The sequence below is a fragment of the Gastrolobium bilobum genome, unplaced genomic scaffold, assembly GCF_033153095.1.
Source record: "Gastrolobium bilobum isolate Gb01-03AN ecotype WA unplaced genomic scaffold, APGP_CSIRO_Gbil_v1 utg1221, whole genome shotgun sequence".
NCBI classification, from domain to species: domain Eukaryota; kingdom Viridiplantae; phylum Streptophyta; class Magnoliopsida; order Fabales; family Fabaceae; genus Gastrolobium; species Gastrolobium bilobum.
The window spans coordinates 2,311,738-2,381,261 of NW_026897257.1; the positions used below are offsets into that span (position 1 = coordinate 2,311,738).

The window sequence follows — 69,524 nt, forward strand, 5'->3', positions numbered from 1 at the left end:
AATATCCGGCCAGCCTGATCCGTTGAGATTAACAAATAATTGGTCATCCAGCCGACACACATGTTACCTTATCTGAATGAATGTTGAAGATGAACCTCCCACTCTTTACAAATTCATGTACGTATATGAGATAGCAGGCGAACCTCACGGATTGCTGCACCACCTTTGGTGAGCCCAGTGATTGCTAGTAACGAATCACTTTCCAAGATGACTTTCTTGTAACCTACGTTTTACGCCACCTCTAGATTAATAGCCCAGCCTGTAAGCAAAGCCTCTAAACTAGTTGCCTTGAGAATTTCGTAACACACCCCCGCAAGCAGCCATGCCAGGGTTAGCACGCGCTACTCCATTAGTATTAATCTTCATATAACCTTCTTTCGGGAACTGCCAAGATATGTTGAGTTGGCTGTAACTATTTCTTGAGTGGAGACTCGCCAAGCCAAAGCAGCAGCCTCTACATCCAGCACCAATCTTCTAATTACTTTGAGTTTGGTCTCAAAAGGAGGGACCTATAAAGCATCATTTTTTAAAATAAAGGGAAAAGTTTATAAATTTCCTTGTGCTTTATTCTTTTATCATATACACCTCTATGCTTTTTTCTTATCAATTACCCCCTATGATTTTTTTTATCCAAGTCCACCTTTAACACCGTTAATAATTTAATTAATTTGCCCATTTTACCCCTATTAATGTGCATTGAGTAAGAACGGAGTTGTAGCTGCACCATTAGGTTAATCTATTTTCAAAGAAATTCAGTAATTGTATATGAATTTAAAGAGTGGCGAGCCTTTCTTGTGAAGAGCATCATCCGGACTAGAGCCAGCAAAACGGGCTCGGCTCGGCGGACCAACCCGCCCCGCCCGTTAAATGAGGCGGGGCAGGCTCATTTTTGGCAGGCATAGGCGGGCCGAGGCAAGTCAGTGTAAAATAGGCTCGAGTTGGCCGACCAACCGGCCAAACGGGGAAGACGGGCCGAGTTTTTCAGCCCAATTTCAAAAGCAGGGTGGGTCGCCCACTTTGCCACCTCTCATTCGGACTCTTAGCTGTTAGTCTTACTTATTTCAAAGGGGACTACAAAACTATTATAAGTCTATAACATTTCTGTTATTTTAATTTATGAGCCTAATATTCAGTTATTCCCAATATTTTCTGATAGGGGAAGGTTATACTTACAACCTGTTTTTCTTTACAACCTCTTACAACCCATATCTTAACCGTTGATTTCCGTCAATCAACGGTTAAGATTTTTAAAAATTAAATTTATTAATTAATTATTAATTCGCAATAAATCTTAATTGTTGATTGGCGAAAATCAACGGTGTTAAGATATGGTTGTAAGAGATTTTTTTAAAAAAGGTTGTAAGTATAACTTTCCTCTTTCTAATAATATATATATTTGATAAAGTTTTGTGTAAAAAGATTTTTTTAAAAAACCTTCAATAAAGTTTGATCTATAAAGATAGGGTTTTGTTTTTGTGATGTTACATGACAAGAGGCTATTTTTTTACATACTCATAATATATGTGGGGTCCACTAAATAGTGAAGTGAGAAAAAAAATCAAAGATGAGACCCAACTTAGATGTGTGTGTAGAAAAATTGGATTCTTATCATGTAACATGATAAACCATTTTTCCTTAAAGATATGTGTTTATTGTAGTCTTTCATGAAAGGAAGCAGATGAATTATTGATTCATGCTATATTGCTATATCCATTTCATACACATTTTGATAAAATATCAATTTTCTACGTAGACGTCAGATGTGAGAAAAGTTGGCTCCATATAATACCCATCCTTCTGAATACCTGCAATATGTTTTTTTGTGTTTGATCAATGTTGGGTTTATTTTTCCTGCAGTCAATGTGGATAAATTATTTATATTGAGATTTAAATAACGTTATTTTGGAGCAGAAATCAAAGTATTTTTATAATTATAATTTATTTATAGTTATAATAGTCTTTTTCATTATAATTTTTTAATTTTTCAACTCAAGACGATATCGTTTTAAGAGTAAATGTAAATAATTTACTGTAGAAACATTAAATCCTGTGTTTAAATCTCATTTGCAATCCACAGTTTCAACACATTTATACCAAACCCTATTTCTCTGTATTCAATTGCATTCTGAGTGATTGATAATCACCCGTTACCTTATCATGGGACATGTTGGCAGCTCATTGGAAGTAGGTAATAGGATTTGTGATCCAACAAAATCTGTTTATGATTTTCATTTCTTAATGGGAATCATTTCAAACATTGATTGAATGCTTGACTTTGTATTCAAGGATATCAAAAGGAAGAAACCATCCTTATGCTACATTGAATCTGTGAGGACTGTGATAAATAAAACTCCAAACATAAAATAAAGGTAAAAGGGACGAATTAATTAAATTACTAACAATATTAAATTAAGGTGGACTAGAATGAAAAAAAATTACAGTGATAATTGATAAAAAAAAAAAAACACAAAGGTGTAAATGATAAAAGAGTAAATCACATAGAGATTTATGAATTTTCCTCTAAAATAAATCCCATTTGCTATATTGAAGATATTCATGTTATTGTGGTTTACTCAATTGTAGAAACAATTAATACGACGTTACTTGTATAGTGGTAGTTGGGCAAGTTAGTAACGGTAGAGATTAGCTTTCCATATATGAGCAGAATGTTTATAACATCTATTTGGCGCATTAAATGATATTTCTAGAGGGATAATATAGTTGTCTTTATATATAGGATGGTCTTAATTGAAGCCTCTCACTTCACAGCACAAGTCAGTATCAATAGTACTACGTAAATAGTATGTTAATATAAATCAAGTTTCATAAATGTTAAAAATTGTTTAACATATATATTGTTATGGAATTTATTATTCTTATGTTACGTAAGAAAAAATACTTTTTTTTTCTTTTCCCTTGAAAGTGAATTCCACTTATACAAATGAGTCAGTAAGAGATAATTATTATCTCCTGCTACACGAAAAAACTATTACCCTATTGTTATTAAAACTGAACTGGGCGGTGGGTTTGAAAACGGTAAATCAGCTTTTGAATTTGGTTGAACGAATGTTTAATCGATACCAGTTTTATAGGTTAAATAAGTTACATGCTTGTTATAATATATTTTCATTATATTTTTTATATAATTCTATATGTCTATCTAATTTAAAAATCAACCTTTTTATTAATCAACACAGATAAATTAATTGTCTGTAAAATATATATTAGTTTAAATTATAATTATAACTTAAATATTTTTATTTAATTTTATTTCAATTTGAGTTTTCGTGTTGTTTAAGAATAACTATATATGAGTAAATGAATAAATTATCAAAAGTTTGATTTAATGTTTTGTTATAGTAAAAAAATTGTATTACAATATATATAAAGAGCTTTATTTCTCTTATGTCACATAGGAAAACCCTTATTTTTTACACATAGAATAAATGGTGGGACCCATTTTACTAAAAAAAACAGAACACAGAAATTGAAATGAGAGTAAGAGAGATTTTTTATCTTAAATTACATCAGAGAAATAAAACCTATATATAAAATTGTGTTTGGGTGTTGGTAATTGATTTGTTCCCTATAATATTGAGGTAGAAATATAGATCTAAGCTCAATATTAAAAAAGTCACCGCATATGAGTTTTGGCAAAGGCTACGAATTAAGGAACATTGACCATTTTGCCACTGTTCCCAATCCTTTTTACTTAAATGTCACGCCAACAGTATTTTTTTCCAAATTGCCACGTAGGCAAGTTCGCTGGAAATTGTAGCGAACTATGCATGCTGATGTGTCAGCTTCTTGGTGGTGCACAAGTTCGCTACTTACACAGGCGAACTTGGGTGCAATAAATGCTGACACGTATGACAAGTTCGCTGCCCCACAGAGTGAACTAGGTGTGCAATGTGTCTGCCATGCACCTAGATCGCTGGCGGTCCAGGCGAACTCTTTGCCATGTTTCAATTGGCACACAGTTCGCTGAATGGGCCAGCGAACTAGGTGCCAAGTGGCAGCCACAGTTCGCTGGACCCTGTAGCGAACTCTGCGCAACATGGCAGCTCCCTAGAAGTTCGCTGCATGGGTAAGTGAACTACCTGCCGACAGTTACAGTTCGCTGGCCTAGGTAGCGAACTCAGTGCTATTTAAACCCACCCCTTTCCCTCCCAGACCCACTTTGTCATTCTCGTACGTTTTCTTTTAAATGATCCATTGTTGTTTGTTATTTTTTGCTATTTCAGTACATAATGAGTGAGAGTAACAGTGATGTAATATGCATTCTATATTACAATGGGAGAAGATATTTTGGACCAAACGGTCAAGTGTTTGAAGGAGATACGAAGATGTTCCGCATGAGTCCGCGTTGAAGAAAATAATATACAAGAAGTTGAGATTACAACGAGTAACAATGATTGCTAGATGCGCTTCTGGTAACCCGGTGCAATGGGTTGCTGTGGAGGTGGTGGAGGATGAAGATGTGTCATTAGTAGTTGATGCATTTCGACAGCATGGAGAGTCCTCGTATATCGAGTTGTGTGCGGAACTAAACACTGGTGGAGAGGCAAGAACTCAAAGTTCCGTCCCTACCAATTACTCCATAGACATTAACAGGGAGCCGCAAGTAAATCCGGATGATATGCATGTCTCACCCCCACCACTATCACCCCCACTAACACAACCTTTAGATGTGATTCCTGCCAATGACATGTACGATCCGTCATGGCGTACTAATAGTTCCGAGGAAGAGGTTGATGAAGGTCTTGTCCCTGACAGTGACTCATTGGATACAGATGTTGATGATGATTTCGAAATAGAGCCGTCTACTGCATTGTTTGAACCGATTCCATCACCGGGCATTGTTTGTACGCATGACCCACCACCTGCTGCAGGTTAAGTTATTTACCGTTATTTTTATTTTATTTTAAATAGTATTAGTAATGACATGCGAACTTGTGTCAAACAGGGGAGGACAGTGTACCATTTTGGTGCAAATACCACTTTACACGAACATTAATTGGGCACACCCCGATCAAGAGTGTGATGTCATGCAAGAGGCACAAGTACCAATTTGGCAAATGGGACAAGAGCTCTATAAGGACCAGCAGTTTAAAAGCAAGCAGGAAGTACAAATGGCCTTCAAACAATACTATATGGCAAATAATCGCACAACTGTCGTGCTAAAAAGTGATACGAAAAGGCTGATAATGATTTGTCAAAATCACAATAACGGTTGTCCATAGAGGATGCAGGCATATCTTAAAAAAGGTGGTCATGAATGGATAATAGGCATACGGAACAACATCCATACATGTGTTAGTCAAACACTTTCACAGGATCACAAATAACTTATTTTTCAAAAATAAATACTAATTACTAATAAATAAATACAAAGATTATTGTCAAAAAATTTCTAACCTATTTTTCAAACCTATAACTAAATAATGTTATTTAATTCAAAATTTATTAAATACAAAATTTAACAACATTAAAATAAATATTTTCTAACCTAGATTTCAACCCTACAAATAATATCAAACAATTAATATTATTAAATAATATATTAGTATAAATTAATACACCTAATAAGATTAACATACATATTCTAAGCCAATGGCAAAATTTTCTAACCTATTTTTCAAACCTAGAACTAAATAATTTTATTTTATTTAATATTATTATTTATTGCATGATTAATAAATTATTAAATACAAAATTTAACAACATTAATATAAAAATTATCTAACCTATATTTTAACCCTATAAATAAATAATTCATATAAAAAAATTTATTAAATAGATTAATTAAATAATATGGCAAAATTAATATTCAATTAATATTTCTAATAATTGCATAATTAAAAAAATTTATTGATAAATTTAACAACTATAATATCAAAAATTTATAACCTAAATTTAAACCCTATAAATAATAGCAAACAATTCATATTATTAAATAAAGCATTACTATAAAATATTAAACTACTAACATTAACATGCAATTACTAAACTACTAATATTAAACTAATTAAAATAATAAAGCAAATAATATGTCTTCTGACTTAATGTTTCATCCTATATATAATAATTAACAATAATTAAATAACCATAAAACACTGTAAAAAATTAATTAAATCATAAATTACTAACCTCAAATGAAGACAAAGAAATGAAATGAGAGAGAAAGAAAAATTAGAAAGTAGGAGAGTGAGAGAAGAAAAATGAGAGAGAGAGGGGATTTGGGTGGTGGAGAAATGGGGGGAGTATATAGGGCTGTGAAAAATAGCTGTTACACCAAGTTCGCTGCCCCCAGCGAACTTGGTGCATGTCAGCCACATGGCATGCTAGTCGATATACAAAGTTCGTTGATGTGGGCAGCGACCTTTGTTGCATGCAAGCCACGTGACCTGATAGGTGAGAAGGTGCAGAGCATTAATTGCTACGGCGTTCGCTGGTGACAGTAGCGAGCTACGTGTCCACCAGAAACGTGACATGTAAGACCCCGTATATATCCGATAATATTATCATATCATCGTATTAAGGTGCGCTTAATTAAAAATGCGGAATATCTTTTTCTTTTCATTTATGACGTCATTATCATTACCAACTTGCTTAATTAATCATTTAAATAAAACCATGCATGTATGTACATTGCAAAAGACAGCTAACTGAATACCTCATTAATTAAAATAACAGATATAAGTCTCTAGCCACGGAACTACAACACGTAGACCAGACAACCAACTAAGTTGTACAACTCAACTCAAAGTACTAACATAAAGTGGCATGGACAAACCCCATGCTCACCCAAAACAAGGCACAAGCCCAACAGAAGTCTCAACATCAACAGCATAATAAAAGCAACTAAAAACATAACATAAGCAGAATATCCAGCATCCAACATGTCAGCATAATAAACAGCAATAATCGTTAACTAAGCTCTGGCCTCCTGCCGCTAGAGGCATCAGCCCCCGTAATACCTGAACCTGAAATAAGCGTCCCCAAACGTGGGGTGAGATCTCTAAAAAAGAAATCTCAGCAAGACAAGGGGTTTTTAAGGATCTTCCACCCCAAGCTCACTTACATGTGCAATATAAGTTTCAAAAGAGTTTAACAATATAATTTCCAAAATAGTGCAATGCAGCAGATAATCAAGTCATGTGTGTCAATACAATAATCTACTAGCCAGAGAAATGTAAGAATATGTCTATTACCCACACAGTACGCGCCCTGCCGTACCTACCCTTAGGATACCATCCCATCGGGTGAACACCACATACATATCATAAGCCATTGCACAATATAAGCTCAAAAGCATTTTAATATATCAAAGCATGTAACACAACATGCATATAACCATACCCCATGGGACATGGTGGAACCACAACATGACTAAACCGAGGACACGAAAGCTTACCTTGCAAGCTAGCTATCCAAGCCAAGAGTCCAACCAATGCTCAAAGTCCAAAAACAGCAGAATCACAATCTGATTTGGACCAGCAAACATATCAATACACATAGCTCATAAGCATAAACATAAAGACAACGCTTCTCTTTTTCATTTTACGTCTTTAGGCTCCTCACAAAGCCTCAAGCCCTTAATCACTTGATTGTAACTTAGTTCAATTATTACAGAAGTCCAAACTAGCCAATCATGGGTCCACAAATCCACAATAGCAATCTGTATGAACAGTGCCTTCACTGTTCTTCGAAACCCAGAATATCCGAATATTTGTCGGGGGAATATTCGGATATCAATATCCGGATATCCAGATCCCCATATCCGGATATGCATATCCGGATATTTCGCGACAGAATGCAGTTCTGCATTTCGCGAGATATCCTTCCAAAGGTTGGGTTTTTAACCCATTCCAACGTCCTAGCATGCATGTTTAACCTCTTTTAAGTTCATATCACAGTTGGTTACTTGTTTAACTCATTACACATGCCAAGACACCTCTTTTAACCATTAAAAATCATGATCTTAGGTTGGTAACACTTACCCAAGCTTGAAACAGCCAACCAATGGTACTGACTTCAACAGAAAACAAAAATGGCACTCAACAAGGTTCTCGCCTTCACAAGAAAGCTACTTGGAGCTTTCACAACTCAAGAACAAAGCTCCAACAACTCAAGACCAAGAACTCAGCCCACTCCTCAACCAAACAGTGGCTGGGAACTTAGAAAAGGCCACCTCTCACCCTCGCAATGTGGTTCTCAAGTGTTTACAAGAAGAAGAAGAGAAAGATCAATGCAAAAGGTGACAACTTGGCTCAAGAAACGGTGGAGAAGGCCAATGGAACAACAACAACTGATCAGCCTCTCCACAAGTCACGTAAGAATGCAAGGTGCCTAGGGTTTTGGGCCCAAAAGTTGTTTTATAGCCCACTTAAGTGAAAACACACAGTATTAACATTAATTGCTACGCTTAGCATTTTAATCCCGAACTCAGGATTCTTAACCTACTCAATTTTACAAGAATTATCCTATTTATATATTATTTTTCGGAGCACCTTTTTGGTACGCGCTTTTCCATAGCCAGTATCAGTTTCTGGCACCAGTTCTCATTATTTTAACCTGAAACTTGTTTTACTAGTCCTATACAATATTCTAGGAATTATCATGCACTTATTATAATTTTTCGGGATACTTTTTCGGTACGCATTTATACCGAGTAGCAGAACCGGTATCTGCACTTTTCGTCCGAAAAATGACTTTCTATATTTATTTAAGCCTCATAATAATTATTAGGGTCAATTGTGAAATTATTTCCTAATTTCACACAATTAATTAATTAATTTCCTTAATTAACGGTACGAGTTCTTACATGACACATCATCACACAGAGTTCGTTACTTCTCTGGGCGAACTTGCCCTCGTGGCAGATTGGTATATTTCACTGTTGGCGTGGCATTTAGGAAAATAAGTTATGGAACAGTAGCACTTTGGTCACTGTTCCACGAATGAAGAGGAAGTGTTGAACATTATGGCTCTTAAGGCCATACTTTAGCAAAGTAACAACAAAGTAGTAGGTATCAATGAAAGGGAAAGTCGTAACCATATTTGTTCGCGTGAGCTATACTAAATATGAGTCAAGTATCCTCACGTGATGCATGTGCATTGGGAATTAGTTTTTTTTATGAGACTGTATAAAGAACCACTTCACTCTAAAATCTTAAGGCTTATTTAATTTTACAAGTGGAGGGCGGTGATGATCGAACTCGTAATCTTATTATCACTAAAGCTCTGATACCATAAAATGATTCTTTACTGATTGTAATACCTTATATGAGCTTTAGAGACTAACCCAATAAGCTGGATCTGTGAACGGGTCTAAAACAATTATAATCCATTAAAAGTGGGAGAAAGGTAAGATATTTACATAATTTATATGAAGGGTTTAAGGAACAGTGACCAAAATGCCACGTTTTGTCAATTTTTTTACCCAAATGCCACGCGAACAATATTTTTTACCAGACTGCAACGTGTCATAATTCGCTACCACTGGTAGCGAATTTCGTGACACGTGGTCATATTGCAGATCAAATTCGCTACCAGTGGTAGCGAATTATGACACGTCATCTTTTTTCCTGCGAATGTGTGCCACGTGTCAAAAAATCATTCGCGAATATAATTTGCTACACAGTGTAGCGAATTACGCCCTGCTTGACATGTGTCATTCTTGCTGACTGTGCATTCTGACGTGGCATAATTCGTTACACTGTGTAGGGAATTATTTGCAAGCATATTTCGCTACACAGTGTAGCAAATTATCCCACGTGGCATTCTGGAAAAATTTACTGTTGGCGTGACAGTCTGGTAATTTTTTTGACCAGGTGTGGCAAAATGGTCACTGTTCCAGGGTTAAATGTCTCTCATGTTATAGGAGATAATTTTTATTTTCTACACATAAAAATATGTGGGGCCCATATTTTCTTTTTTTTTTCTCTTCTTCTCACATTGGCTTATATGGTCCCCACACACTTTGATATATGTATAAAAGATAAATTTATCTCTTATAATATAAAAAACGTTAAACCATTATATGAAATTATAGGTTTAGACTTTATTGTTACTATTGTATAAAAAAAAATGGTATTCATTGAGTCATGTGATATATTAATGTCTAAGCAAACTTCCTCTCAATAGATTCTTGATCCTCCTACGAGTTTGGTCGTGATGATCTCAAACGGTGCCTGTTCTTGGCAAAGTGAATTGCGGATATAGCTGAGTTTTCCTTTCTCGATTTCTAAGGGTGTTTCAATTTGATTTTGCTCCTGGGTGTTTTTAGATTTCGTGGCAGTGACTTTTCAGATGTTAATCCATTATTAATGTTTTTCCCCCAACAAGCATTTATGTACTCAATTGTTTGTCTCTGTTTGTTGAGCACTGCGATTTTGCAAGGACGATCCACTGTCGATTTCCGAAGAACATTAATTAGTATCTTCAAGAACTGCCCAGGTACCTCCTTCGTTATTGCAAATGTTTCTTGTTCTTGGTAAATATCCTAGCCATAGCAAAATACTCCGGGATAGCTTATTTGATAGTAAATAAAATATTGAGGCCTTTTTCTTGAAAGATTTCTTGTCCTAATTGCCCACATTGTGCAACAGAAGAGAGCAGTTTTACCAAAATAATATGGGTTATGCTTAAAAGCTAGAATTCTTTTCTAAAGCTACAATTCGAATCTAAATACATTTTCCATTATAGGCGTACACTAAATTCGGGATCCATACTAACCTGATTTTGTCCAAGAAAAATGAAGAAATGCATGCTCAACTGTCTCAATTTCCTGCAGGCAAATAGGACAAGTAGGGGTTGGTTGATTTTTTTTTCTTTCTTGAACGTATTATCCTTTTTTTTTGTGGTACATTGCCAGGAGGTATCCCCATTCAACCTTCTCCGGGCACCATGTCCTCGGGGAACGGCCCGTTTGGGCTAGCCCCTCATTGTAACAGTGGGTGCATTAAGCTTCGCAACCGGAGAAAGGACGAGACTAATTCCCCAACCGAAGATTTTTGGCTTATCCTCTGGCCCCCAAAGATTTTCCAAGAAACTGCTTGAGGCAGGGTTTGATCCCTGCACCAAGCAATCTCTTGGGAGCTCAGCTGCCAACTGAGCTACCCTTGGGGGTTGAACGTATTATCCTTTACAAGTTGGGCGTTATTGCACGCTGCTTTTGGTACATGATACCTTATATAAATTTATTGAATATGATTCGAATTAAGTGTAAGGCCAAAACAATTGATCTTGGTCATTTGTCCACCAGATGAGAGTTTACAAAACTAGATGTGTAGGTGGATTTTCCTTTAATCTATACGCATTGTAGATTCTATTAATCACATCTAACAAACAACAAACCTTTAGATTAATACTACCACCTACTTCCTGAGGAGAATCACCAGATCATATCCAATTGTCCTTCCTCATTTATGGACTACTCACCATTAGCAACCATCCATCTACCATGTTCTTTAATTAAATCCCCTCCTTGCATAATGATTTAAAAAAGAAAAATATATTTTTTATGTTGCATGAGACAAATTATTTCATACAACACATAATAAAAAAGTGTGTAAGACCTACTAAAGACAAGAAAAAAAAAGGTTCGCTTTTTCTACAGTCAATGTAGATATGTAACTTATCTACATTGAGCACAAAACGACGTTGTTTTGAGGCAGAAATCATGGTATTTTTGTAATTATAATTTATTTCAGGGTTATAATAGTCTTTTTTATTATAATTTTTTAATTTTTCAACCCAAAAAGACGTCGTTTTGAGAGCAAATGTATCTACATTCACTTTAGAAACATTAAAGCAAAAAAAAAAATGAATCTCATTCACATTTTGTGTATTGCATGAAGCAAAATAGTATGATGTGAGAAACATATTTCCCTTCAAAAAATATCTTAATAGTTATTTTTTAATTTAATCATTTTTATCCTTTTGAATTTGTTGAATACGGTGATAAAAAGGAAGAGGTTATACTTATTACCTATTTTTTTTAGTACCTCTTACTACCAAATCTTAACCGTTGATTTCCGCCGATATAACGATTATAATTTATTGGATCATACTTATTAATTAACTATTAATTTTTAATAAATTATAACCGTTAGATAGTCAAAAATTAACGATTAAAATTTTATAATAAGAGATAATAAGAAAAAAAAATAGTTAATATAATATCTTTATGATAAAAATTAATTTTTTTATTTCCTAAATAAGTACAATAGAAGAGAGAAATTCAAGGGAACGGTTATTATTAATTTGAATTTTAAAGTAGGAAGGCCCAGACCTAGAGGAGGCGAGAGAATGGGAATGGGCCCTCCACGAAACAGACTTGTCAAAATCAGCAGCTTACCTCACTTTCCCTAATTGATGACGTGTCCCACTCTTTTGTGAATTTTTGGAGCCCAGTATTCATAGTTCAGATTGGGGAGTCGTTGACATCATGTTAAATAAGTTCAAATGGGAAAATCTCAGTGATTCATATATAAATCAACATCTTAGTCGTTCATAGATAAATAAAAGGCGATTTTTTAATTTTATTATAATATATTCTATCATCATCATAAATTTTGAGATAGCTTTCAGATCATGTAACAGAAATCATTCTCATCAGATTTTATTCTTCATCGAGCCGTGGCCTCTACAGGTTCTGGAGAATGCTATAACGCGCCATGCACACCTCTACATGGTTTTAATTTTATAACGGCGTGCAAGGACTGAGTTGAAAACAAAAAAGTACAGGGACTAAATTGAAAATGAATGAAAACTATCAACATCAACAACCAAAATTTTAATTTAATCTTAAATTCTACATTTTGCCTAAATTCATTAAGCTTGTGTATTAGACAATTCATTAACAGGGTTTGGCTCGCATGTATTTGTCCTTTTCAATAAATTTCATCCTCTAATATATTTTCACTTCTTGTCAGGTGCTCTTCATATTACGCAAAATTAAGTTAGCAAGGACTGGCAACTTTGAATCTTTTTATTGAAAATATACTACAAGTGCGGTGTCAATTATACTGCCCCCTTCGAGCATATGGGTACATGCTGATCTTTCCATGAAGTTTTTTCATCTATATTTGTGGTAATAATCATTTCAACTCAAAAATTTAATAAAAGTGTCATAAATGATTTTTATATTATATCTCTAGGCCCTTATATACAAGAACTCTTTGGGTTGTAGCTTGACATTGCACGGGCATATTTTTTGATTTTATCCTCTACTGACTTACTTCCAATATAAAATGGGAGAATCGAACCTGTAATCTCGTGATCATCTCAACGTATCATAACAGTTTCATTCTATGCAGGGGTGGACCTATTTGGTCAACCATGTCCGCACTTGCGGATATGAATTTTTGATTTTATTTAATTTTATTTTTTAAGTAATACAATACAGAAAAATTCATCAAATATCTTGAATGTTCTTGTTCTTCATTTTTGGTAGGAGCTGATGTTAATCTGAAAAACAACGGGGGTCGCACTGCTTTACACTATGCTGCCAGCAAAGGTTGGTTGAAATACTAATTTCTCATGATGCCAAGATTAATGTAAATGACAAGGTTGTAGCATGGACAAATTTGATACATATGTGGGAAGACATATATTTTATTGAATATTTTATAATGCTATATAACAAATCAACTTGATTAAAAAAAAGGTGTTAAAAATAATTTTTTATGTTAAGTTAAAGTTTTTTTTTTTTTTATATATATATTTTTTTAATGCATTTGAAATTTTTGAATTTTTTTTTTATAAAATTTGTATTCTAGGTCCGCCAATAATCCTATGTGACTTTTGCACTTCGCAGTTCCCTATTATTGGGAGCTCTACATCACCGTTTCCCATCTCCTAATATCCCATTTGTTTTCAGCAATCCCTTTAATTTTGTTTAATTTTTCAACAAAGCCCATTTGTTCATTACCTACGTTATAAGCTTCCAATTGAATTTGGAGGAGAAATTTTAATTCGTGCTGCATATATTTGCTTGCTAGGATATTGCCGTTGATGGTTATTCCAACAAAAGACATTGCCACTGATATTTATTCCCGCGAACAAGGTATCTCCTTAGGGGTTATTTGCTTGGGGGTATCAATTCAAGTTGACACAACAAAAATTTAAAATGAACGAATACATAAACATAAACACAAACACGAATTTTTATTCGTATCAAAACTTTCAACACGAATACTACCTGCAAATTTTGCGAGTTGATATGACATGACACGGAAACGACTCACTTTTTGTACAGGTTGACATGATACGACAAACACGAATTGGTTGAAATGGTAAATATTTTAAAAAATATGGGTAAATACATGTTTATGTGTAGACATGCGACACGATACAGATTTTTACGTATCATATTTTGTCAACATGACACAAATTTAAATGTGGGTCAAGCTGGGTATAAAATTTTGTATTGTGTTCATGTCGTGTCAGTGTGTTGGGTCAAGAATTGACACCACTATATTTGTTAATGTTATTCCAGCAAAGCCTTCTTGTTTGACCTGTAATATTTGAAGCAACTCTTCAGGTTGATGGTTATTCCAGCCATTTTGTTGAGTTAATTTTCCAATAACATTATATCTCCAACATTCTTGAATTGTCTGTTTAGCAATGTTTTGTGGGTATTTTTTTAATAAAATATTGGGCAAGAAATTTCTTCTTCTTTTTTTGGTTAGAATTTCTTTATCTTTCTAGTTTGCAAGTTGGGCATTCATTACCTCCATGATCCAACTTGCTTGAGAGGGAGTATTAGGAATAAAGATAAGATAATATTTGAATTATGTAACAGCTTTTGTTTCAATCCTCATTTATTAGTTGTTTAGTGGTTTATCAATCTTATATTTGTGCATCTATACATACATAGACGTCTCTCCAATAATGAAAATAACTTGTTATCAAAAAAAAAAAAAATAACTTTGATTCCATAAAATTTTCAATAATTTGTCTGTAGTTCTGCATCATACGATTTACTTTTCATGCACTAAACAATTTCTGATGCTTTTATCATTATTATTAGTAAAGTGTTCATTTCTATTGTGCCTTAGGGTGGAATGCCTGCATTGCATTAGTCTGTGGCAACTGTGTTGTATGGTAAGTCTACTACTCTCTCTCTGATTTTGAGTAAACATATGCCAGATCATCATTCATCTATTTGATGGAATTTCAATTCCTCTGAAATTAATTATTGGAAATTTAATGGTATGCTAGATGAAATAAATAAACAGAACAAGAATGGTAGTATCAAACTTTTACAAAACAAAACACAAGTGTTATAATACTATGACTAATTTTTCTCACTAGGATAACTGTATCTCAAACTCTCTATTCTTCTCTCTAACAGTATTTCAGTACTATTTTTCTCACATACTAATCTCAAGTACTCTCTGTTTTTCATATCAAGTGCTGCGGCACTTTCTCACTCTTTTTTATCTCTCTCTTTTTCTTATCACACACCTATTTCACATCACTCTTTTCTTTTCTTTCACTCTCTTTCTATTTTTTATCGTATGCTACTCCTACCCATAATACATATATATATATACTTCACCAAATACCGACTTTTTCTTAATATATTAAATAATATTTAAACTTCTACAACTTTCATCAACTTTCCTTCAACTGACTTTGTTTCGTTTCCAACTTTGTCTTCTCTTTCCTTTTTCTTTCTTTGACCAATTTGTCTTCTTTTTCATTTTTTATTATTTAACCAACTCACTCTACAACCTTCTACCTTCTTCATTGCCATATTCTTTCTCCATTTGTTTCTTTGACCAATTAAACTTCCATTTCTTTCTTTCAAGATTTCTCTAGTATGGCGGTGAAACTTTCTGGTTGCTTCTTTGATCTTCCACGCCTCATAGCTTCAGAAATTTTCTGGTTTAGCAACTCTTGATTCTTCTATGATTTTCTAGATTGGTGGTGGATGTTGCAAAATCAAATTTGATTTCTAACACTATTAACATGTCATGGCTTACACAATCTGTTTGCTATGTTTTCATGTGTGATTGAATTTGCTTGTCAAGACAAAGCCGTATATTTTGTATCTCTTGAATGCAGTATCCTTGAATTCTAATTTATCTTCATAATATTTCAATACTGCTGCATGTTCATTTCTGTGGTGATCTATCTCGCTCTATTCGCACTTACATGGGTCCATATAATACGCATACACTGATACATATGCTTATGCACTGACAAACAAACAAGTTAGCACAATCTAGCACAATCTACTAGTCAAGTGATTCCCTGAAGTGCTTTCATCATATTGTTGGGAGCTCAGTTTCCTCAAATTGGCTCAGGGGCCTGTGTGCGAAAGACAATCAACAAGATCTTCGAACACGAATCTCGACAATACCTCGGCCTGAACTTCACCAGGTCGGGCAGCGCAGCGAAAAATCAAAACGCAAACAGAAGAGAGAGAACACAAGCAGTTTTAACGTGGGAAAACCCTCTCCAATGAAGAAGTAAAAACCTACGGAACCTAGTGCAGATCAAAAATCTACTATGAAAATAATGGTTACAAATAATCAGAATCACCAATGTAGTGGTTAACTCAACCTCTCCAACAATGGTGATAATCAAACCTCCCTAGAGATGTTTCACTCAAACTCTCTCTAGAGATCTGTCAAATACAAAGCATAAAGCTTTGCTCTCAAATCTCAAACAATTTTCTCTCAAATATCAAATCTCTCTCATCTAACCTAGCCTCCACCCTCAACTAATGAATTTTAAGGGTTAAGGTTTAGGGGTTTTGGAAAATCACTCAATGAGCTTGGACTTAGCATTGAAGGAGGAAGCCCAACACATATTACATGGCCAAGACATGTCTATCAGAAAAGCATTAAGCTGATCAAATTATCTTGAACTCTATGCAAATTTACTTGAAACTTGATGTGCTATATTGTGAGCCTCTTCCTCTGGGGTGTTTCGATGAAAATTCAGTTATCCGTTCAATTTAAGACTTCATCTGTTAACTACATGCATTGTAGGAAGGGCGCTCCAACAACTCCATTGGTAACTATTACTGTGACAAAGCTAGTTGCTGAGGTTCCTGAGAGGAGCAAATTATTTGGTGCAGTATTCTCCTCTTTCTGTGGAGGTTCTGAAATAGGTCAGGCAATAGCAATTGACACTAATTCCCAGGTTTCATTTACTGGAAGTTTGATAGGAATATACTCGTGGAGGTGTATGTAAGATGGGTAGTATTGTATTATGTTCTACTCATGAGGTGACATAACTAACTTTTGGAGGGATAATAGAATATTCTAGGAGGTTAGGCTGAGTGTAAGATGAAAACCTGAAGTGTGTGAGGGTATAAGAAATCTGAATTGGACCATGGGACTTGGGAGTGAGTAGAGCCTCTACACTATCATTTTCTTTTATAGTTTCACTTGTAATTTTCACAATAATTTTCTATCTGTATTGCTGATTTACATCCATTGCTTGTACTGCTGAGGCTAATACCAATAATGCAACCTTCTGTTTTCACAAGGTATACGCTTGAGTTCTGTTTTCTGTTGTTATTGCCTGGGTTCTTATCAAAGTTCAACGGTACTTTCTTTGTGTACTTGGTCCTGGTACATAATATGATAACCTGGTTATATAATTAAACTAGTTGAATGGGATATATAAATTTCCACTCTTATGTTTAGAGTTACATATGTTACGTGGATGATGCTCGGCTTAGTTGCCCAAAGTAAAATGAAGGGTCTCAAATTTTTTGCATAGTGGTTCCAGCCTTATTTATTATAGCCCCCTATTATGAGTATATTTGATATACGATGCCCTAAAACTTGACCTCTTCTTGTGCAACTACCTCTGTGTTTTATGTATTATGTAATCATATATGTTGCTCTATTCCCCATCTCCCCTTACAAGACAAGAAAAAGAACGGAAAAACACTATGTAGAGATATATATTTTGTGTAAATGTTTCCTCGGTTTTGTATGATTTGAATATCACATTCTATTCTATTGAGTTGATAATAATGCATTCCCTACTATATATATAGGTGAGATTAAAGGTTCAGAAAACAGTTAATGAAAGATTTGGCAAATGCTTGCTCGAGTTAAATGATAACAATGCAATAATAGTGATGGATGATGCAGATATCTGATTGGCTGCTCGCTCTATTTTGTTTGCAGTTGTAGGTACTGCTGGTCAACGTTGCACATCCTGTCGTAGGCTGGTAATGAACCAATTTAAAAATTGAATCTCATAATTCATATATATGTGAATTTATTGAAGGTATACAATTCATCTAATTAGCTTTCTTATACTGCAGTTTCTTCATGAGAATATTTACGCAAATGTAGTTGACCAACTTATTGTAGTATACAAACAAGTCAAAATTGGTGACCCACTGGAGAAAGGGTCTTTAGTGGGGCCTAACATACCCGCGTTTTAGAGGAAAACTTTCAAAAGGTCATTTCAATTATAAAATCTCAGGCATGTATCTTATCACTATCTTCAGGTTAAATATAAAAGGTGTGTAACCTTGTCTTTTTTACAAAATTAATCCATTTTATTACTTTATTTCTCAAAATACATATGTTCCAACTTTAGTTTCCTAAATGTTCCTAATTTTATAAGGTTGGATTTTTTTTTTTTTTATTAGCTTAATCTCTTTTGGAGTTTAGCTTCTGATTGAACTTTTATGATTTTAACTCAACAATTCAGTACCTCAAAGATTGAGTAGTTCAATTTTTACACGAAGACCTGAAGCTATATTGAAATGGATTGGACGAGTGCTAATAGACATCCCCGTCTCTTTTTTGTGGTCCAACTCCTATGATCCTTAATATCCCTACTAGCGAGTTAAGGTTAGGCATTCAAATACTAACAAAAACCCTCTGAAAATGATGTTTCTTGTTGTATAAATAGTATATTGCATGTGCTCATGAATATGAATATTATGCAGGCCACAGGGTAGTGATTGTGGTATAGTGAACGTTGACATACCAACAACAAATGGAGCTGAAATTGGTGGTCGTAAAGCAGGAAGTGTGATTCCTGGAAGCAATACATGAGACGCTCTACATGGTATCTCTTAGTTGAATTTACAGTGTTGCATTTATCTATGCATGTTGTGAATGTTATGACAGGATGTGAAGATGATTGATGTCCTTGGCAGTTCCATCAATTATGGAAGTGAACTGCCATTGGCTTCTAGGAAACCATCTTTGTAAATGAGTATCCTCAAATGCAATTTTCAACGACAAGAGAAAGTGCCCTGTAGCAAAAGAAAGTCCGGATGACATGTTAGCTCAAAATATAGTATTAACAAGACATGCTGTCACGAAGGCACCTCTAGTTGCAGCTTTGATGTATGAGATACTTGGTGCAAAAACCTTATTTCCCAATCATAAAGTTTGTATTTAAATATGCTTATCAAATAGGTTCTTGTTGAATATGTTGGAAATGTTGCTTCAATTTTTAGCATAGCCATTGTGCTGTTTGAGGGGGCACTAGACAGCTGCTTGCTATTCGATATAATAAACCCGACATACTAATGAGATATAGGTTCGGCAAAAATCTAGAAGAATCCTTTTTCGTATAAGTGCGTAGAGCTTAGTTTCTCTTTGAAAATTTTCCATTCATCTGGACCTAATATGCTGTTCAAAGACAAATTATGATGGCCTACACTGGAAAGGTACCTTATTTTGAAGTTTCTTATCACTGGATACAGAAAGAACTCTTGAAAAAACAAAAAGGTGGGTTGATGGGATTCTCTAGCACTACTAGTGCGCTGAAAATTAAGGTACTGAAGTCAAACTCTTCAACAAGCTCTTTAGATTCTATAGTATCTGAGAATCACCAGTACTGAAGTAGCATACTCTTGCTCCTTACTTATGTCTCGTGTCATGCACCCTGATCATAATATGGAGGATTCATATAATGATTAAAATTGCTCGAAATTGGTGGAGGGAGAAACTCGTGTGATATGCTGATGTTGCATCCTAAACAAGTCACATGCTTAATGCTTTAACCTCCATCATAAGAGAAACCAGCCCCAAAGTAAGCAATCTAGATGAGTTACGAAGTTCTTGGGCTTTGCACCTTGATGTAATGATGACTCTTTTTACGTTTATAGATCCTTGTGGTCAATGTGGGGTCATAGAAATCACGTAAAAGAAAACCCATGATGGTTCGCACGTTTAGTCCCTGTTTAGTAGCCAAGTTACTCGTTGAAAAATGAGGAAAGAAATCGGCAAAGCTCTTAAAAAAAAGGGATCAAATTGGCCATTTTCCATTGAGGTAGACTTGAACAAGGAATATAAAGCAGATTGATTTCATGAGCACTATAAGAGGGGTTAGGTAAACTACCTTTTAAACAAAGTGCATAATGGAAATTATTTCGGTGACCCATGAAATGATGGATTCCATTGAGTAAAAAATAGTTGACTAGTTTAATGATTGAGAAATGGTGCTAATTTGTAAGGTGGCAATAGCAGTGAGGAAATGTTTAACATACCGTTCTTGTTCTTCAAAAATAATCTTCACATGGAAAAATCGCTTTCTTTTTCCGTAGGAGCATTTTTTATCCTGTTTTACTTGAAGGTTACTATTTGCAACTCGGTGCCATTATCTGGCAAAGGCCTATATGGTGCATGCCATGTAGCACCATAGCAAACTGATTTCAGTGCTTCTTTGATTCTAACATTCTCTTTTCTTTTTCTTTTGCTCTGGTCAGCTTACAAAAAGTACTTTCCAGGTTTATGCCGAATTAAAATGATAATCACCATGCTGTTTATGTATTTCCCAAGATCTGCCGAAAATGTATCGAACTTTGCTGACAAATTATATTAAAGACACTACAATACGTGACTTTATGAGTAATTGACACTCTAATTATTAAATGAACTATATGTAGTAAAAGTGTAGATGAATTTGATAATACACTCCAACAAAAACACATAACCACAAATTTCGAAAATCTATGTGGTAAACTTTGCTGTTTGGAATAACGCAAGAGTGAAAGAGCTCTATAATTTTATTTTTCTTTTGTTTTTGGGGTCTACGAATGAATGAGGTCCAAGTCTAACAAAAAACACGCAAACAAAAACAAAAGGACATATAATACTAAGAATAATCCGAATGGATTGGGGGTCTAAACTAGTGTCCCCACTCTCTCTCTTCGTCGGTTTCGATGCATACGGATAATAATCTCATGGTCGGTTACGGCTAATCATTCCAAGCGGATCATGGTAAAAGTTTTAAAGTTCGTATCCTATATGGTCTTGTAATGCAAACATTGCACTCAGGCATGAAAAGCATTGCACCACAAGGCCTTCAGTTAGAACCATCGAAAAGTACAAAAAAAGTGAAAACGAGCTACTTGCTGCTTCACTCCAGCACCACAAAGTTTTAAACTTTTTGGCTGGTACATTAACGAGCCTGGAAACACTAAACTTTTCCAACAAAATCGATGGCTTTTTACTTAAGGGAACTTTCTCTGCACTTTCGTCTTGTGTCAATATCTTACAAAATGCAAATGCCTCGATTATTCAACTTTCTTTTTCTTCTTTCAGAAAAATCTTTAAATAATGTCATTTCTGATACATAACCCATGATAAAAATTAACACAAACAGCTAAGCACACCTGGAATTATTAGTTTCTAAAAGGTTTGAGATTGTGAATTTGTCATATTCCTCATACGCATACAGCTATGGTCGCAAATTAGTTCCTTTTAAGGTGTGCTTGAGCCTTGAGCCAGACATCATAATGGCAAGTTTGTGCTGTCTTTTTGTTCTGATTCAATAATTAGAAAAGTTTTAACTTTATTTCCTTAAAGCAGATTTCCTTAAAATAAACCCCGTACCAAAAAGAGAAAAGTAAAATATTTATTTTAAAAACAGATAGCAAAACTGTGAGCAAGAAAGCAGCAACAGAAATCCGCTGGTGTATTCAAGAACTTTTTATTCTTTGGCATATTCTTTATTTTCCATCTTCTAAATGCTGAAACAGAAAAAATAGAAGAACTAAATTTTAGAATTTTCATAGCAGTAAACAAGATGTGCTCTGTATACATTGAAGATCATGGTTAAAAGAAGAAGAAGAAGATGTAGTAGTGAAGTCATCATCATCAGTACCAGGCTGGGCCTCACAAAATTTTTAACCCTGTGAGATCATCTGGAACAAATCCATCAATCAATGAAAACAAAAATACCAATGTTAGAGACCCTTTGTCATAAACTTTTATAATCTGTTACATTCACAGAAAAAACACACAGAGAGAGAGAGAGAGAGACACAAGAGTTGCTATGTTCCACGCTTTACCTGAAACTGCAAGACTCTAAAATAATTAAATTGACCTTAACCAGAGATAGATGAGAAACAACTCTCTGATCGAGGAAGAGATGGAGGAGCAGAAACCCCATCAACCGGTGGAAGATCCCCACTTGAGTTTGATCGGAGAGGCTTCGGAGAGTCCAAGTTTTTCCGAAGAATCCGACTCATAGCAAAGATGGGGTGTTCTGTTTCCTTCAGAGGAGTTGATGATCTGAAATCTCTGCAGAAACTGCTATGGCGTTCGATTGCTTCTTCAATGGTGATAAGCTTCTCTGATCTCACAACCTCGTCCTTGACAGCCTCAACGCACAACCCACACAGCCACTTACCTTGGTATCTCTGACGCAGCCGTGAAATGTAAGAAAGGGTGCATTCCTCTGTGAAACCACATGAGTCGCATTTCACACACTCAACCTCCACCTGAGAAACGGTTTTGACAGTAATCACTGTGGAAGTCTGAGGCTCTGACCCTGAAGTTGTCATTGTTTCACTTTCATCCAACTCACCCTCACACTCGCTCTCTCTCTCTCTCTCTAATGTGTGTTTAAGTGAAAACAATATAAAGAGGGACCGGAAGTCAACAGACATTTATGTTGTCCTATGCAAATAAACTAACGTTGGAAAAATGTGTCACTGACCACAAGTTAGTAATATAAATAAACAAGAGATTAGCGTCCTTCAAATGTGGTAGACATGAGTCACTGACCACTTTGTTTGTCACATGTCACTAAACTAATATGGTAGCATATTAACATCCACACTATTAACTGATGTCTAATTATTATCTTTAATGTCTCATTTTAACGTCAATGCCTAATGATAAAATTTCAGTCACTTATTAATGACAATTTATCTCTAAAAAATTATACAAGTGAACCCGTAATATATATATATATATATATATATATATATATATATATATATATATAAAGGAGTAAAGCTTATTTTGGATCCTAATAAAAATTATGGTGCTCACTTTAATCCCTTACAAAAAAAATATTAGTCATGTGGTCTCTATAAAATTTAAAGTGGATCCATTTTAGTCTTTTTACGGACTAATGTGAGTTTTTTTTTTAATTTATGATGGACCACGATTTTAACCAAATGGATCCATTTTGAATTTCTTAGGGACTTCAAATATTTCTTTGTAAGGAACTAAAATGAAATGTTAGGGATCCAAAAGGAGATTTTACACTATAAAAAAATTATTTAATTACTAAATATTAATTTATCATTAAACATTCTGAATGACAAAAATCTTTCCATGACGTGTCATGTTATAATGACGTGTGAGAGGATTTCTTCTAACCTAATATGATTTATTCTGTTGAAAGAACCGCGTAAGAGGATTTCTCCCAAATTAATATGATTCTTATATTAAAATAACCGCGTGAGAGGATATTTCCTAAACTAAAGTAATTCATCATATTAAAATATCCGCATAAGGATTTTCCTAAATTAATATAATTTATCATATTAAAATAACCACGTGTGGAACTTTTCCTAATTTAATGTATTTGATCACAGTAAAATGATGTGTGGAAATATCTCTCCTATGCGATTGATCAATAATAATATAACAAAATGGGATATAAGAAAAAAATAATGCAATAAAATGGAATTGTTTTAAAGCCTCAACGGGTGCACAACTAGGAGCAAACTTTCTGTACAACGGTTCTATTTATATCCTGACTAAATAAAAAAAGTTTTTAGGACATGAAAGGTAATATAAAAAAAGACAAGGGTGGAAATAATTTTTTTTTACCTATTTTAATAAATGGTGTATCGACCTGTAATATTAAAAAAATTTCCTACAAGTAGATGCCTATTGGGGTTTGTGCAACTAATCCTATTTTGGTCCACGTGATAGTTGCATATTTCTTAAAATGAGTATAATGTCTTTCGTATTGAGACTCATATTTTTTTTCTCTTCTCTTCACTTCACATGGGTCCTACATACTTTTATGTGTGTATAGAAAGTAAAATTATCTCCTAAAAACATCAAACCCTCTTAAAATATACAATTGATTGCATTATTTTGAAAAATAAATCCCAATATACTAATTAAATAAAAAAATTTAAAACTTGTATTAAATCTGTCATTTTTCCTTTTTTTTTTCTATTTGTATGGAGTGAGTTAGATGTGTACTACCAATCAGTCTGACTCGGAATATTGATCAAAATTCTTTTAACTTTGTCAACAATTACAATGTAGCATTATTTTTAAGAGTCTTGTAGGTACATATTATGTACACCCACAGGAAGAAAGAAGAAAGAAAATAATAAAAAATCTATTTATCAATCCTTGTTAGTATTTATTGTTATTTGCTAACCAGGCGGCATTGATTGTCAATTATTTTGACATGTGAAAAACAGCTTATTGTAGTAATTTGTTTTATGTCTCTTTAAGACTCATGCAGTTGTGCAATCACGTAGACACAAATGTATAAAGTACATATTTACTTAACTAATAGTAGTTTTTCTTTGGAAGCTATAACTATAATTTAGTCTATTTCATTTGGTAATGCAGTTGTCACACGACTACAACACTGGCATCTCCACATGCTTTTTTAGGTGTCACATTGTTCAATTAATTAATTAATTAATTTAAATATAAGCTAGCCATCAACTGATTAGTGTAACACAGTTCAGATTACTTGCCTTCTAGTGTCATTACGTGCATTTTTGCTAAATCAAGTACGTTCCTCGTGTTGAACTCTTGATCGGTTGACTCAGACAAGAAAAAATGAGGGCAGGCTAACGAATGAGGAACACATCTTACATCAACTTTCCTCAAGGCAGAACTCCACTATTTAGCAAATTAAGGACCCTGCTCTATGAGCATAGATTTCAAGTTAATTAATCTGCCAATCTCTGCAAGATAAAATTATGTGACAGCATGCTCAAGCTTGGTTCTGGAAGTTTCATTTGCTCTCACAGTTCCGTCTACCAACATCAACCAATTGTTGGAAATCGACAATCACATAAAAAAGAAAAGAGATTGACACGGTGATGTATCCTGATGATTCATCAATGTGAGCTACGTCCAGTTTGTTTGTACTATGTTCACCTTACCGCCACTAGTTACAAGTCACTTGGTTTACAAGAAAAAAATAAATAGGATTAGAAAACCCTAACAACACCTATTCATGGACCCAAGCCCAAACTACTAGGAAAATTACAATAAATCATATGCCCACAACAGTACCTAGCCTCTACAGGCCTATGAGCGCGGTCCCCCAGAGTCCCGCCTGCTCACCTGGGAGCGGTAGCCCAGTTGCCTTACTGCTCACCCCGACAACAAAGGCCCTCATCGTTATTATCACACGAAGTATGAGCGATGACCAACACCAATTATAGGTGAAGCGTTATATTGTCTCCAACTTCTTAAGGAAGCACTACAGCAAGAGAAGGTGGTCTCACTCTGTGGTTCTGAAAAGATAACATAAAACTCTCACAAAGTCAAAAGTGAATAATCTTTGCTCACACTTGCAACATTCTGGTATAGGATATTGAATTGTAACAAGAGCATGGCCATATCTGTAGGATACTACCAATAACAAAAGCTAAAATGCTCTAAGTTTAAGATGAAATCTGCTACAAGATTAAAGATCACAATTCTGATATATATGCAGGGTTTGCTCAAGGTTACAGAAGATAGTGTCCCCCGTTTTCGTTTCACAATTAAGGTTACAGCCCCTGACTCTTACCAAATAATTTATAAGATGAGTGCTTTCTTGTTTTGACAGTTTTGCTAAGTTCTTCTGTTTCTAGTTTCTTCTGAAGAACAGGGTTACTTAGTGTAGTTAATCTTAAATGTGAAAAGACGTTAAAAATGCCTTTAAGCAAGTGGTAGATGTGGCCTTTGTGTGGTTATCTCATCCATTGTAAGAAAATGACAAGGGGATACAGTGCAATCACGGAAAACTAGTCACGCGCAAGTCTTGCCATTTTTTTTAGAGAAACATAGACACAAGTCATCGGAGGGTGAACCGGAACAGTGGTAAAATTGTTCCTTTGTAATTGAAAAGTCATGAGTTAAAATCCGAGAAACAGCCTCTTTGTAATTATTTGCAAAGATAAAACTGCTTACAAGAATTGCTCACACCCCACACTCTCTAGTCGAGTTTAATTAGGGAGTGATTTTTTTTTAACATAGACACAAGTCACAAGTGGGTATCTTGATATGGAGGTGCGGCAGCTTGTTCACTGAATCAGAAGATTTGGGACTAGCATCCACTAACAAGATCAAGGCTTTAATTGTTGGGGAATCTTTTCCCATTGGGACCAGTGACTACAAATACAAATGATGCATCAAAGGCTGGTGTGGTGTCTTTTGAGATGCATGCATAAAATATTTATTTCAAGACTTTGTTTTCTTATGCACCTGGCTGGAGACAAAATATTGAAGTAGTATGTCTGTCGTGATTCATGAGCAACCTGCATTAGTCTCTCTCAACATGGTATTTTAGGAAGAGTCAAAATCTGGACTCAGTGATTCTCTAGCCAATAGGCAAAACATAATGCGACCTCTGGTCCATGATGTGGTTGGCCCCATGATTACAACACTCTTATCATATCCAAAGCCAAAGGTCCTAGACTCCTAGCAATCAGTTTAACGGAGAAATAAACTGTTTTTTTTTTTTTTTTTTTTTTTTGATAACAATAAACTGTTTTTTTAGTAATGTATACTATATAGATTATTCTTATTGAGGTTTACTTGAATCTTCCGATTTTGTATGCAGCCACTAGCTTTGAATCTTTCAAATGATTGAACTAGATTTACGGATGATGTGATAGAAGCATTCAACGGATGTCTAACTCTTTAAGTGTTTCTAGCACCAAATTTGGTCTTCACTATTGGTATCATGGGCAGGTGCTCAAGTACATCCCATCTCAAATGTGACATCCATTGTCCTAGATAATCCATGCTTTAACAACGGCATTGCACTCTCCAAGGATGAAGATTATCTTGTGGTCTATGAAATTTGGAAGTAAGCACGTTTCTTAATGAGATTATCATGTCCTCTCTTAACCAACCTTAATAAAGTAGGGCTATTTTGTGTGTTATTATATATTGGTATGCAGTCCATCAAACTTTCTGATTTTCTTGCTCCTGATGGGTCCTATCCGGGTCACTTTCCTTTAGGTAATATTAATATCAATTGATAGCATATGAATAGCGAAGGATGATAATCAGAAAATTAAAAGATTCAAACCAGTAAGGCAAGATGACTTCTGATTCTGAAGGACTTGGATTTGTGCATAGATCCATGGTATGTAAGCACCTTGTTGCTTAATTTCCAAGGCTATTTAAGCTGGTCAACGGGGTAAATAAGAAAGCAATGGTGGTGAATGTGGCAACTGACATAAAAATCAGAAGTTCGATGGTCCTATGGGAAGGTGATGATTTCTGTGACTTCAGCTTTGGAGTTTCAGGACCACCGTTACATGGGCTGTCTGAATTACAACATTGAATGAAACTTAACCATTGCAGAGTCCGTAGAACAGCTTTAATTGAATAAGGGTAAGTCTTTACTTGCATCAGGCATCTTATGTTATGATATTTATAAGAGAATATACTGTCCCTTGTGTGTGTATGTAATTATTTTCTGTCTTTTTTTTTTTTTTTTTCCTTAGTGAGTTCCAGAACTAGAGATCTATGTTAGTGACTGAACAATAATAGTAAAAAAGCCGAACTAGTTCAAGACCTACTCCGTGAGTGTCTGAAGAAGGAAAATTTGAGCCAAGCCTCGCCCCTGCTTTGCATGTACATGCTTTGCATGTACAGAGATTCTACAATTTTTTTTTTTTTTTTACTATTATTATAATAGTAAAAAAAAAAAAAGTTTGTAGAATCTCTAGACATACAAACTCATCAATGGGATGGCACCATAACGGGAAACAAGAGTACTTCTCAATATTACAAGAAAAATGAAATAATAACATGTTATGGTTATAGGTTTGTACTTCAATTTAATTTTTTCCACCCGAAATTAACGGGATTAACAATAACATAAAATGGAATAGAGGAGCTAATTAGGGATATAATTAGGTTATGTCAGGTTTTAACCTAAATAATTGAAGTTTACGGAGAATATTTTGAATTTGTGTTCATCTGTTAGCCTAATGCAGGTTATTTACATATCTGACCTATTTTTAAAGAGTAAACAGTATACTGTAATAAGTCTTGAAATTTTTTAATTTGCTTGGCCTATCAAACCTTTCGGACTTCTCATGCTCAAAAGAAAAAAAATTCATTAAAGCACATTAAAAAAAAATAACTTTGGGGGGTTTTTGCCCCTCTTTGCTTACAAAAAAAAAAAAAAACACTTTCTCATTAAACTCAACTAGCAAGTGTAAAGTGAAGGTAATCCTTGTATGCACTACGTAATTTTACCCTTATATAATTACAAAGAGACTATTATCATAAAAAAAAATTTCATTAAAGCACATTATGATTAAAAATATTATTTTTTCTTACCAATAAAAAATAATATATTTTTTATTAATATAGATCAAATAATAATAAATTATTTTATTTGAGATTATATGATATAATTTTAAATAATTATAAACTGGCCCACAAACTTAAAAACCATGTCTTTTAAAAATAGGCACGCGGCTTAATTTTTAAATTGATTTATTTTAAGGCTTAAGGTTATACCTAGCACAAACCAGACTGCAAATCCATATGAATCATATGATAAATTGCTTAGTTTATTTATATCAATATGACAACATATACTCACCCGCCTAAAATAACAAGGGAAGAAAATAAAAATAAAAAATAGATTAAGAGCGATTAAATATTTTTTCCGTAATAAATCATTAGATTAGATTCACAATTAGGTAAATGGCCTCAATTAATGACTTGAGAGTATTTAACCACGCATCACATGCTGAACTTTAATTTATTTTTGGTACATATCACATGCTGAATTTGATTACTATACAAACTTATTAGGATGATCGTATGAGAATCACAAAGTACTAAGTAGTCTACTTGCTCCAATTGTTAATGAAATTACAATTTAAATTCTGACCTTCGTACGGTACCTTTCAACTTGAACTCGTTTTAAAAAGCTCACCAAAGTAGATTACTCATTATAATAACAATGCGTTTGTTGTGATATAATGTCCACAAACATAAAGAATTTCAAATTTAAAAACATCCACACAAATAAACTATTACTACTAACGGATTATAAAAATAAATTGACCTAAAATGAAAGGCATATAAAAATAAATTGAAAGCTAGAAAAAGATTATGTCAAAAAGAAGGCTATCATCACCAAATAAATATTGATTATCACACTATAATAACCATATATAATTGATTAAACAACAAGGCGCCGAAAAGTTACGAAGTTCAACGAGTCCACGAATGGAATGAAATGAGTCACATAATATAATTTCTTAAATAAAATATTTTAATAAATTTTATTATCCAAGAGTTAACATATTTAAAATATATTTTTAAATTTAAATATTAAATAAAAGATATTAATTTTCTTATACAATAACAAAAATTAAACACATAACTTAATACAAATTAAACAAATTTATCACCGCTAAACCAATACTAAAGGCTTTAATTTATATCTTTCTTATGACACAAGTCATAAACATTTTTCCCTTCTTCTAAATAAAAAACATAATTTTGGAATAGCAGGTTAAATACTCTTCCCTTGCTAAATGCTAAATAAATCAGGTTTATGGTTCGTGACGCGAAGAGTTGCCGCCATCCCCGCTTTTCTGTATATTGCGATTGATTTATTCAGAGATTCGTATTTTCCTCTCTTCACTGACAATTCTCCTTCTCCTAACTCTTAAATCTCACCGACATTGTTCCTCATTTGGCATCTGATTTCTTCGAGATTCAGCAAAGTTTCGAATTGAAGTTCTTTTTTACTTTATTTCATCCGAAACAGGTAAAATTCTTGCCTGCATGTCTATGAACCTGTCAGATCCGTTGTGAATTTATGTGTGTTTGTGATATATGGTTAGCTAGCTCGTGAACTTTGATTTTTATTTTTGAGGGTTTCAATGCCTTTATCTTAGTTGCTTACAAATGGTACTTGTCCAGGTTTTGATGTACCAAATTATCGAATTCGACATAATTTTTTTTTCTTGGTTTTTTAAATCTGTGTTTTTGACAAATATGAAGTAACTCCAGGATATAGATCGCGGTGAGGTATCATACTTTCACAATTTAGAGTGTGAATTTTAGAAGAGAAAGAGAGCCATTTTTGCGTTGGAAATGTTAGTTTGGATTGGTTTATTGTGCAATATGTTGGAGCTGAAGCAAATTCGATTGCACAGGGAGGTGGGCAGTGAAAACTATTTATTGGATTAAACTAATAAAAATACAGGATTAAGGTTAAACTTCAACAAAAAAAATGTTTATTACTGCTTTAGAGTGTGTGTGTTATTAACAGTTGTCAGTTTGTAAGGATTTGCTTGTCTTTATAACGTGAATGCGCTTTCATTGTCTAGTCTTTGTGTGTGGATCTGTTGGCTCTTAGTGAGTTTTTACGGTTAGAACATTGTATATACTTATTTTTATTTCTATAGATTCTCGGTTACCATAGTTTTGAGATTAATTTTATGTTTATGCAGGATGAAGGCAGGCTTTAATGGATTAAAGGGAAAAGAAATTTCTCTTATTTCCATTGTTCTCATGTCTGCAACTATCATTTTATGGTCATGGGATAAAACACCCGGTCTTACTACCTTTGTTCCTCCTCAAACATCACTGCAGCTGTCTTCAGGTTTACTTCCATTTGTATAATTGTTTTCTTCGAAAAATATTGAATTACTGATATGATATTCCGTCAATATGACAAATTTTATTTTCTATTTCTTTTATAAAGGTAAAAGTATGTATATTGTTGTTAAATTTTCTTAAAACTAATATTTACAGACTGAAAACCTGTCTAGCGTTGATTTTTTTCTCCTTTATGGTCATATTTGTATTCTGCTTCTCAGCTAAGATTCAGATCAGCACATTTTGTTCCGTGATTGATGAAGCTGGACGTGAATCTTTAGTGTCATGATAAGGATAGTGTCATGATAAGGATAGTCTCATCTGTTTGGAATGAGGAGGTCCTTAGAATAGTTATTATTGCCATCAAGTATTGGCTTATCTATTTGTACCCGAGATTTGAATGTTCATGCTGGACAATAATATGCTTGCATTGTTCTCAGTACTTTTTTGGGAGGGTTGTTTTTCGTCTTTGCTGATCATTTAGTTAGTAGTCCTTCAGTCAACATGCTAGTATCTGATCCACGTGTACATGTAGGTAAAGATGGCTCATCATTGCCAAAGAAAAAGACCACCAATGAGCTAGAAGAACATGTCAATGTAGCATCTCAGATGGTTTCTGCACAAAGCTCTTCTGTAAAAAGCATGGGTGAAAGTAATACCAGAACTACTTCATATACAGAACGTAAGATAATGCTTTCTTTAATCCTCTATGGTTTAGAGGGGTTTACAATGCCTCATGATGTGGTACCATATCCTGTATCGAATGAAAATGTGTTGACCTCTATATATGGTGCCTTATTTATTTACTTACTTATCCTGTTCTTTGCTATAGTGGTCAGAATGCTGCTCCTACCATCGTTGCCAGGTTGATAGGGTTAAGTTAAAAATGTTGTTAGTTGTAGACAATTTCTTCCAAAATACAACATATTAGAGGTCACTATCCTTTTAACAATAAAGCCCTTACCACACAGTCTTACTGTTTCCTCTGTCTCCCTCTTTCTCTGTTAATTTCATGTTATCTTCTTGGCGCTTAATTCTTATCTTTCATTATATTGGTGTAGAAATTCTTTCAAGTGTGTCAGATGAAGAAGCAAAACATGAAAGAATCTTGGAAGCTGGGAAAAACCATGACGTACAAACTTTTTCTCGCCCAACAACATCTGAGGCTAAAAGGAATGAAGCTGAGAGGGAGAAAACTTCAAAACAGGAACAAAGAAAAGATTTTGTCACGAACTCTCCACAAAAACTCTCTTTAATTGGTGGAAAAGACAACATTTGGAATAATACTACAGAAAATAAAGGTACTGGTCTTTTTGCTCGTCATCTATAAAACTCTATTGAAAACTTTATTCTCTTTTGGATGAGTTGGAGGGAAATTGGTATGCTTTTCAACCTGTTTTATAAAAATGAGCTTCCTTTTAAAGAATATCTCTGAATTTTTCTAAAAAACCTATTGTTTTTCAATTTTTTCTAATGAAAGCTTGAACATTATTGGTGAATGAAAATTGACAGATGTTCTTCAACTTATTTTCTGATAATGAGCTTCCTATTGAGGGTAATTCCTAATTTTTCTCAGCAACGATAGAAATCTTGAATCCTTTTATAACTATCTTGAAGTTAGGATGTTTACGGTTTCCTTTCCTCATTTGTGAGAGGTGGCATATTAGCCAGGTAGCACTCAGTCACTATTTTGAGCAGGTGTAGTTCACAAACAGAAAATATATTTCCATCAACTAATCCTGGGAAAATGAAATTTTCATATTAGACAAGCTGGCTAAAACTTTTTACATGATTGAACGTGTTTGCTCCATCTTTCATAAAAAGTCTAATCATATTCTTCTGCAGGAGTGTTATATCATGCACATTTGTTGGACTAATGGACAATATATTTCGTTAAGTACTGCTAACTATTTGTTCTCTTGTTGACTCTTTGTCCAGCCTGCAATTATGCAAAAGGAAAATGGGTCCCAGACAATAATCGGCCTTTGTATTCAGGATTTGGTTGCAAACATTGGCTCTCAGGGATGTGGGCGTGTCGCTTGATGCAACGTACTGATTTTGAATATGAGAAGCTTCGATGGCAACCAAAAGATTGTCAAATGGACGAATTTGAAGGTTCTAAATTCTTGAGAAGGTATTTCATTCTCTTGATTCATATATATATATATATATATATATATATATATATATATATATATAGATATATATATATATATATAGGATGCTCCTAAATTGACTTGAAAGAGGGAAGGTCAACTTTGGTTGAGGCATTTGTTAGCATGCAAGCTGTGTTACTTAATTTAGTCTGTTTTTGTTCTGGTCATATGACTGATGCTTTTTGAGACGCCTGTGCTTTTGTGGATTTCCTCTGATTTAGAGAACAAAATTCCCTGACTTTTCCCATCTTCATTTTCATTATTTTTATTGATGCCGAATGCGCATAGAAAAGTGGCTAAACAGAAAGTTGGGATTTTTACAAAAGAGTAACCCTCCGGTTCTCAATTTCTATTTCTCAAATAACAAAATTCAACTCCTAGAATAAGGGTCATAAGCATCCTTTTATAGACTAATTACAAATTGATTCAAAATTCTAAATCTAAAATTCTATAAGTAATAAAACTTCCTAAAATAAAATAACAGTAATTAAAATATAAAAATAAATAAAAAATTACAAATAAATAATTCAAAATACATCCCAAATCTTTAATCTCAAATCACGCCAAATATGTTGCTTTCCTTTTCTTCCCAAACAAATCACAATCACATCTGCTGCTTTATTGAGACTTGAATTTGATTGTAATTTGTTATATTTTAAATCAATGCCTTTTTCAACAATTGGGCTATATTTATTAGGCCACAACTCTATTTGACTACGAGCTTCTTCAATCAATGGTTGGGCCATGTACAATGGGCCAACTGTAAGTGCATCATTTATTGTCCTAAGTTTTTGGTTCAGCAGAAAAGAAAGCCAATAAATGAATGATCAATTGATAATAATCTCGGTGCATTCCAGGATGCAAAACAAAACACTAGCTTTTGTTGGAGACTCATTGGGAAGGCAGCAGTTCCAGTCTTTAATGTGCATGATTACTGGTGGTGAGGAGAAGCTTGATGTAGAAGATGTGGGGAAGGAGTATGGATTGGTTATGGCCGAGGGCTCTGCCCGCCCTAGTGGGTGGGCTTTTCGTTTCTCAAGCACTAATACTACTATTCTGTACTACTGGTCAGCAAGCCTCTGTGATGTTGAACCTATTGATGTAAACAACCCAGGCACTGACTATGCAATGCACCTTGATCGGCCACCGGCATTCTTGCGCCAATTTCTCCACAAGTTCAATGTCCTGGTTCTCAACACAGGTCACCACTGGAATCGAGGAAAGCTCAATGCTAATCGATGGGTAATGCATGTCGGTGGTGTGCCGAATACTGATAGGAAGAGAGCAGTGATTTGGGTTGCTAAGAATCTTACTATTCACAGCGTTGTTAGTTGGGTGGATTCACAGCTTCCAAAATATCCAGGTTTGAAGGTATTCTTTCGGTCCATCTCTCCTAGGCATTTTGTTGGTGGGGACTGGAACACGGGAGGCAGTTGTGACAACACTAAACCAATGTCAGTAGGAAAGGAAATATTGGAAGAAGAGTCCAGTGATCAAGCTGCTGCAAATGCAGTAAAGGGAACAGGGGTCAAGCTCTTGGACATAACAGCTCTTTCTCAGCTTAGGGATGAGGGTCATATATCACGGTTCAGCATTACATCTAAGCCTGGTGTGCAGGATTGCTTACATTGGTGTTTGCCCGGTGTTCCTGATACGTGGAATGAAATCCTCTTTGCTCAAATCTAGTTTGCACATAATGGTGTACGAAGAGTATTTGGTTGGCCCTGAAAAGGTTACAGCCATTCATTGGCTTGGAAAGGGTAACTCACTTTCGAAACCATAGTTTTGCTGAGGATACACTCATGGGGTTACAATTTCTCCTGAGTTTGAACTGTTGAGCTGATTTGGTGAGATATTTGAAGTCGTATGGTGCGGAGACTTGCTATATCACGTTGCCTTAATTTCTTTGACTTGTCTTTTGTGGTATAATTTATTTGACATGTAAATTAATTACTTCTTCACATGGCCCATAGCAAAAAAAAAAAAGGTTGATAGACAAAGCTGCAGAATAGGAGCATTTGAAGATTGTTGCTGGATGTTAGTTCAGCTATGGTAGTTGAGGTTCAAGTCAATAGGACAGGAAGAGCCGGTGCTCTTTTCTTTTTCTTTTTTTCTTTTTTCTTTAAAAAATTGTGGGGGGTGGAACAGAATTGTTTTCTGTGTCTTAGATTTTATTATACATTAACTAGTTTGAAGCCTTATACAGCATATACCGATACATTTCATATCGAATGTAATATATCTTCTACAGTTTAATCAGGGATAATATTATTAGTGGAGTCCTGTTGGGGCAATAGTTATGTTGACTACTCTTTTATGTGCTCTCATCCATCAACTGACGCGTTCGACAATACGTGGCAATCGAATTAAATAGTGTGATGCTCGTTTGTCTGTCAATAATATATTTCGGCTTTTCTTCGGTCATATCATGATCCTATATGCAAATTCTGAAATGCTCCAAGCAATAGACACTTGGATCTCTCTCCTATGCCGTCAATTTAGAAACATGAAGGAAAAGAAAACAAGTATTCGTTGGTTTGACGTTACATATTTCTTGTATGGTTTGGGATCGAGAAAGAGGATTGAAGTTGAAGCCTTCAATGCTAAAGGCCAAAGTAGCCTTCCTAGTTGCAATTTGAGATGAAGCCAATGAAAAACACACAAAATGGAAATCGGATACTCATAAATTAGTGACTGCCAGAAAGGCATATTTCATTAAGAGCTACTCCAACGGTAACGTCTGGGGATAAGACAGCGTAAATATTATTATTTATTAATGGATTAGTCCAACATGGTGATAGGGACGTCCAATGTCAATGTATCACATATTAAATGCCACAGTCCATCCGCGTCCCTCTAGTCTAGTGGGGATATCGTGATTAAACTGTACAATAATAACAAATCAATTAGTAAATTACAAATGATCAATTAAATATCAATCAACCAATTGAGACTCGGAAAGTGGCTTTTAAATGAAGGGAAAATTGTTTGTCATTTTAAATGACAGAAAGTTATGTTATTTTAAGAGAGATACAGAGACAGAAAATTTGAATTTTAAATTAAAAAAAATCACTTACTTTTTCTCTTCCATGATTTTTGTTTTTCTGTGTCTATCTCTCTCCTAAAATGACATAACTTATGTCATTTAAAATGACAAACACTGTACCCTTAAATCAAACTTTATAATATCGAATATGCATTCCACTTGCCGACATGGTAGAAACACACGTGTCAAGAGATAAATGGTCAGACGCAGCTATAACGGAAAACCCGAATATGGTACTTTAAGAGGACCCCACACTACATACACACTTCATTTCCTTGACCTTCATCTTTGCTGCTTTTTATTATATCCTTTTTCTTCTTCTAAACTCTCTCTTGTGTCTTCTTTTTTCTTCTTCTTTCTTCACATTTCAAAGCTTTTGAGATCTTTCTGTGTGTAATGGCTGAGGATTTTGAGAGAGCGGTTGATGACGGACTGAAGCTGTCGAAGCGCATATACTTAGGGAAGGACAGGGCTGTGGCGCCGCCGAAACCGCCGGCGTCGATGGAGAGGTCGTCGGCGAATGCGCTTCTTCCTACGGCGCCAATGGTTTACGCGGTGATCTATGATCCAAAGATCGTGGATAACCCTGATATCCCGAGCTACCAGCCGCACGTATATGGAAGGTGCGACCCTCCGGCGCTGATTCCGCTTCAGATGAAAGGGATTGAGATGGATGTTGATTGTTATTTGGACACTGCCTTTGTCACCGTCTCTGGCTCTTGGAGACTCCACTGCGTTATGGGTAGTCGCGCCTGTGATTGCCGTATTGCTATTCCTATGGGTCACCAGGTGCTTCTTCTTCTTCTTTTTCTCTCTCTCGTGTGTGTGTGTGTTTGGACTTTTCGATTCTTCCCTGATTTTGTATCATCGTAATTTCGGTATTGATGTCTTGCTCTACTTTACTTGGGAAATGATGGCTCGTGAATAATATTTTTAATATGTTGCAGATTTTGTGTTCTGATATCATTTGGCTAACAGGGTTCAATTCTAGGTGTTGAGGTCAGTGTTCCTGGAAAATCGTATTCTACTCAACTGGTTGTTATGGAAGACAATAATGATAACGAAAATGGCAACCTAGCTCAAAATGGAGGTTTTCTCTTGCCCAATATATTTACTCTAACTATACCACAGGTAAATACGTAGTCTGTGTCTACAATTTATTGATTTTTACATCTGTAACGTTCAGTCATCTTATTGTGTTGTGATGCTGTTTATCTTTTTTTTTAACAGATTGATGGTGGTTCCAATTTATCAATTAAAATTCATTGGTCTCAGAAATTAGTATACCGCACTGGTCAGTTCTCTTTGAATGTGCCGTTTACCTTTCCTGATTTTGTCAACCCTGTTGCGAAGAGAATATCAAAGAGAGAAAAGATACAAATAAATGTGAATGTTGCTCCTGGAAGTGAGCTTCTATGCAAGACAATAAGCCACCCCCTAAAGGTTTATATTTGGTTGGATTGTTTGTGGAACCACCTACAGTTGAAATTTTGCATATCATATAATCAATTAACCATTTTATCCTGACTGACTGTCCAGGAACTGAAGCGTCATGCTGGGAGTATGGGTTTCTTATCTGATTCCGAAGTTCTGTCATGGTCAAAAACTGATTTTGACTTTTCATATGCTGTAAGACTTATGACCATTTTATTTTATTTTTTGTTATTCATCTTTTAAGCGATTAAAAGATTATCTTATTGGCACACTATATGCATTTAGGTTTCCTCAAGTCATATTAATGGTGGTGTTCTTTTGGAATCTGCATCTTTGCATGACTTTGATCAAAGAGAGATGTTCTACATATACCTTTCTCCTGGAGAAATTCAGAGTAAGAAGGTTTGTACAAAATTTGTAAACTTTGTAGGTGTACATGTCATGTTATATATATATTTTTAAATTGTCTTTTTATTCTCACTTCTGGTCCTACTCAATGTCTAGGTATTCAAAAAGGACATAATATTCGTTGTTGACATCAGTGGAAGCATGCGTGGAAAGCTAATTAATGACACAAAGAATGCACTATTTTCTGCTCTCTCTAAACTCGATCCTGATGATTCATTTACTATTATAGCCTTTAATGGAGAGAGTTATCTGTTTTCGAAATCGATGGAATCGGCTTCCAAGGATGCTGTTGAAAGGGCCATTGAGTGGATTAACATGAACTTCGTTGCTGGGGGTGGTACAAATATTTCACATCCATTAAGCACGGTAACATTAAATTTTTATACAGTTTTTCATAAACATGTAGATTACTGAGCAGTAGTTAATACTCAACCCAAGTGTAACTTACTGAACATACAAATTAATCTATGCTCAACTTGATGGATGGAGAACCTTTTCCTCAAATTCTGATTTATCTTTATGTGTTCTCAAACTAGCTTTTGATGTATTGTTGATGATCATTGTGATTGTTTTCTGCCCTCAGTCATCGGGTAGAATGTATTTTATTGATTTGTTGCCTTTTCTTTTCAGGCATTAGAGATGCTATCCAGTGCTCAAAGTTCAGTTCCAATAATTTTCCTAGTTACTGATGGAACTGTTGAAGATGAGAGACATATCTGTGCTATGGTAAAGAATCATATAATCAATGGAGAGTCAATATGCCCCCGAATTTACACGTTTGGCTTAGGTGAGGCTTCTAGTATTTTAAGACTTGATCAGAACTAGCCACTTGCCATAAATTAACATTATGACATACTTTTTTATCATAATTTGTTTAAGATCTTGTTCTTAGTTCTTCTGATTCATTGTAAGTAATGCTTAAAATAGTTCATTCTATCAATCATTTATGTTAAGGGTAACACCTCATTTAACCACAGGTCCATTCTGCAACCATTATTTCTTGCGGATGCTTGCTATGATTGGTAGGGGCCAATATGACGCTGCATTGGATTTAAGTAAGTTCTGAATTTAAATTTAAAAAAAAAAATATGTATAGCACTGTCTTTATCGTTCTTTTTGTTATAATTTAAATGACATTGTTGGATTTTAGATAAATTTTGGTTGTCGAACCATGTCAACAAATATGTGTCTAATGAGCAATTAAATTACTTGATTTTGGTTCCGTTGTCTATGCATTATATTTGGAGCACCTGCTTATTGACTCTAGCGTGAACATTCAAGTTTTCATCTAGGAGGAGAGATACTATACTGATTTTACATCCACAATGTTTATTCAAAAGCCCTCTTCTTTTAAGACAATCCCCCCCGGTGGGGTGTGTGTGTGTGTGTCTCCCCAATTGCAAAAAATGCATTAATATTGAAATAGTGTAAAGTTGCCAGTTGGCCGCTTGCTAGTATATAGGGTTGTGATTTAGCATTTTGGCACCTTATGTAGAAACTCTTACTTGTGGTAGTTAACATTGAAAGTTTCTTCAATTATCCTATCTGAATTTTTTTATTCTTTCTGCTTTTACAAGTAATTTGACAGCTGCCCCTCTTTTTTGAATTGTCAGATTTGGTTGAGGCTCAGATGTTGGCATTGTTTGACAAAGCTTCATCTCTCATTCTTGCAAATGTCAAAATGGACATATTGGATGATCTTGATGAACTTGAGGTAAAATTTTACTAGTATCTAGCTAGAATTAATTTAAAATAAAAAAGACTTGGGGGCTACCTCCTTTTCATTCTTTCCCATGGTCTTTACCAAACATATGCTAACATAGTAACATATACCATTCAAAAACTGTCTTTCATGATTTTTATTCTTTTCCCGCGGTTCATCTACCATAGCCTCATCTCACAAATGTATGCTTAATTTATGAGTATGACAAATCCTTAATTTATCATTTTTGACAAAATAATATGTGCCATGGTGCTCCATTTCATTTTAATTCTTGTCCTTCCTTCCTTCTGAAGACTGCATTCACTAATAACTTCGGGATTTATAGTGATCTGTGCTATCACCTACATATTTTGCCATGCTTTTGGTGTTTATGTCTTCCTTAGAATGACGTTTGAGAATGAAGACTGATATATGATGCCATGATGGAACCCACTGTCCTGGCAATTATGACAATTTATTTTCCATTACACATGCTACTATATGTTGAATTTTGCCCAACTTTCCCTGAGCTTGTGGCTCTTTCTAATGGCATTATCTGCAATGTTTGTAATAGGTATACCCTTCCCATATTCCAGATCTTTCATCAGAGGGTCCGTTGATTTTATCTGGCAGATACAAGGGAAATTTTCCTGAAACTCTTAAAGTCAAAGGTATCTTGGCTGATTTCAGTAATTTTGTAATAGATATGAAGATACAAAAGGCTAAGGACATGCCTTTACAAAGGGTAAAGTACTCTGCTACATACTTAGATTTCAAGTTTTCTTGTTTTTGAAATTATTTCTACAATTTCTGGAGGAGGTTCCAATTTTTTATTCCTGGAGCTGCTATTTGGTGCTTGTGTTAACCTCTTGGAATTTTGAAAATTTGTTTTTTCATAAAGCACAAGTTAATAGTTAGGCCAAGTTTTACCATTATTGTAAGATCTATTGAATTTGGATCTAGAAAAATTAATGATATTCCTTTCTTCATCTATCTTTTTGTTTTTATGTGGGTTCACAAATAATCATGGTTTATTGGTCTTATCTTTCTTTGGCATGCCTGTGATTCACAAATAAATGTTTGCTTCCTCTTATTCTTTGCAGTCATGGTCCTTGCATGTTTAATTTGATGCTGCTTTATAAATAAATGTCCCCAATTTTATCATTCTGTTTCATTTCCTTTATTATTATTATTCATTATATTGCTATATTTTTTCTTTAACAGGTCTCTGCAAGAGATCAAATAGAGCATCTTACTGCTCAAGCATGGCTTTCAGAAAATAAGCAATTAGAACAGAAGGTTTGTTTATACTTTTGTATGCTATCACTCCATTCAGTGTATATGTGGGATATTCAGTTGTTTCTTTTTTATTAAATAAATTTTCTTATGCCATATTTTTTAATTGGCAGGTTGCAAAATTGAGCCTGCTGACTGGCTTCATGTCTGAGTATACACGTATGATAATACTTGAGGATGATCTAAAGAAGGTCAAGGAATCAGCTGGAACGAAAGAAGTATGTATCAGAAATTTAGGATTTTGTTAGCAAATAAACCAGATATTAAACAATGCTTTCATTTTGAAATTCTGTGCCTAACTACAATTTTTCTTTTGAAAATCTTTTTTCTGCCATTAGATATATGGGTGATATAGTATTGAAATATCTAAGAATAACTTCGTTGGCGTGTCTATTTTAATTGAACGCTTACAATCCATCTTTTATTGCGGTTTGCTTTTGTTGTTATTAAACATGGGTAAAATATCACGTGAAAGTACTAATCAGTTCTTTTTCTTTCATTGTAAACAGGCGTCAAAAAAGAGTCATCCTCAGAACGAGGCAAACGTCCGAGGCCAGAGAATGATTTTACTTCCACACTTAGGCATCGGCTTTGGCAATTTGACTGCAACTGCTGAAAATACTCCTCCAGGATCTGAATCAAATTTGCCAGAAGTGGCTGAAATCTTTAAGGCGGCCACGAATTGTTGTGAAACCTTGTTCAGTTACTGCTGTTGCATGTGCTGTATCCAGTGCTGTAGCCGGATAAACAACCAATGTGCAACTGCATTGACTCAGCTTTGCATTGGTCTAGGATGCTTCGGCTGCCTCACTTGTTGTACAGAAATATGCTGTTCTGGAAACGAAGGCTGAAATCTCAGTATGTTGTATGATTGTTGTATTTTACTGCATAGAAATTACTGTTTATATAGTTTTTATTTTGGAAATGTATATGAGTAAGTCATCTGTTTTGTATTACGGGTTACTTGTCTTGCTTGTGTGGTGTTGTATACTTTTTCTTTGAGGATAGTCGTGCAAGTTTAAACTTGCAATAGAACACATACCTAAAAAGAAGAAAGAAAATTATACGAAGTATTATCTGCCAGCAAAGAAACATTTTTCTTTTGAAATATCTCTTTACTCCCTCCTTTTGCAGTGCTCTTTGCTTATGTTTGCTCAATCGTATTTAATCTGAAATCCACTATTTTTCCTTATTCTTTCATTCTTTTAGTTGGTACCTGAGAAATGATATTTTGTACAAGTATTGATATATGCTCAAAAACATGCTACAGAAGCTAACGGATAAAATTTTATTTTCCACTCTCACAAGCAGCTTTGGCCCACTAACTCTCTTCTTTTGTAAAAATATGTGTTGCACAATTCTCTTTAAATATAGGGAATTAATATTCTTATATTACAGGAAAAACTAAATCTATTCCTGCACTAACAAAAGCTTGCGGGCCCACTAGCTAAAAAAAAAAATAAGGAAGCAGGAAAAACAACACCATTAAATATATCCACCTTTTGTACAATATATTCTAGCACGAGTCCTACCAATGGGTAATGTGGCTATATTCTTCGTTAATTGATCATATGTAACTGTTAGTGTTATTATAAGTTCTCACCGAACTTGTGACATGTGAGGAAGGAAGTAATCTCTTAAGCATTTTCTCATATAAGGAAAAAAAGAAAAGAAAAGAGAGTTTGACAGAAGGAGGAAAAAGGAAAAATAAATTAAGACCATCATATGATAGGTAGCATTATTCAGTTAAAGCTACATATTTCAATTTAGCACACAGCCAAGAATTGTAGAATATCATGTAATCTGGAAAAGGAAGGCAGCACAACATCATTGATAACTAACTTTTTGTTGGTGTAGAAAAGTTCACCTTTGGAATGGGTGGATGTAATGTAACATAAACCATTAGACCGAAGCAATTTTCTTATAATAGCACAATTATTATTATATTTATTATATATTAATAAATAAATTCAATCCAATCAGTTACCCACCGGTTGGATCAATGATCTATTAACTCGGTGTCTTAACCAAGTCGATAACCGATTGAGTTGAATAATATTTGATGTGACCCATAATAAACTAACATTCTCTGTGCAACAAATTTACCAGCTGACACCTTCAGCAAACAATACTCTGCATGCTTGTTTCCGGAGCCTCTTGTGTCTCTGCCTATTACAACTGGTTTTTCCTTGTCTCCATAATAACTAACATGAAAGAATCTACCACTTATATGCCTTTTTCTTTTGTTTTTAAAATAGAAATCCAAGTCAGTCATCGGGAAAAAAAAAAAAGAAGGGGGCACAAATTTTTAGTGTTACCGTACTAAAGTTCAGTACATTGGTAGTTCATTTATCCTAGAATATGTAGATAGATTCTGAGATCTTAAAAATTTGCCTAAATTCGTCTATATATCTTAAAATAAATGAAATACCGATGCACGTCTGACGGTAGCACTGAAAAAAATAAATTTCAGAGAGGTATGTTTGGTAATAAATTTAAAATAAATTAAAATTTAAGTAACAGTTGGTTTGTAACAAATATTAATTTTATTTTATTTGTTTGTCTTCTGATTTCATTCCAAGCGTCTGTCTTTTGCTTGGTGAGATTGGGCCACATATTAAATATAAAATATCCAAACTTCCACTCCTCGTTCCTCCAAGGGTCAAATTGGGGCTAAACGACCGTTTTAGATGCAGATTTAAAAAAAAATAAAAAAATCTCAAATTATGTGTTTTCCAAATGTACAAATTTAGTGCAGTAGATAACTGTCTCTGGGCTTTTAAGTAGTGGGCTTCCACCCGCTTCTGTATGATGAGATATGCCAACACACAGCAAGATATTATCCTTAAATGTAATTTTTGCAGAAAAAACTTCTTGTCCTATTACGAGATAGTCGAAAACTTTTGAAAGGTGAAGGAGCTTCCGCAGCATATGGTTTGTGTTAGAGGCAGAGATAAGAAAGGTAAGTCCATCTAATTGTTGATAATCAAACAATTGGATCTACGTTACAAAAAAAAAAAAAAAATTGATCTATATTTCTCATTTTAGCACATTAATATTGAGGTCCCATGGATCAATTAATTCTTGTGTACATGTTTTTTTTATCTTTATTTCTCAAGTCTTGATACATCTTATAGTGTAGCTTACTAGTGACATGTAGGAAGCTTTTTTAACATTGCTGAGATGAGAGTAGTGGGACACAGCTAATTGATCAAAATAATGTGATTATCGTAGTTTTGGCCACACCATTTTTATTATTATTTTTTTATTTTTCGAAACTACTGTTTATTCTGGCCTTGTTTCTTCTTTCTTGTTTCTGGTGGGACATTGTCCAGTGAACTGATGGTTTCCATTTGCAAGTTTCTGGTTGTACTAGCAAACTTTTTTTCTTTTTTCACACTTTTTTTTTTTTTTCATTCTAGTTACCTATTTGAGGCGAGTTGACTTCTTCCAGATTTCCACAAACTCTGAGTCTTTGAGCCAGTTATGGGACTAATCCAAAGTGCGGGGTGGATCAAAAATGAAGATATTTAAACCCCTCTCAAAAGTGGCATGATGTGGGATCGAAACGAGGTCCTTCCTTTCCACTTACTCAACTCCCTTGCTATCAACTAAGCTATCACCGTTTGGTTTCCTCTCTTTAAATGATAAAAGTCTGTTTGCCAAAACTTCCAAATCCACTAGCTGCACTTTCTCAGGTTCATTGCCCAGTTTCTTCAACTTGCTTGGGGAACAATGACAGATTAACAGTAATTTGGTGCTGTGCTCTTTTGGCTGGATTTGGTGTATTTGGATGGAACGATAAGTCCAGAATTTTTAACTATAAATTTCTTCCTTAATACCTTTTATGAGACGGGGTTGTTTTATTAGCTTCCTTGTATGGACTTTTTAAGGGTGTTTCTTGGGTCTAACATGCGAATGGGCTAGGTTTCTCTTAGAGGTCGAGAAAGGAAATTGACTTTTTACCTCTCTAGAGATCCAAGCAGAATTATCCTGTCCCTCTGCTAGAATATTTGGGTAGAGGTCGAGAAAGGATATTTAGTTTTTACCTCTCTAGAGAGCCAGGGACAATTACATGCCCTTATGTTGCATGTGGATATTGTGCTAATGCATGTGAGACTTGTGATTGAGCTCTTTGGAAACTTGAGAATCTGTTTATCGAGACTGGAACATTTCATTGGAATCAGGTAGTTTCCAAAGAATTAACTATCAAGTTTCTCTCTTGTCACACATTTCCGTTTTGGTTAGGAGCTGAGGATTGGGGAAGTGAGTTCTGGAGATGCACTTAGTTAGAGTTGAAGGCTTTCCTTCAATGGAGAGTAATTCGCAGTTTCCTACTTTTAGAGTGAGAATTAAAGAGATAATGAGTAAAGCCCGATTTTGTGAGTGTGATGTGTGTATACATCAAGAAAGATCCGGTATCATCTGTTCACTCAGGGAACGTTTGGTAGACAAGAAATTTTTTTTATCTAGAAATCACATATTTCGGAAATATAGTAGTAAAATAGAATATTACTGGAATGTTATTAAAGAGCTATTTGGTAGACTCACATTTCCCAGGAAATATTTGGTTAATTTTACTGAATTTGTATTTGGTTGATTGTGAAATATTAGTGGGAATATGAAATTATTTTACAATGATACCCTCGATTGGTTTCAACTATTTGCCCTCAACTGTGTCTCTCTCTCTCAAATCTATTTTTAGATTCGTTCTTCATTGTAGCTGGTGTCGATGCTATTGGGGTTCATCTCCTTCGAAAATCTCCGGTTCGTGATATATCCGATTCATCTCCGTCTTCTCTCTCTCAAATCAACACTGATTGAATAACAATATACTCTCTTCTTGCCATACATATGTGCCTTGTAGACCACAAAAAGGAAAGGATGGGTTAATCATGGGATAAAAGGTGCTGAAACGATTGCTGACCATATGTATCGCATGGCTTTAATGGCGTTGTTGCTGGCGATGTTCCTGCTCACTAATCGTATAAAGCAGAGGGTTAATCTCGTCCAACTAATCGATGTTTATTTCTTACTTCCCCGGGCAAGCTACATTTCCAAATAAACCATGGAATTTGAACAATGGAGACCGTACTTCACTTTGCACACAATACAAAAATTGATGTTTAGAGCAACCAAACGTGGGTTTCCTATTTTCCTTAGCTTACTTTCCAGGGCATTCATAAATAATCCGCGTACCAAACACTACCTTAGTGCCACTGTAAACATTTTGATGGTTTGCTAACAAGTAATAAAATCATATATACAAGTAGAAACATAAGTTGCTTTACATATTTGAGAACTCCTACTCTGACACTATCAGTTTGTGCTGGGAACATGGTTCAGATTTTTTGCTTTTGGCTGCTTGGTTGGTTGGGAAATTGGGTTGTATCTTGTGCATTTTATTAATTCCGCTTCATTTGCTTCACTGTTCAGGCTCAAAAAGCAGAAGGGATGCAACTGATGTGAAGGGCATCATGAGGAATAGAATGCAGTTCCTTGATTTCGATTAAAACATATTGCCACCTTAGTTATCAAACTGTGCCCATCTTCATATTTTAATGCAGTTGCGACTCAATTTGGAAAGTGAGTGGAAGAATAAGTAGATAGATGCGCATTTGTCTCCCTCTGAAAACTAGCAAGATAATAAGAAACAGAATACTCGACAGCTAGACTATTTTGGGAAAGGAAATTGAGTTTTTACCCCTATAGAGAGCCAGGGAACAATTAACATACCCTTTTCTGTTGCATGTGTATTTTGTGCTAACGCATGTTAGGCTTGCGATTCAGCTCTTTGGAAACTTGAGAATCTGTTTGTCCGGAGAATAGTTTCCATATAATTGATTCTCAAGTTTCACTCTTGTTTAGTCGTATTTTTCAAGGGAATAGTCGGACAAGAAGCTTATAGCCTGAGGTTCCCTAAAGCTTCCCATGGAAAAATCTTTTTGTCCTGTATACTTGGTTCCATCAAAATTCAAAACTCTAAAGGGCCATTCATTTGAAATTGAATCCATAGTGGGAAGCGTCTATATATTCATTCAGAGTTCACTGCGGCGTGTCCTTTTAGTGATTTATACAAAGTCTGATCAGTAAGATTTTGTATAAATCTCAAAAAAAAAAAAAAAAAAATTACAGGTAAGTGATATAATCGGAGAGAGAGAAAAAAAAAGTAATTTTTCAAATTTACACAAATTCTTACCGGTAAGACTTTGTGTAAATCATCTAAAAGGAAAAGGGAAGGTATCCATACTTCTATTTCCCATTCTTTATTTGATTATGAAGAATTACTACAGATTCAGTTTTACATAACGCTGAAAAAAGGGGATGGGAAAACATGTCAATTAAGGTTACATTCAAGTAAGCAGCTCAACATTCAACAAGCAGGGGTTGCCAACATTACAATCTTATTTTTTGTCATAAATAACAAGAGTGGTGGTGTGGTCACTCACTCGGTAAATGTGAGAACAGTGATAAGAGGCTCCATTTGGGGAAAGCGAGCAATGAGTTGAGATCGTTTTGCAAGCTCAAAGTCCTGGAACTGAAAAGCAGGTGCACAAGTGCATCCCACAAGAGAGTGGTGACTCTCACCATCTCTAGCTGCAGCTCTCACCAATGCCCCATCTGAAGACACAAGGCTAAAATCCTTAGTGGGAAATGAACCAAACCATACGTTGACGTTGGAAGCCACTGTGTATTGTGGTATCTGATTATCACTCAGATCTGATCCAAGGCATGTAAACTTGACACTTCCATCCTTCTCATTCAGTTCCACTATCTACAAAAATTAATGACAAAACAACATTTATTTCTCGTTCAATTTTGTTGAGAAGTTAATCAAAAAAAAGGTGATAGATTAAAGAGCAGGTGCATACGGTGATAGGTTCACCAATATAATGATGCCAGGTTTCAGCACAGGGTATGCGATGGAGACGAGATACGTTCCCAGACGGAAGAAGAAAATATATGGAGGTGGATACAGGGCGATCAACTTTGTCTGTTGCCAAATTTGAGAAAAAAAGATTCAGTGGGATTTTTGGATCTTCAAATGGTTATAGGATATATGGAAAAACAATGAACTTACATTCGGGAGGAAGCTGAGACTTTGAAAGATGAACGGAATGGTCTCGGAACGTCTCTGCGTAAAACCCACCTTCTGGGTGTGGCTGCAGATTCAACTTGGCCGCGATCTCTGATGCCATCAAAGACATGCTTCTTCTTCCTCTCCCTCTTCCTGAATTGTGATTGCTCTTATATATATAATATTCTATATATGCTTCTTCGTAAATAATAATACTACTATGCTATGCTCTTGACCAAAAAGACCTTGAATGAGGGGCAGCGGTAGGTGAACACTATGATGCACGGACACGGGATACGACGTGTCAACACGTTAATTCTAAAAAAAATATTATATTTTGACATGTTAGGACACGTTTTGATATTAAATAAAAATTTTAATATATATAATATAATTTATATTTAATATATATAAGAGTCCATAGTAAATCATATAATCAATCAAATATTTAAATTTCATAACATAAATATAAATATAAATAATTTTTCATACTTTGTTAATTTCTCATGTCAAATTTCATAACAGAAAAAAATTAATTCATAAATTATTTTTTTTATATTTAGTTAACAAAATAAAATTAAGATTTAAAAAAAAAATGTGTCCAAGCGTTGAACGTGTGTCGAAAAAAGTTGACTGCGAGTCGAAAAAACGTGTCGAAACGTATCGGAGAGTTAACCGAGTGTCTCCAAATGTTGTCCGAGCGTGTCCGTGTCAGACACGTGTCCGACACTCAAATTTTTCTTCAACGAACGTGTCCGTGCTTGTTAGGTAAACAGTGCGCCCACATTGACACGGGACACGATACGACAAGCCAACACATTAATTTTAAAAAATCTCATATTTTTACACGTAGAGATACGTTTTGATATTAAATAATATTTTTAATATATATAATATAATTTATATTTAATACATATAACAGCTCATAATAAGTCATATAAACAATCAAATATTCAAATTGTATAACATAAATATAAACAAAAATAATTTTTCGTACCTTCTTAATTTTTCATGTCAAACTTCATAACAGAAAAAATTGATTTATAAATTATTTTTTTATATTTAATTAATAAAATAAAATAGGATACCAAAAAATAAATAAATAAAATCTAGACCTAAAAAAAACGTGTCAAAAAATTGATCGATTGTCGGAAAAATTGATTGCATGTTAAAAAAGCGTGTCGAAACATTGACCGCATGTCTCAAAATGTTAATCGCGTATCAAAATGTGTAAATGTCTGACATGTGTCCGACACGCACAAATTAAAAAAAAAGTGTGTGCGTGCTTTGGAGGGTGAACTTGCAACACCAACCCCCTCTGCTTCTTTTTTTAATTCATTTCCAATCGTTAACACTTTAGACAAAAGTTCTTTTGTTCATTGCATGTATAAGATGCATTATTGCCCGAAAAATATCATCTATTTACTTGTTTTAACCAAAGTTATCAATTGCCGGATTGTGGCATGTCGCGACCAATCAAAAAAATGCTATAGTATCATAGTAGATTATGGTTGTTGAAATAGCGGTATAAATATATGATAAAAATAATGACAAAAAATAAATAAATTTAAAAGTAGAGACAGTATAAGTGACATAGAGATGCAAATAGATTATAAAATCCTTAAAAAATTTCTATTACACATTTAAATTCAGGACAAAATTGACATTTTGCCATATGACAACAATATGACCAGAATTTAGCTGCAAATACAATCGCAATTGCCGTTATTACATTTCGATGCAGCCCGACACGATTTCTTGCGACGAGATACCGCAATGACTTGTTTCTTGCGACGAGACACCGCAATGACTTGTAACGCAATTGCGACACAATTAACTACTATAATTTTAACACAAAAACAATAAGAATAATAGTTGTACTTGTTAACTGAGATATATATATATATATATATATATATATATATATATATACGAATTTAGGCTATTAGAAAATTTAATTAAAAAAAATAAAAATTGTTGTTCCATATCTGAAGAAAAATGTGTAACGAATACAAACAAATGCTATTGCACATTCTTATTCATTTATAAAGTCAAACAACATCACTTAAAAAAGCGGGAAATTACAATATAACTGATAATGGAATTATTTACAAGCTTATAATTATTGTGCAGTCATGAGCCTGGAACTGAAGGCCTGAGTGAAGTCCTAAGACGTAGAATAAATTTTAAGTCAGCTGAAAAGATAATTACTACTTAATATAGCGTCTCCTTCAAGTGACAATCATTGTTTAGAAGAAACATTGTTTGAAACAAGATATAACCAAGCAACAAAGGCATGCCATCAGCACATCTTCCCACCACGATTCATCTCCGAAAAACTTTCCCAACAAAACCTTGAAAGGAGTTCCCCAGCCCGGCACTAACAGCTTCTGCTAAATACTGTGCCTGAAAATTTATAAGGATGAGTGAGAATTGTGGAATGAAACAAGCACGATATTTCGAAATAATTGAAATTTGAAAAACTTAAGGAACCAATCACGGTTATAAATTGAGGAGTATACCTCTTGAATGGTTTTCTTTAGATCAAAAGCATCTTTCACTCGAGCATCCAAGAAAGCCCATGTATCACGAAAATCTGCCAGAAAACAAACAACAGAAGTATCAAGAAAAGTCATCACTGGTCACGACTGTACCACATCGAGACATAAACAGCACGGTCTCTACCCAAAACGGAATTTATTAAATGTATAGACACAACATACGGGAGTGTCCATGGGATGGGGCATAAAAGAATAAAATTCCATCGTATTGTTTTTTTTTCCCCTGACAGTCACTTTATTACGTTGATCCTCAAATATATTGTCATGCAAAAAAGCAAATAGGACAGTATTGATTCAAGAAAATAAGAAGTTCTAGAGAGACTGGAAAATTGAATCCAGTTAATATTTTTAGAGCATTCACAAAGAGAAAAACATGATCAATAGAATGAATAAATGGACGCTATAATCATAGAACCCGGAGGTGACCCGCAAATTAGCGATTACCATAAATAGAAAGGCATAGAAACGCCCGAGAATGGATGAAAGTTATTCAAGCAAAAATATAAGAAAGCTTGTGTCCTTAAAAAGGGAGGGAAGAAAAACCAACCAGGAGAGCTATCTGTCAGCATATAAATCTCAGTCGTTGAGTATATTCCTCCAAGTATAGTGCGCTTGGCATACCAATCAATATCAGAGGCATTGTCACCAGCAGCATGCCAGATCTCATCCACAAGCATTGCCCTCTGCTTAAAACTCTTTGGAACATTGACTGGTTGTGCCTGTAAAGAAATTATTCACCAGAAACTCTTTCAGCACTACAATTCAGAGATCTGAGCCTCTAACTACAAAAAAGGACACGGGCAGAGACCTGGATGCTAAGAGCTTGAGGCCATGTTGATATATATGGAGCTTGCATTTCCAGACGAATTCTGATAAGCTTAGAGATGCAGTCGCTTGGTGTCAAGTTTTTTAAACTCTCATCCGAGTCAATTCTATCTATTAGTCTTTGTAAGCAGTCATCCATGAAAAACTGCAAAAAGAAGTTTCACGATAAACAAAATGGTCAATTCATAAAAACTAATAAGCACAAGCAAAAGAGAGCAATCTTCCACAATTATGGCAACCCATTAAACTGATTATACCAGACAATGCACAAGCGGAAGAAAACTCATGCATTGGAAACCGATAAATATCGATAAATATCACTGGCAACTCCTGAAGTTATAGCTCTCCAAAGGTTACATCTTATAATGATAGGGTGCCAGTAATAATACACACATAAGCAGTGCGAGAGCAGGGAGAGAGAGAGAGAGGAAAAAGAGATATTTAACAAGCAAGTATTCTGAGTCACTTATTTCATATTAAAAATGAAAAACCTAGAATACTATTCTTTCATTTTAGCATTCATCCTTTCTTTTGGAGAAACATTTGTCCCCGATTGGACAGAGAGGAAGAATTGCTTAATAACAGCAACTCATAAAATGTGTTTGGAATTACAGTATAAGTTGTTCATAATTACATTATAATATGGAATACTGTGAAGCAACTCATAGACATTAGACAGTACCATCCTGCATTTTACTTGACCAGGCATAACATGAACTGCCGTAGTCCTCTTAAAAATTCTAGTTAGTAAGCAATTACAGACCAATCCTATAATTGAATAGCATCATCAATGACTACACAAGAAGGTTTAGGTTTAACAAACACATTCAACCATCACAATAGATGAACTGTTCAATATAGTCAACAGCAATTAAACAGGAGATCACTAATATATTACTCTACTCCAAACTTCAGTAAAGTAACTAAACAATAACAATAGTAATAATAATAATAATCACTTGCAATATATTTTCCCTTTTCCCATTTATTCCCTATTATCTAAATTGACTGGCTTAAATAATCTGACTTAAAATAAAAGTAAAGAAGTTTAATAGAGAGATTAGATGCATGGAGGGGAAGAAGATACGACACTAAAGACACAGGAGATGATTGAGATGCCGTAAGATTAAGATAAAGGAGGAAATGCACCTCAACCAGTGCAGCTTCCTTCCTCGACAAAGATCCAACGATAGAAGGGGACAGACCAACATCCCTTGCTCCTGCAACTAGCGCTGCTTCTGTCCATCCTAACTTCATCTGAAAAACCACAATTTCAAACTCACCCATTATTACAACGCAAACCATAGAAATTAGATATGCAATAAGAAGAAGAAGAAAAAAAAAAAAAAAACGCAACCATTTGGATTGTAATTTTGGGCAATTGAATTATAGACATATAGAAAAGTGAAGAAAAAATTTGAAAAGAAGAGTAAGAGAAATCAGTTACGAACGACGTGAGGGAGCGAGGCCTGAAGCATGCGAGCTTGTTCGTCCTGGAATTTGGCTCCGGGTCTCGGGTCCTCATAGCGTGGGGCATCCTCATCCGTCGATGATGATGATGAAGAAGAAGAAGAAGCCGCATCTGAAAAGTTAGGGCTTTCGGCGGTGGTCACTGGAATGCGATGATCGGCACTGTGTGAAAATGGCTGACTCTCGGATGTGGAAAAGCGAGAAGAGGCTATCAACGCCTGAGGAGGCCGGAATCGGAGCCCAACACTGCCATTATAGTACCTTGCACCGCTAAACAACCGCTTCGCCACCGTTCGATACATTCCGCGGCCGCCGTCACAGAATTGGGGAAAACTTAGAAGCAGAGGAGCTTAGTAATATTATTTTATATTTTTATATTTGGAAGAAGGACAAATCGCTTTGAGTTCCACGTAGCAGAGCTATATTGTGTGACACGTGTCACACCATCTGCCACCAATGACTCCATTTTTTAACGTTGTGCCATGTGCCAAATCAGAATCAGTATAGAAAAGCTTTCTCCCACACGGAAAGCATTACACATCAGAACAGAGAGAAAGAATTTGACAGAGAAAAAAGAATTTTGACTGAAATGTAATATTTTTATTAATAGGATATACAGATACATTGAATTTTTTACCTGCTCTATTATGGTTACGTTGTATTCAGTATAAAAGCATTCCTCCCTTCATGCTCTCAGTTGCTCTTCCCACGAGTTTAAAGAATATCTTAATATTGTACTGAAAAAAAAGAATATCTTAATATGTAACTTATATTTTTCTTTTGTTTTTTATATATATAATGGTGATTGGTGACACTCAAGTTTAAATTTCAACTTACGATTTTATGCAAAATTGCAAATTACTCAAGTCCCGTCCCACTATTCCTACATTTCCTTCTTCTTTTTTTCTTTAGGGACTGTTTGGTAGAGGTCTTTGTCCTAAATAGGAAAATTAAATTGAGATTTGAAGATGACAATATTTGGTAGAGGACTCAAAAAAATTATGTTAGGAAAATTGATTACTCAGGCAATGTAATTTGTGTGAAAAATTGCAATGAAAACACTCTGCTAAAAAATCACATTGTAGGTGGTAATTGGTGCTGGGAAAGAAAAAGAGAGCGCAAATATTTTTGTCCAAAATGACCCTCTGGTTACCTTTCTACTCGTACGTCGGCAAAGAAAGCTAATTTGCAGCAGGAATCACACATCATCGTCTGCAATGAAAGCTAATATGCATCTATCTCTCTTTCTCTACTTTGATCATTATTTCCTTTAGATTAAAACAGCAAAATAAGATAAATTTTGAAGAAACTAGTCTGCAAATGAACATGGCGAGTCACAACTCAAGGTCAGTGGTGGGAAAAGAGACGAGTTGCAGCTCCTCCTCCTCAAGCCATGAAAGTGTTTAGGGCAGAGAAATTTTCAAACATGGAAACAAGAAAATGAACGTTGTTGATTTTATTTTATTTTTCAGTTTCAAAATTTAAAATGACCTCTTTTCGTAATTTATATCAATTATTCCATTAATATTTTATTTTTTATCAAACATAGACTTTGAAAACTTAAATCAATTTTTCTGATAAAATTTCATTCTACCAAACAACTTTTTTTAATCTTTTCCATCAAACTTATTTTCATACAATATTTTCAGTTATTACGTTTTCCTGGTAAAAAAAAAAATTCATCTACCGAACGCTACCTTATGCCTTGCAACTAATTATTGCAAGTTTAAGATTGTATTTTTCGGCTATGGAATAATAAAAATAAGCAATCATACTTTGATACTGCTTTGGAGATATGCGCAGAGATAACTAACAAAACGTATTATTATTATTATGGGAAAAGGGCCTAGAAGAAATTATATGTAGAGAACTCGGTGGTTGTTTGAGAACAAGCACGCAATCAACTTCTTGAAAACTCTTGTGATATGAAGGAATGTGCAGTACTTTCATTATGAAAAGCTGAACAAAGATGAACAGTATTCGTACACTTACATAGCTCAACTATATATACTAAACTAGTCAGTAACTAAACAAGAACCAAAAGAGACTAAAGGGAAAAAGCAAAACAGACCCAGGTGACTGACCCACGTGCTTGTAACTAACAAACTAACCACCTTATATTTATTCTAACTAACTGCTAACTTAATAAACAGAAGCTAAACAGAGGCTAATAAAAGTAATTACAAAAGAATAATTATATTCTATATCAAAAACAGTGATTCATACTCGTTCTTGTGTAATAAATAGTGGGAAGGGTAAGGGTTGATCCAATGATTCATACTTGTACTTGTGTAATAAACAGTGGGAATCATATTTTTACAACTTTAGAAATAGATAAGTGAATACATTTAACTATTTAAGTGAATCATATTTTTACAACTTTAGCGGTGATGTATACATATTTTTTAATTAATATCTTAGAAGATGAAGGTTATATTTACAGCTTTTTTTTTTACAATCTTTTACAACCACATCTTAATATCGTTGATTTCCGTCAATCAACGGTTATGATTTTTACAAATTAAACTCATTAATTAATTATTAATTCAGAATAAATGATAACCGTTGATTGACGAAAATCGACGGTGTTAAGATATGGTCGTAAGAGGTCGTAAAGAAAAAAGGTTGTAAGTATAACTTTTTTCTACCTAGAATGCCAAAAATAAATTAAATAAAAAAGCATTGAACGGCAGAGCAACTTGCAATGGCTACCTTCAAAAAAAAAAAAAGGAAAGAGGGAGGAAACAAAGGCAATCCCTTGGATTTGATAAGGCAAAAGAGGAAAACTGGAAAGTCCTTGGGGTACAAGCTTTTCCTTAGTAAAATTAGAGGGATATTGTCTCAAAAATGGTTCCATTATATAAGAATTGCACGTAATTTACAAGGGCTGCTATCAGCAGAAAGAGGCACACTATTCAACTCAGCTTGGACTCTTTGACATTTTTCTCTCCTGAGAAGGACAGAAACATGATCGAAAGACTCCAAGCTTCAGCATCTTCCAATATGTAGATTCTGTTTCATAAGATGAGATCAAGTCTCGGAAATAAAATGTCACCATTCTTATTAATTAACCGAACTGATCCATAGAGCAACTCGAATTTTCTCCCTCTCTACCTCCTCCCTCTGTATAATTTCTCATTTGCCTTGTGTGTGTTGTTGCACCAAGATTCTGAATGAATGTAATATTTCCTAGGCCTGCGATTCTCACCTACAAAAGCAAGTTGTACTTACTAAGCTAGCATATTGACATAATGTTTAAACCTGTACCTCCTCTATCCTCCTAATGGCTTCCTTCATGTTAAGTCGTTGTTCAGGGTTGCCCTCCGTGCAAGCAGCCCCAATTTGGAGAAGTTGCAGCATTTGATTCACTGAATTTCCATTGCTATTGCTTGTCAACTCTGGATCAATCAATTCTGCCTCTCTTCTCTCTGAAATTGCTTGGAATACCCATTGCACTACATCAGTCCCACCCTTGCCATTACTGTGATACTGAGAAGGAAATTTCCCTGTAATGATTTCAAGAATGATAATTCCAAGGCAATAAACATCAGTCTTCTGCGAAACTTGTTGGTATGCTGTAAAATCAGGAGTTTTATAGGCAAACATGGTTTGTATGGCATAGTTGGGGTTGATGAGTTGATGAAAGGCAAAGTCGCTAAGGAGAGGCTCATAATTATCAGTTAGTAGAACATTGCTCGATTTAAGGTTCCCATGTGGCAGTTCTTCGGATGAAAATTCAGAATAAAGAAACCCCAACCCTCTTGCAATTCCCTTCACAATCTTCAATCGGGTAGGCCAATTCAATTCAGCATGACTTGTTCCTCTGTCACCTGAAAAAAAATTAATTATATTATATTATGTGCCACATCATATCATATCCCTTAATGTGTTATATATATATTAATTAGAATAGAACATAATAAGAAAGAAAGAAAGAAAAGTGATAATGTAATATGATACCATGCAAAACATATAACAAGCTTCCTTTGGGCATGTATTCTGTGATAAATAACTTCTCCTCCCTGCGGTAATGATAAGCCAGAGGGGTGATAATGTTGCGGTTTCTGAGTCTTCCAAAGCGTCTCATCTCAGCATCAAATATGTCTCTGCTTACATTATTCATTTCTCGCATACGTTTGACGACAACAGATAAGCCATTGGCCATGGCGGCTTTGTAAGCAGAACCCAACCCACCATTTCCCAAAACCTCAGCAGCAGCCTTCATTAAATCTGGCAAACCAAACACACCCTTTTCGTCATTCACCATTAGAAGGTCACCCATGCCGCTCCTCGACGATGCTTTTTTCGATTCCTTTCTGCTTGTTTCCGAAGCTGCCCTGCTGCTATGTTTGGAGCTCGGCACGTGCACTTCCACCACCTGATCCACGTTAGTGTCTCTGCTCGCGACGCTGAAGTCATCGTCACGTGCATCACGCCTTGACTTTAGGAACATGAATAACGCACCCACAATAGCCGCAAGAACAAGGACCATAACAACCTGCGCGAACCAACTTGATCCTTGTTGTCCATCACCACCACCACCACCGGTTGGCGGCAACTGCAAAGATCCATCACACTCCTTATCCAGAGGCTTCCCGCAAAGTCCTTCATTGCCGGAGAATGAGTTGGCACCGAATCTCGACATGCTACTTGGTATTTCTCCTTGTAACTTGTTGTTCGACATGCCCAGTGATTTAATATCTTGTGTCAGTTCTGGTACAGGCCCTGAAAACTCGTTTCCCTCGAGGTGCAATTCGCTCAGGAACCGAAGTTTCGTTAAGGAAACGGGTATTTCACCGGAGAATTTGTTGCCGGAGATCCATAGTTTCTTCAATGAGGCTAAATGGGAGAAGAAATCTGGAGGAATAGGACCTGAAAATTGATTCGTTGATAAATAAATAGCCTTGAGAGCACCGAGTTTGTTGAATTCTGGCATTGGACCAGAGAAGGAGTTATTAACGAAGCTGATAGTTCTCAAGGTTCGAATCTCCATGAGAGCTTCGATATCAATGTTGCCAGAGAGACCCAAGTCGGCGAGGTGAAGGCTTGTGATAACGTTGTTGAAACAGATGACTCCAACCCACCTAGAAGAACAAGGGTTCTGATTCGGAACCCAAGATGATAGAGACTGTGAATCTGTGAATGATTGTTTGAGCTTGAGGAGGGCTTCGTTTTCTGAAACGGAGAGGGAAAGAGGAGAGAGAGAGAGAGCGAGGAGGAGGGAGAGAGGTAAGAGAAGGAAGCGAACAGCGGCCATTGCAGAGCCGGAAATCCTAGGCCGCTGTTCGGAGAGATTGAGGTTCTCTGAGTTAGGCTTTTGTTGGATGTGGGGAAATTTGTCATTGTTTGAGATTGGGATTGGTGATGGAGCTTCCAGAATTACAATCAGATTCTAAGAATAGAGGTGGCTCCCTCAAATGCTTCCGATGTTTTGGGAACTCAGAACTTGTGTTGACCCGGTCACCTCCATTTACCATCGATGCAAATTTGGCATGGGGTGGTCAACACTCGCTTATCTCATATTATCTGTCACATCTTTCAACCGTCCCCAACATTTCTATTTAATATATTGTTTTATTAGTATCATGTTACCTAATTTAAGAAAACTTTATTACATATATAATTAAAAGGTAGAGTCCACATGTTTTTTTTTCTCTTTCATCATTCCACTTTCTCTTTCTTATTTACTGTGAGAGGAGGAAAATTTTCTTATATCATGTTACATTATTCTCATAAAACCCTTTAATATATCCTCTTAACAACATAAATTAAATATGTTGCTGTTTCAAAGTTTTTATTTGGATTTTGTCTAATTGGTTTGACTGATGCAATGCAACCTCTGACTTCATTTACGTTTGACTGATCAAAAGGAAATCCATACCGTGCCTGAAACATCCTTGATTAGAATCTATAGTATTTTCCATGGGAAAAAATAAATGATAATTACTTTTACAGCTTTCGTTTGTCGGAAATCTTGGGTACAAATTCCACTCTCCAATTTGCAAAACAGAATACCCGTTTGAAGTTAGTGATGAATATCATTTGTGAAACATCATTATGTATTTGTACAAGTTTACATTTACTTCTAAATTTTGTATTTCTTTTTTCTTTTCTTTTTTATTTCTAATCAAGGGGTGGATCCCTTTATCGTTCTTGGGCTCTCTAATAGATATTGTTTAGGCCTCACTCCAATGATAGGGCTACCCTGGACCCAATAGTAAGAGGAAATATCTTTGGATACGGGAGCTGAGTTCCTAATTTGGGCCAGAATATTATAATTCAGCCCAGAGCAGTGGATTGGCTTTGCAAATTCTAGTTATGGTTAAGGAAATTCTATCCTTTTTCTGGGGAAGAAAAAGTGTTAAGGAAACTTTCAGAAAAAAAAAAGTGCTAACTGTTAAGGATATTTTATAAGAATTTTATAAGCTGTAATTAAATACAAGTAGTGTTATTAATCTCGTGTTAAAGGAGATAAATTTTCCAATGTTATAGAGACAAACCTGTGGGATCCACTATTTGTAAAAAATAAAATAAAATAAAAAAGCTCATAGGACCCACATTTTTACTAGTGTAGGAGATAGAATTTATCTTCTTTAACATAAGAAAATATTTTCCCGTTAAATATATACTGAAAATGTTTTTGGGGATTGTTGTTTGCCGTTAGCATAATAGTGATGTTGAGGAACTGATATTTGTGTCGTGATCGACGGTTTAGAAATTTATTGATATGATGTTGATATACAAATGCTGTTCTTGACCGGTTTACGAACATTGGATCAATACAAGGGTGTTAGTTGAGTATAAGATAATCCTGAGTTTTAAGAGGCTAATTGTATGTGTGGACCGATAGTAACCTCCCATCAGTTCACCCACTCCATATGCTGAGAGATGATACTTCATAGTGCAGCAATAAGGACATTTGATTTAATGTTTATATTTATTTTAATAAAGGGATTGGCGTTTTACAAGAGAAACATGAAAATTTTAAAATATTTTATATTTTCTTTCCTAAACCCGAAATAATTTGATTTTAAGATTATTGAAGAAACACTCTACCCTTTATTAAATTGTGTTGTAAGATGATTATTTGTGATAACTATTAAACAATTAAAAATCTTAGATTCGCCACCGAAGCAACACATGTTCTTTTAAGATGTAGCAATCAACGTTTGATCATTGATGAAACAATTATCCATTAATTCAAGGTAAATTAAAATTCATTTCATTATTTTATACACTAACATTAAATAGGCTGTGCAGTCTAACTCTACTACCAATCACTTTAACTTAAAAAAAAAAAAAAAAAAAAAAAAAAAGCCCTCTGTCACAGACAACCAATTAAATCAGATATATATTATTTCTAAAATGTAAGATGACAAATTTAATTTGTAAAGCTAGAGGTTAGCACGATTGTTGTTGTCAACTGATCTCTTACAGATAATAAAATACTGAGAATCTTTTTGTCTAACATCTATTTAATAACGGGTAATCAACATCCTTACATAAATATGATCCAAAAATAAATAAATAAAGAAATCGTAATATCAAGGAGTAAATGCTAAACCTCACTTTCAGCTTCTTTTGACTCTCAAAATGAAATAATAATGATCCATATAACGACATACATAAATTTGGTACCTATAATTTGAAGAAAATTGGATGAATTTCAGCAAAGAACAATTGGAGTTAATAAATTTTAATATTTCAAATTTATCAATTTCACCTATACCTTCGGTTTCATATCCTATATTTTGAGTGTGTTCATCGTTTAAGTGTTTAACAATATCTGTTGAGAGTTTTTAAAGATAATCAAAAGAAGTGATTCGTAATGAAATAAAATAAAAAGGTAAGAATATGACTGAACTAGAAGATGTTAGGCTATTATTTTGTTGTTTAATGAATTTAACAAAAAAAGAAGAAAACAAATGCATGTCATTACTTCCTTGTCCTCTCAATTCGAAGAAATAAAAACTAAATTCTTTTGAATGACAAGAGTAAGAACTAAGAATATATTCTTCTTTTTTAAACTACTTTATAAAAAAGCAGTTTAAAGTTTAAACTAAGAATATCCACACACAAAAAGAAAAAAAATGAATTAAGAATATCTCATTTATCATTTCATCCTCATCTTTTAAACTACTTTAATAAGTTTACCCTATCGATTATCGAGAATATGGTGAAAAAAAATTACTTAGACAAATTACAAAAGAATATTTTGTAGGTTCAAAATTTTTCTAAAAATATTGAATTAATTATACTGATGTTATAAGAAAATAAAATTATCATGTATCAGATAATATTTTTAATTGAAATTCTGTAATTAAAACTGAAATAATACAAAAAAAAAAATATTTTCAATTTTTTCGTACCAAATGTTAAAAAAAATTTGCCCCACCCCACTTTCCCAAAATTTCTAAAATAATCTCAATACCAACAGGCTCTAACAGTATTTATGCACCCAATCTAACAAAAATACAGCTTAATCAAAATTCATTCTCTTGTAAAGTTAGATTTTGAAAATTTAAAATATTTTGAAACCAGGATTTACCATTTGGCTCACGAAACTAACACAGCTATTGTAAAAGTTGGCCTATGAAATTGTCAAATTCCAAGTGGTACCCGTTTAAGGATCCATGGTTTTGCATTCGGACCCACTGTTACCCCATCATTGTCTCTGGAACCACCAACTTCCAGTTCCAGTTCTCCTCATCATCTCTCACAGCTTCCCTTTCAATTCACTCCATCAATTTATTCCCCAAACGGATCCTTCCCTTCACTGTTACAACTACTCACGCACATCACACCATTCCAAAGTTTCCTCCTTTCTCAAAGAAACCCAATACCCACGAAAGGAATCCATGAGTTTCCAGTGACCCACATCGCGAGCTGCCAAATCAAAGTCCATTTTGCAAAAGGGTAGTTTCTTCTTCGGGGGGTCGAATGATGGTGGAGACCTCAACACTTGGGCGGTTCCACCACCAAAGGCTCGACTTTAAGCGCTGGATACCGGCATTCTTGACCTCGCACAAGACCCTCTTTACGGTTTTGTGGATCGCCGCATTCGCATCGGTTTTCCTGTGGCAGAGGAACATAGTGGGTGGCTTCTTCGTGTTCGGTCGGGTTCCGGCGAGGCCGATGCCGAAGCTGCGTCCGGTGGCTTTCAATTTGACGGATTTCGGAGGGGTCGGTGATGGGGTTACTCTCAACACTGAGGCCTTTGAGAGGGCTGTTTCTGCTATCTCCAAATTTGGGAAGAAAGGTGGGGCCCAGCTGAATGTCCCTCCCGGTCGTTGGCTTACCGCACCCTTCAATCTTACCAGCCATATGACTCTATTTCTAGCTCAAGATGCTGTTATACTTGGCATTGATGTGAGTTTTTTTTTTTTCTTCAGTCCTAAATTTGTGTTATGTGTGTGTGCATTTGTTGTTATTGTTATTTTTCTAAATAACAATCATAAAGGCTGTGGTCATTCTTGCCTTGTAATTTAATAGGTCAGTGGAAAAACAGTAAATCTTCCTTTTACAACATGTGATGCTCGCATCTGGTAGAATAATAATTGTAATTTCAGAACTGAAGATTTCTTAATATTAGATGATAATTTGAGTTGTGTTAGAAGGCTTGAGCGTTATTATTTTAGTCCGTGTGTCTTTTGCCTTTATTTGGAAACTGTGATATTGGATATATTTTTCTTCTATTGATGGCACTACATCCTGGTTTCTGTCTTTGTCATACCTATATGAAATTTTGTAAAGGTGCATGGGATTATGAAACAAGATGATAGCCACAAAGCCAAATCCATATTCTATGTTCATACTGATTAGGTGCATCATGATAAGCTTGAAAATGCATCTGATAGACCGGTACATGGCAAGTAGTAAACATTTTAGATTTTAGAATGGTTGATTCGCCTTTCTAAAAATACACTAATAAAGAATTCTGTTTCAGTTTTGGAAATTATATCACTTCCTTACATTTGCTTGCTTGTGGAATTAGTTCTCACATTTAAATAGTTACATTGGTTTTCTTTGTGAACTGTTATTGTCTGTTCTTCATGTCAAAGAAAATAAGTACTATGCTTGGCTACATGCTTTTGGCTAATTTCAGAAACTAAAACGGAGCAAACCAACTGTAGTAACTAATAAAATGTCTTTGCCTGTTGCAATTGTTACTGTTGTGATATGTTGAAGCATGCATCCAGTAGTTGGTTTGGACTTTGGAGTTGTTAGAGAATAATAGAAACCATTAAAAAGGCCATCATCCAACACCTTAAAGTTTTGGGTTGAAGTGGTTCTTTACATGGTTTCAGAGCTTCAGTGACCATAAGGTCACGAGTTCGATCCTCACCGCCTCCACTTGTGGAATTAAATAAGTATAAGGTAAAAACCAAAAAAAATTGGGTCTATGCAATATCCACGTTTCAAGTCCAAAGAGCTCTTACGTGAGGGGGTGTGTTAGAGAATAATAGAAACCATTAAAAAGGCCCTCATCCAACACCTTAAGGTTTTAGGTTGAAGTGGTTCTTTACAGGAGTTGTCTCTTTCACAATTTGTCTTAGTATACCATATGTATCTTTCTGAGTTGGATATCTCAAGTTCAGAGTTGTAGACATAGTGCACTAACTTGTTCAATTTGGCAAAGGTAACAAAATAGAGAAAAGAATCTGAGAGTAGAACTGCTGTATCATTTAAAGCATTTCTCTTAGGCTCGTTGATTGTAGTCTGGCTGTTTTGACTGCAGTTGTTTGCCAGAGTGTTTTTTTTTTTTTTAAAAGTTGACTTCATTATTGATGGTTTGGGGGCATATATTTCAGTTTAATGCAAGAGCTATAATCAAATGTGGAGCATGAAGAATCAAAATAATTCTTTTAACTGCTACTAAGGATCTGTGTATCTAATTTTATGGCAAATGAAACCAATACGATTTGTGATTAATGAAGAGCGCCAAGGACTGTGTTCTCAGTGATCAAATTGATTTTATGAATACCACTATTTTAGCTGGGTAGGGCTGCTGTTCAGACCTTATGCGGTGTACAACATAAACAACTTCAAATTAAGCTTTAAAGAGTAGAATTTGACTTCATATATCTTTATGACAGAAGTTATTGTACCTAGATCATAACAAACATGTTATCCAAAAATTTCCTGGCTTGCTGAATTTCTTGATACCAGCCATATTGCTGTCATATCTACAGTTGGCAATATGAGTACCATGCCAGAAATTATGAATATATGTACAGCTGAGTCTACATCATGCATTTGGTGTTGTGTGGGAGAATTTGGGTAATGTGTATGACTCAAGTTAGTTACCACTAGATTATGCATTCTGCTAAATCTTATCTTTGATCTCTTTGTTTGTAGTAATTTAGATCTGTAATTCTGTCTTTCTCTTTGATAAATCTATTGCTTACACTACACATCTCTTCCACTCTCAAAATTAAACATTTTACTTACATTATATTTGTCATGTTATGTGATGGTTCACAGGATGAAAAGTATTGGCCACTGATGCCTCCATTGCCTTCATATGGGTATGGGAGGGAACACCCTGGTCCTAGATATGGCAGTTTGATTCATGGTCAAAATCTTAAAGATGTTGTGATAACAGGTGAGGATGTTTCATCCTGCTTCCAATGTGTAAAAGAGTAGAAAAGTTGTCATTCTTCGTGACTAAGGTCTTTACTTAGTATTGAATGTCATTGTAAGCACATTCAAATTCAGATCTTAATCTTGCAAAACAATCTAATTGTTGTATTTTGAGGAAAAAGAAGGAAAATCAACAGATTTTCTCTTGATATCTTCATTTTCGAGTTTCAACAAGAAAATAATATTTTCCAATTTTTCTTTTTAGTTCAGATACCTTCATTTCAAAGGCTTAAGCTAAAGGCTAACATCAATTAATTTGAGTAGTTCCTTGTTGACTAATATTTTGTTAAGTTAAATTTTCAAGTGTTTGTATTGATTTGAATCAACTGGTTCAGTATTTGTGGAGAAATCAGTTGCTTTAGTATTTTACAAACACTTCCTTGGTGTATTTTAGTTTGGTGAACTGCCCCATATGCTACCTCGTTCACCTCATTAAAGGGAATAGGCTTAACATAAGTCTTTCTTTAGTCACATAAATCCTCGTGAATGTTACTGCTTGATTAAGCAATCACCCTGAAAGGTAGGACAGTGCACTTGTAAGGAGAAATCCATGACTAGGATGAAAACAGTGCACTTATCAGGAGGAAATCGTTATCAGAATAAACAAGATAGGCTAGCACAGCATTCCCTGCCTTCTTTGTGTGAAGCGTGATGCTTAATCTTAATTTCGAAATTTCTCTGATTCCATCTATTGTCATAACTGACAGGGCATAACGGTACCATAAATGGACAGGGACAAACATGGTGGAAAAAATATCGTCAGAAGCGTCTCAACCACACAAGGGGACCACTTGTTCAGATCATGTGGTCTAGTGACATTGTGATCTCTAATATTACTTTGCGTGACTCTCCTTTTTGGACACTTCATCCATATGACTGCAAAAACATTACAATAAAAAATGTCACAATATTGGCTCCTGTATTCGAAGCTCCAAATACTGATGGAATAGATCCTGGCAAGTATTTTCTACTTAGTACAAAACATTATTTCATATCTTAATGTATGAGCTATGATTTGCTGAGTTTTTAATGATGGGGTAAGGATAGCTTCATCTTCATGGTTGGCAAAGAAACCAACTTGAAGAGGCTACATGTAAAGTAAGTCGGAAAGTGAGGGATTGTTATTATGTATGGTGAACTGACTGTGTGGAAGCTCAATCCTGTAAATAATTTGAATTTTCTGGCCACCTGAACCATTTCTCTATATAAATATCAATGCCAACTGAGTCAGTGGGTATGATTTAATAAGCTTGTGTAAGGTATCAAAATTTTTGGGAAATGTGTCTTCAATTCATGGGATGATTAATTTTGAAATTTTGACACATGTTTTCCTTAATATGTGCGAAATGTGATTGTTTGCTTGTGCGCAAACAAGATGCACTCAATTCAATCTGGCTTCTGTTATGCTTTATTTGGCTTGTGTTTCAATTACCAACCTGAGAGATAGGCAGTTGGGTTACTTTTACTGGAACATTCATCTATATTAGTTTTGTTGTCGTATGAAATTTTTTAATATGTCTGAGTTTCTATGGTATGACAGATTCTTGTGAGGATATGTTGATAGAGGACTGCTACATAAGTGTGGGAGATGATGCAATTGCAATAAAAAGTGGTTGGGATCAGTATGGAATTGCTTATGCAAGGCCTTCCATGAATATAATGATCCGAAACATTGTTGTTCGCTCTATGGTCAGGTGAATCCCTAACTCAACCAATCTGTACTTTTCTGCATGCCTTTCCTCATCTTATTATTGGAGAGTAAGTAACTGCGTTTTAAGTGTAAGTCTACGTAAACCTAAGGACCTAAATGTAAATAAATTAATCTTCTTGAATGCCTCTGATCATGCCACGTGTAGCTGTTGGTCTGTGTTAATATCGAAATTAGCTTTTCTTGAGTCTGCAAAATGTTATGAATAACTTGGAAACACAGGTTTCATGTCTCATCTTGTTCTGTCCATCACATGAATTTCAAACAGATCTCTAATTTAAGCAATTCCACGTATTAGCAGGAGGTCAGCATATTAATGTTTGAAATACATGATTTGTTTATAAGTTTTAAGATTTGGTTATTCTACCACCGGCATGAAACCATGCGTGATGTGTTAATGCCTTGCCTTGAGCTTGTTCATAGGCTCCAGGTAAATCAAGGGCTTTGACTGATTGATGGTGGCTTCTCCAAATGATGTCCCATATATAATTGGATAATATTATTCCTAGTTATCTTTTCTTTGCGTAACTTGATGACTGCATATTTGTTAGTGTCTCATCATGTAGTGGGGTCTTTCCTCATATCTTAATGATTTAATGAAATGGAACAGTGCTGGCGTCTCAATAGGAAGTGAGATGTCTGGTGGGGTATCCAACGTGACGGTGGAGAATCTTCTTGTATGGGATTCAAGGCGTGCTGTGAGGATTAAGACTGCCCCCGGACGAGGTGGATATGTGCGCCAAATAACTTATCGGAATCTAACATTTGAGAATGTCCGTGTTGGAATTGTTATGAAGACAGATTACAATGAACACCCTGATGATGGATATGACCGTACGGCACTTCCAATACTCAAAGATATAAGCTTCACCACTGTTCATGGACAGGGAGTTCGTGTGCCAGTACGTATTCATGGTAGTGAAGAGATTCCCGTGAGAAATGTGACTTTTAAGGATATGTCAGTTGGGCTAACATACAAGAAGAAGCATATCTTTCAGTGTGCCTTTGTTGAAGGACGTGTAATAGGGACCATATTTCCTGCTCCCTGTGAGAACCTTGATCGGTACAATGAGCAAGGACAGCTGGTTAAGCATTCTGCCTCCCAGAATGTAACAGATATAGATTATGATTTTTGAGGTGTCAGCTTCACCAATTCCATGCACTCGGGCCTCAATTTATGTCTTTATTAGTTCTTCTTTTTTTTTTCTGGGGGTTGGAGCAACTAAGTCATATTTTTTCTTTTTTTCCCTTTTGTAATTTCACTTCCCTACTCCATTTTATAGCTTTTCCTAAGTGGAGTTGTATATACGGAAAATTTTCAGATGCTTACATATAAGTATTCTAGATTACACGAATGCAGAGTCCGCTTGCTTTCATCATTGAGTATTTATTGCAAGCAAGAGAGTTACCTGAATTTATCCTTATGGTAAGATTGGAGCATTCCCGCTAAGGGAACTCAGAGGATTAACCTACATGCATATGTAACATATCAATATAAAAAATAAAAATAAAAAACTGCAAAACCTTGTAATGCAAGTGATTTGATTGTGTCAACCAAGTTTGGTTGTGCAAGCTAGACGTTTTTCTATAACCTATATGCTACAAGCACCCCATTTTTGGTTTGGTTTTTCAAAGAATCCAATCACTAAGATTTTGGCACCGTAATTTTTTTTTTTTATAAAAGGTAATGTTGTTTTGTATCCAAGAGCGTAGCGGTCATGGCATGACTCATTGATATCACGTGAATGTGTACGGGAAAAAACAATGGATGCATGCAAGTGAACCCCACACCACACCCACCCTCAATACCCAGTCTTCGCCCGTGACACGTCCATGAAATGAATAATCGCTATCGGTTGCTTATAAAATTCAAACACCTACACCGCAAATCACATGTACCAACCCAACCCAACCAATACTCTTCTTATTTTTATGACATAAATACTTAATAAATGAAAACAAAGAATGACCGACTCAGTGCCAATGATACGTTATAAAACTAAGCCTATATTATAACGAATAATAATACTTATACATAATTATATAATATTTCTTTTTCAAAAAAGTAAAAGTTATGCGCGTTCTAAGAAGTTGTTTGATCCCACGTGTTTGTTTATTTGCGCGTTTTGTGCTTTGGAGTGCACCTCAAAACCCGCGTTTTATTTCCCATTCCCACACTGATGTTTCTGCTTTTTCGTTTTCAATAAATCCATCTAAACTCATCGCAAGCGGCGTTTGGTAGAAGTTATCTTGTAGAATTATCGAGAAACTGAATTTTTTTTAATTTTTAAATATTATTATAAACTGAATGTTTTTATCATATTTTTGAAAATCGAGATTTTCGAATAAAAGAAATTTATCTTCTACTGAACACCTCTAAATAGCTATCTCTATTCTCCACTTGCCTTGTTTTCATTGTTATATATGGTCTTTTTTATTATTATAGATTGTCTCTCACGTCACCTTCTGTTTAAAGATAGTGTGACCAACTCATTTTGCTAATATATATTTTCACTTAACTTTTTTATCTTTTTCTTGTACGATATGTTTGGAATGTTTCATTTTCATAATTTAAATTCACTATGGAAGAAATTCAATTTTTTTAATTTGGAAAAATTTAATTTAACTTATAAATCCACTTTCAAATACATTAAATAAATTAGGACAAAATCATTAATTTTATTCATTAGAATAGAATCAAATTAAATACAGTTAGATTTAACAAAATTTAAGTATACTTTTATTTATGAACAACTAAAATTAAAAAACGATTTTATCGAACAACTTTATAAAAAAAAGGTATCTGTCATAATTATTTGCTTACTTATTAATATAAAAAATATGAATTGTGTTAATTCGAGGACAACATCATTCTCTTTCTTTGTATTATGATCTGTTCTAACACGTTTATCAAATCTGAGTTTTAAATTATAAATATTGTGCAAATAATTTAGGGGCTGGCGGGTTTTTAAAACAGGATTACGATTTCAGTACACCTACTTTATTATTTAAAAATAATTTTTATTAGGGGTTACTTTACTGACATAGGTGCAGTGTTTCAAAGAGTTCAACAAGGTTGATTTGTATTTTGTAGGGCAGAGCTGAAGGAGGC

General features: G+C 34.8%; 7 protein-coding genes and 1 pseudogene across 8 annotated transcripts; 4 read left to right on the forward strand and 4 right to left on the reverse strand.

The window, feature by feature from the left end:
• Positions 1 to 4,411: 4,411 nt before the first annotated feature.
• LOC133305483 (aldehyde dehydrogenase family 7 member A1-like) lies at positions 4,412 to 19,211 on the forward strand (annotated as a pseudogene).
• Positions 19,212 to 21,957: 2,746 nt separating this feature from the next.
• Positions 21,958 to 22,815, reverse strand: LOC133305553 (uncharacterized). The gene has a single exon (XM_061505807.1). It carries the CDS (start codon positions 22,796 to 22,798, stop codon positions 22,340 to 22,342), a length of 459 nt encoding a protein of 152 aa, XP_061361791.1. The 5' UTR covers positions 22,799 to 22,815; the 3' UTR covers positions 21,958 to 22,339.
• A 7,226-nt stretch (positions 22,816 to 30,041) lies between these two features.
• On the forward strand, positions 30,042 to 35,515 carry LOC133305386 (protein trichome birefringence-like 16). Its single transcript, XM_061505597.1, has 6 exons — positions 30,042 to 30,249; positions 30,938 to 31,089; positions 31,621 to 31,767; positions 32,147 to 32,386; positions 33,024 to 33,219; positions 34,099 to 35,515. Exons 2-6 carry the CDS (start codon positions 30,939 to 30,941, stop codon positions 34,925 to 34,927), a joined length of 1,563 nt encoding a protein of 520 aa, XP_061361581.1. The 5' UTR covers positions 30,042 to 30,249; position 30,938; the 3' UTR covers positions 34,928 to 35,515.
• A 1,086-nt stretch (positions 35,516 to 36,601) lies between these two features.
• On the forward strand, positions 36,602 to 42,205 carry LOC133305393 (uncharacterized). 2 transcript variants are annotated; one of them, XM_061505605.1, is made up of 13 exons: positions 36,602 to 37,076; positions 37,266 to 37,418; positions 37,518 to 37,730; positions 37,827 to 37,916; positions 38,007 to 38,123; positions 38,226 to 38,495; positions 38,760 to 38,916; positions 39,107 to 39,184; positions 39,743 to 39,843; positions 40,406 to 40,576; positions 41,056 to 41,130; positions 41,241 to 41,345; positions 41,637 to 42,205. In XM_061505605.1, exons 1-13 carry the CDS (start codon positions 36,684 to 36,686, stop codon positions 41,976 to 41,978), a joined length of 2,265 nt encoding a protein of 754 aa, XP_061361589.1. In that variant the 5' UTR covers positions 36,602 to 36,683; the 3' UTR covers positions 41,979 to 42,205. The 2 variants fall into 2 exon arrangements, with proteins under 2 accessions (XP_061361589.1, XP_061361590.1); XM_061505606.1 differs by having other exon boundaries at positions 41,661 to 42,205.
• A 5,162-nt stretch (positions 42,206 to 47,367) lies between these two features.
• Positions 47,368 to 48,362, reverse strand: LOC133305532 (uncharacterized). Its single transcript, XM_061505781.1, has 3 exons — positions 48,209 to 48,362; positions 48,000 to 48,121; positions 47,368 to 47,902 (listed from the first exon to the last, which is right to left on the reverse strand). The coding sequence occupies exons 1-3, from the start codon at positions 48,333 to 48,335 to the stop codon at positions 47,573 to 47,575; spliced, it is 579 nt and encodes a 192-aa protein (XP_061361765.1). The 5' UTR covers positions 48,336 to 48,362; the 3' UTR covers positions 47,368 to 47,572.
• Positions 48,363 to 50,215: 1,853 nt separating this feature from the next.
• Positions 50,216 to 53,415, reverse strand: LOC133305377 (uncharacterized). The gene is made up of 6 exons (XM_061505585.1): positions 53,043 to 53,415; positions 52,741 to 52,848; positions 51,575 to 51,736; positions 51,314 to 51,485; positions 50,728 to 50,801; positions 50,216 to 50,611 (listed from the first exon to the last, which is right to left on the reverse strand). Exons 1-6 carry the CDS (start codon positions 53,361 to 53,363, stop codon positions 50,531 to 50,533), a joined length of 918 nt encoding a protein of 305 aa, XP_061361569.1. The 5' UTR covers positions 53,364 to 53,415; the 3' UTR covers positions 50,216 to 50,530.
• Positions 53,416 to 56,183: 2,768 nt separating this feature from the next.
• LOC133305564 (pollen receptor-like kinase 3) lies at positions 56,184 to 58,318 on the reverse strand. The gene is made up of 2 exons (XM_061505827.1): positions 57,022 to 58,318; positions 56,184 to 56,891 (listed from the first exon to the last, which is right to left on the reverse strand). The coding sequence occupies exons 1-2, from the start codon at positions 58,316 to 58,318 to the stop codon at positions 56,317 to 56,319; spliced, it is 1,872 nt and encodes a 623-aa protein (XP_061361811.1). The 3' UTR covers positions 56,184 to 56,316.
• A 3,369-nt stretch (positions 58,319 to 61,687) lies between these two features.
• On the forward strand, positions 61,688 to 67,730 carry LOC133305359 (probable polygalacturonase). The gene is made up of 5 exons (XM_061505557.1): positions 61,688 to 62,430; positions 64,546 to 64,666; positions 65,412 to 65,660; positions 66,245 to 66,398; positions 67,023 to 67,730. The coding sequence occupies exons 1-5, from the start codon at positions 62,002 to 62,004 to the stop codon at positions 67,546 to 67,548; spliced, it is 1,479 nt and encodes a 492-aa protein (XP_061361541.1). The 5' UTR covers positions 61,688 to 62,001; the 3' UTR covers positions 67,549 to 67,730.
• Positions 67,731 to 69,524: the final 1,794 nt, after the last annotated feature.

Excerpts from the sequence above, each read along its gene's own strand:
- LOC133305553 (XM_061505807.1), bottom strand. The coding sequence starts at position 22,798 with ATGACAACTTCAGGGTCAGAGCCTCAGACTTCCACAGTGATTACTGTC.
- LOC133305386 (XM_061505597.1), top strand. The coding sequence starts at position 30,939 with ATGAAGGCAGGCTTTAATGGATTAAAGGGAAAAGAAATTTCTCTTATT. Across the intron at positions 31,768-32,146 it reads AACTACTTCATATACAGAAC|AAATTCTTTCAAGTGTGTCA; the intron begins GTAAGATAATGC and ends ATATTGGTGTAG. Across the intron at positions 33,220-34,098 it reads GGTTCTAAATTCTTGAGAAG|GATGCAAAACAAAACACTAG; the intron begins GTATTTCATTCT and ends GGTGCATTCCAG.
- LOC133305393 (XM_061505605.1), top strand. The coding sequence starts at position 36,684 with ATGGCTGAGGATTTTGAGAGAGCGGTTGATGACGGACTGAAGCTGTCG. Across the intron at positions 38,496-38,759 it reads TTTCACATCCATTAAGCACG|GCATTAGAGATGCTATCCAG; the intron begins GTAACATTAAAT and ends TTTTCTTTTCAG. Across the intron at positions 41,346-41,636 it reads AATCAGCTGGAACGAAAGAA|GCGTCAAAAAAGAGTCATCC; the intron begins GTATGTATCAGA and ends CATTGTAAACAG.
- LOC133305532 (XM_061505781.1), bottom strand. The coding sequence starts at position 48,335 with ATGTCTTTGATGGCATCAGAGATCGCGGCCAAGTTGAATCTGCAGCCA. Across the intron at positions 48,122-48,208 it reads GTCTCAGCTTCCTCCCGAAT|ACAAAGTTGATCGCCCTGTA; the intron begins GTAAGTTCATTG and ends ATTTGGCAACAG. Across the intron at positions 47,903-47,999 it reads ATATTGGTGAACCTATCACC|ATAGTGGAACTGAATGAGAA; the intron begins GTATGCACCTGC and ends TAATTTTTGTAG.
- LOC133305377 (XM_061505585.1), bottom strand. The coding sequence starts at position 53,363 with ATGTATCGAACGGTGGCGAAGCGGTTGTTTAGCGGTGCAAGGTACTAT. Across the intron at positions 51,737-52,740 it reads AGGAAGCTGCACTGGTTGAG|TTTTTCATGGATGACTGCTT; the intron begins GTGCATTTCCTC and ends TTCTTTTTGCAG. Across the intron at positions 51,486-51,574 it reads CTCAAGCTCTTAGCATCCAG|GCACAACCAGTCAATGTTCC; the intron begins GTCTCTGCCCGT and ends ATTTCTTTACAG.
- LOC133305564 (XM_061505827.1), bottom strand. The coding sequence starts at position 58,318 with ATGGCCGCTGTTCGCTTCCTTCTCTTACCTCTCTCCCTCCTCCTCGCT. Across the intron at positions 56,892-57,021 it reads CTTGTTATATGTTTTGCATG|GTGACAGAGGAACAAGTCAT; the intron begins GTATCATATTAC and ends ATTTTTTTTCAG.
- LOC133305359 (XM_061505557.1), top strand. The coding sequence starts at position 62,002 with ATGATGGTGGAGACCTCAACACTTGGGCGGTTCCACCACCAAAGGCTC. Across the intron at positions 62,431-64,545 it reads CTGTTATACTTGGCATTGAT|GATGAAAAGTATTGGCCACT; the intron begins GTGAGTTTTTTT and ends GATGGTTCACAG. Across the intron at positions 65,661-66,244 it reads TACTGATGGAATAGATCCTG|ATTCTTGTGAGGATATGTTG; the intron begins GCAAGTATTTTC and ends ATGGTATGACAG.